The 68143-nt window shown below is 63.9% G+C and overlaps 1 protein-coding gene across 6 annotated transcripts; it reads right to left on the bottom strand.

The window, feature by feature from the left end:
• Positions 1 to 8478: 8478 nt before the first annotated feature.
• Ptprs (protein tyrosine phosphatase receptor type S) lies at positions 8479 to 63452 on the bottom strand. Of its 6 annotated transcripts, XM_058579193.1 has the most exons (36): positions 63314 to 63452; positions 57918 to 58095; positions 53847 to 53992; positions 53233 to 53374; positions 50555 to 50743; positions 46024 to 46134; positions 44582 to 44593; positions 36691 to 36960; positions 34266 to 34847; positions 33419 to 33552; positions 32862 to 33006; positions 26232 to 26537; positions 25020 to 25213; positions 24895 to 24921; positions 22915 to 23032; positions 21568 to 22173; positions 21125 to 21222; positions 20106 to 20359; positions 19592 to 19685; positions 19294 to 19509; positions 18969 to 19126; positions 18564 to 18575; positions 18286 to 18398; positions 16543 to 16590; positions 15674 to 15771; positions 15476 to 15599; positions 14738 to 14913; positions 14545 to 14664; positions 13175 to 13329; positions 12582 to 12867; positions 12288 to 12466; positions 11891 to 12017; positions 11689 to 11814; positions 10351 to 10505; positions 10011 to 10146; positions 8479 to 9455 (listed from the first exon to the last, which is right to left on the bottom strand). In XM_058579193.1, the coding sequence occupies exons 2-36, from the start codon at positions 58003 to 58005 to the stop codon at positions 9387 to 9389; spliced, it is 5814 nt and encodes a 1937-aa protein (XP_058435176.1). In that variant the 5' UTR covers positions 58006 to 58095; positions 63314 to 63452; the 3' UTR covers positions 8479 to 9386. The 6 variants fall into 6 exon arrangements, with proteins under 6 accessions (XP_058435176.1, XP_058435177.1, XP_058435179.1 ...); XM_058579194.1 differs by lacking the exons at positions 24895 to 24921; positions 44582 to 44593 and having other exon boundaries at positions 63314 to 63450; XM_058579196.1 differs by lacking the exons at positions 16543 to 16590; positions 24895 to 24921; positions 44582 to 44593 and having other exon boundaries at positions 26232 to 26346; positions 26479 to 26537; positions 63314 to 63450.
• Between the last annotated feature and the right edge of the window lie 4691 nt (positions 63453 to 68143).

Raw genomic sequence — 68143 nt, 5'->3', positions numbered from 1 at the left:
TGCTCCCTGTCCACAGCTCTCCTGGCCATGGGGCTGCTGGTCCCTGTGGCCACCCACCGCTGTCCTCGGACCCCACAGCCTCCCCGTGCCGGGCGGACGTGCCACCTCTGAGCCGCACGGCAGCCCTTTTTATTCTGAGACGGGGTCTTGCCAGGTCACAGGCCGGTCCACCTGTGGTCCTCCTGCCTTAGCCTCCTGAGTGGCTATGACGATGGCCCTCCTGTGTGTCCTGCCGCCACCAGCTGCTGTGGGGGTGGGAGTGTCCAGGGAGCTGGGCTCCAGCCCGGGCAGCCCCCCGCCCCTGGGTCGCCTCCCCGGTGGAGGCTCCCACCCGGGATCGAGGGGTGACGTCCCCGACATCCCAGAGCTGGGCCCTTCTGCAGGCCCCACTCAGGGCTCCCACCCAGCCCTGTTTGAAAGGGCGCGGCCTCCCGGCGGGCGGGCCTCCAGGGCCTCCAGGAGGGGCCTCCCACTTCCCTTCCCCTTGTCCCACGGCTGCCACAACCCCTGTGCCGGCTGCTGCAGCCACACTGTCTGTCCCGATAGAAACGCAGAGAGAAAATCAGAATTCGCTGCTTCCTCCCGCTTTCTTCTGGACGTTAATGAGTTCAGTGGCTGAGCAGGTGGGGGCAGCTCTTGAGTTTTTTGGCTGTTTTCACTCCCAGGGTCTCTGTATCTGTGCTCTGCAGAGGCACGGCTCTGAGGTCGGCCAGGGTCTTCCTCCAGTAGAGTTTTATCTGTTTTACACAAAAGATAACTATGAAAACAAACATAAAGGAAATAATTACATTGATGCCAACAGCCTGGGGACTTGGACTCCAGCTGGCTGTCCTTCAGGGAGGGGAAATAGAGGGGGGCTGGGGGGGTCATTGCCTGCCTTTTTTGTTGCTGTATACTATTTCATGGATACTCCTAAGTCTCTGATGAGGTCAGTTGAAATGTGAAGTTGAGGGTGAGTGGATCACACCTCACCCACTGGATGCCCTCGCCCAGGTGGCCTTGGAGGTGCCAGGACATGTGCCTTAGCCCACAGGGTCTCCTCTGTGGTAGTGTAAGCTGATCCTGTAACTTCTGCCAGTTAGTGGAAGGCGGGTGACTGGATATGCTCTTGACCCAGTAGAAAAGTCAAAGTGGCGTTAACAGAACTATAGCAAGTCTGGGACGGTGGTCTCTACCGGGTGCTGTTCCCTGCCCTGTAGACAGCGCCCACAGGGTGGTGACTTCACCTCTCCTTGCAGCAAAGACAGGAGGCTGACACAGGAGGATCACAAGTTTGAGGCTGGCCTGGCCAACTGAGCGAGACCCTGATTACATAAAGGGGCTGGGCGTGTGGGGCCGCGGTCAGTGTCTCGCGCTCAGGGTTGAACGCCAGGTCCTCTGGCCTCAGCCTCCCGAGGCATTGGGATCATGGGCGTGTGCCCCATTTTTGAAATCAGCCTAGTTCTGAGATCACCGCTGGTGAGGTCCATGCGCTGGTGAGGTCCATGCGCTGTTCCGACTGCTTCACGTCCGTTGCTAAATGACATTCCACCGGGTGACTGCGTAATATTGTGTACATGCCCTGCTGGGAGGTCCTCAAGGTGGCTCCAAGTGTTGAATCGGAGCAGCACCCCGGTGGAGACCTGCAGCGTCCCCTCGGACAGTCCGGCAGGTGTGAGCCGGGCGTGCAGCGTGACCCTAGGGTCCCAGTTTGTTCTCAGTCTGAGTCGGTTTCCTGGCGTTTCGCGTCCTCGTGTCCCCCACTCCGTCCCTTCGCGTCACACGTCCTCTTTCCCAGTGAGATGCTGGATTGACTGTGCTAGGATTCTCCTGGGCCCTGTGCGTCTGGGGACGGAGGGCTGGGCCGCCAGCCTGGCGCTCCCTGCCCTCCCAGGCCTGCAGAGGGCTTTCGTGTTTTCTTAGCTGTAGGTGGTCGAGCTGGGGAGGGGCCGCGCCTCACAGTGTCCCTGGCCCGGCCCAGCCCTTACACGGAAATTCTCTTCCTTGGAGATGACGATGGCCCTCCTGTGTGTCCTGTGCCACCCGCGGGCGGCTGTGGGCTGGGGGGAGTGGTGACCCCCCAAACAAAGCCCCTGGGAAGGGACGTGGCTGGGGGGATCCCTGCCGTGTCCCACTGTCTTCTGAGGTCATTCACGTGGTGTGACTCGAGTGACCTGTGCTGTGGGGTTTCAGCACTTCCTCCTTCGTCCACTGAGTACACACAGGTGTCCCTGACGTCCCCGGCCCTTGGAGGTCCCGCTCTGCGTCTCTTTTCCGTGGCTCGTGCAGAGGCGGCGGGTCTTGTGTCGCTGTCGGGGTTTCTGCGCGGTGGCTTCCCATTCCGCCGATGTCTGGTGTTTGGACGACGCTGTCCCTTGACCTTCCTGGGCTCTTCTTGTTCTCCGTCAGCGCTGGGGGAGACCGGCACCAGTCACGTCCAGTCACCTCCCTGGGGAGCTCCTGCGTCTCCCTGGGGACGGCCTTGTCAGATCCGGCTTCATTCCCTCCCCCACCATGAATCCACTTGGGATTTTAGATTCATCTCTAGTCCTTGGGGACATCGTATGGTCTGATTGGCAGGCTCCTCGCCCAGCTGTGGGAACTCGGGGTTCCTGGTCGTTCTCACAGTGACGCGGTCACCTCCCTTCCCATGACTTTAACCATGGGGTGCATAGTGACGGGGTCCGTGTCGCACCCCCCCACGCACACCCAGCCCACGTGCTCGCCCGACAGCACCCCCACCTCCTCCCCTGTCCCTTCCTGGTCCCCTCCCTCTGCTGACCCCCGTCTCTTCAGGAGGTCCCGTCCCCCACGTCCTTTTCCCGTCTCCTCTCCAGCTTCCACAGGGAGGGCACACTGACCCGGGCCTTCGGAGTCTGGTCACTGGGCTTAACGCGACGTTCCCGAGTTCCACCCATTTCCTACCAATGCCAGGACTTGACTTTTCTTTCTGGCTGCATAAAACTCCACTGTGTCCCCGCCACGTTCTCTTCACCCGTTCATCCGTCGACGGACACCTTGGCTGTTCCGTGGTTTGGCTGTTGTGAACGGTGCTGCTGTAAACATGGGTGTGCGTGTCACTGTCGTGTGAGGACTTGGGTTCTTCGGGGTCAATGCCACGGAGAGGCACAGCTGGGTCCCAGGGCGGTTCTGCCCTCGTCGCTTGAGGACCTCCATACTGATTTCCACAGAGGTGGCACTAAGTGACAGTCCCACCGAGAGCGTCCAAGTTCCTTTGTGGCCGCATCCTCCCCAGCATTTCTTAATCTCTGTGTTCTTGATGGCTGCCATCTGACGGGAGACGGAATCTCAGGGCACTTTGGGTTTGCATTTCCCTGATGGGTCAGGGAACATCTCTTTCCTGTATTTGTTGGCCATTTGTATTTCTTGTCTTGAGAAGTGGCTCTTTAGTCAATTTGCCCCTTTACTAGTTGGCTATCTGAGTTTTGGTTGGAGTTTCTGAGTTCTTCGTATGTTCTAGACACTGATCCTCCGTCAGAAGCGCAGCAGAGACGCTTCTCCCACCCGCAGGTTCTCTCTGACGCTCCTCACGGTCTCCTTGCTGACTGCTGGCAGACCTTTCGGATGGGATCCCTTCATCAACTCTTGGCATTACTTCCCGAGCGTGAGCAGCTCTGTGCTGTGCTGTGCGCTGGGGTGTGGACGTGAGTTTCCCCCTAGGAGTTGCAGTTTCTGGTCTGATTTCCAGGTCTGATCCATCTGGAGTTGACTTTTGTGCAGGGTGAAGGATCTGGGCCGGGTCCTTCTCTACCTATGGAGAGCCGCTTTTCATAGCACCATCTGTTAGAAAGGCTGTCTTTTCCTAATGCATGTTCTGGCCCCTTTGATGAGGATCTGATGACTATGAATGTGCAGATTCTACTGTGACATTGCTCTCTGGGTCTCTTTTTTTTTTGCGGGGGGGGGGGGCACTGGGGATTGGACTCAGGGGCACTTGACCACCGAGCCCACCCCCAGCCCTGGTTTGTATTCTGTTTAGGGTCAGGATCTCTCTGAGTTGCTCAGGGCCTCCCAGGTGCTGAGGCTGGCTCTGAACTCACAGTCCTCCTGCTGCAGCCTCCAAACCCCTGGGATGACAGGTGTGGCCACTGCCCTGGCCTCTGGCTCTCTGAATCTGTGTCCACTCTCCTTGGGTTAGTTTGGTCAGGGCTTATCCATCTTGTTTATCTTTTCAAAGAACCAACTTTGCATTTCATGGGTTCTTTGTGTTTTTTAAATTCTCAATTTCATTGATTTTCACTCTGATCCTGATTTTCTTCCTTCTGCTGCCGGTTTTGGGATTGCGTGTGCGTGTGCGTGTGTTTTGGTCCTGGGGACTGAACTTCCGAGCTCGGGGGGCCCGCGGTCACTGAGCGCGCCCAGCCCTGTTTTGTATTTGACGGGGTCTCACAGCGTGGCTCAGGGCCTCGCCTTTGCTGAGGCTGATCCTCGGCCTCCACCCCTGCTAGCTGCTTTCTTCATGTCGAGAGGGTCTGACACGTTGGTTTGCTCTTCTTGTCTAAGAACTTTTAAAAGGCTCTCACCTGAGGTCTCGACCACCCTCGTCACTCACAAGCTCCCTGTTGGGTCCCCGTGGGTCCCTGTGGCTTCTGTGAGCTTGGTCATGTTGATTCCTGATTTCATTCCAGTGTGATCCGATGAGACGCAAGAAATCCTGTCATCTGTTTTGGTTGTTTGTAAGGTACTTTGTGGTCTGGAATCGGGTCTATCTTGAAGAAGGTTCCATGATCCACCGAGAAGAGACTGTGTCCGGCTTCTGTTGAATGACAGATTCTCCAGCTGCCTGTCGAGTGCGTCTGATTCCTGACGTTTTCTCCTGCCTGCGTTCATGTCTGGTGACGTCTCGGGTTGGCGGAGGTGTGGAATCACCTGTGCCACTGTCCTGGGGTCTGTCTGAGGCCTCAATTTGAGGATTGTCTCCTCTGTGGCATTCGGTGGGCCACCATTTGGGGCATGAACACCGTGGTACCTCTTCCTGCTGCAGTTCCTTCCCCCCACGGTGGGACGCGGCTCCGGTGTCTCTGCTGGGGGGAGAGTTGTGTCCCCCTCGTCCCCAGGCTCCGTTCCCATGGTGATCCCATTTCCACCCTCCACTTTGAGCCGGTGGCTCTCTGCCCCTCAGGCTCCTCCTTGTGAACAAGGTATAATTGGGTCTCGTTGGTCTATCGCCTTCTTCAGCCTCGCGGGGCCAAGACCACGAGGTCCACTGTTATCCCCGAGTCGTCCTGGGCCCCGACGCCCGGGTTCATGCTCCTGTTTCTGATCTGCTCAGCTGCTCTCTGGGTGGCTCACTGAGGCCCTGGTCGGCCGCTCATTTCTTCGGTGTGGAGTCTCTCCTCAGATCCGGAACTCTGCTCAGGAGCCACGAATCCCGTGGTTCCATTATGGTGGAAGGTTTCTGTTTTCTCTGATTTTGAAGGTGCCTGGGCTGACAGTCGTTGTCTTTCAGGATCGGAACACATCATTCCCGGTCCTGCTGAATCTGGTTTGTGCTGAGAAATCTCCCTGAACATTCCCACATGGAGAGCTGGTCGCAGGGCCCTAAGAGCCCGTCCTACCTGGCTGTGGGTGAAGTCCAAGGTCGAGCCCACCTGTGGCCCACTGTGTGGTCAGCTTTTGTGACAGGTGCACGTGTGCTTTGGTCCGGATCCTGTGTGTATCTATTGGGTCATCTTTAGGATTTTGTCTGCTTGGCCTCTTACTTTCTGAAAGGGTCCCCAGTCCCCCTGTGGGGGTTTTGCTTAAGTGCTCACAGTCATACTGTGTGTGTGTGGGGGGGCAGAACGTGTCTGTGTGTGTAGCTGGGCCCTTGCCTGACCTGTGTGAGGCCCTGGGTTTCATCCTCAGCACCACCCATGGCCTTGGGCACATTGTTGGCATGTGGCTGGTTCTTGTTCCCGACTTCAGGTCTCCCAGTCGGGCTTCCAAGTGGGGCCAGTGCTGGCTGTGGGTGGACAGAGCTCACAGGTGCCCTGAACTCCCTCACTAAGGTTGAAGAAGGAAGAAAGGACTGGTCCTAAGTGCAGGGTCCCCGACTTACCATCTGGATGTTCTTGGACAAGAGCCGGTCTCTCTGAGCCTGCTCTGTCCAACGGTGGACTGCTTTAAGGACTAAATGAGACTCTGTGAGCCCAGCATATAATAAATGCTCAATAAACAAGGGTGGGTTTCATATACCTGAGAGGTGGCCAAGGCAACTGGAGAGGTCACGTCTGTGGGTTGACACAGTTCTTCAGGGGACCCTTCTCCCAAGATCCCATTAACCATCACCTGCCCCCACCAGAGCCCTGAGCATCTCAAAATCACACTTGCACCCACCCACGGTCATGGTGACTCTCCCTGTAGTTTCTCTGTCTAGTTCCAGAGAGGGCAAAGCAGACCTATTTACTACTTCAGCCGCAGTGGCTTGGAGTTTGCTAGAAAGATGGACCCAAGAATCAGGTACCAGAGAAGGGGCTCCAGTGTGGCCTCCGGGTGGAGCCGGAGTTCCCCAGGCAGAGCACCCATGGTAGGAGGTCTGGACAGTCCAGGCAGGACAGGCGTGGCCGCAGGAGTCTCCTCCCCTCTCCTTTTTGAACTCAGATCCCTGAGGTTGCAGTCATCCCTCGTGGTCCCTCCCCCTCGTTTTCCCCTGGGTCCCAGCAGGAGACAGAGGGACTTCTCCCTCAATACACATCTTACACAAGAAGAAAAGCCACCTCCAGTTAACGTGCCTCTTCCCACACTTTTTGGTGATGTTTATTTGCATCATTCTTGATTGTAAGATTCATCTCTTTGGTGTTTTCAAAGAAAGTTATTTCGTTAGTGTTCAAAAACCACCTCAAAAATGCCCAGCTAGTTCCACTTTCATCTGTCCTAATTGGAATTTATTTTCTTCTTTTGTAGCTCTTTAAAAACTGAACCAGGGCTGGGGCTGGGGCTCAGCGGTCACGCACTTCCCTGGCCTGTGTGAGGCACTGGGTTGACCCTCAGCACCACATACAAATAAATAAAATAAAGGTCTACCAACAACTAAGAAAATATGTGTACATTAAAAAAAAAAAAGTGAACCAAACTTCAGTTGAATTTTTACTTTTTATGGTGCCAGGGATCGGGGCCAGAGTCGTGTGCATGCTACACAAGGCTGTACCAACAATTCCAGTCCCATTTCTCTCTTAAGTTCATGTCTTTTCAAACGTTTTCTCATTGTGTATTCAAGACTATGATTTGTCCTCTATATACCATTTTGGCTGCACCTCAGGTTTCAACACATAATGTACATTTTAAAAGTTTTTTTGTAGTTATAGATGGACAGGATGCCTTTATTTTGTTTATTTTTATGTGATGCTGAGGGTCGAACCCAGGGCCTCACCAGCATTCTGCCACTGAGCCCCAGCCCCACCCCCACATAATGTACATTTTGAACGATTGCTCAGTTTTTAAGACTTTGAAACTTTTCCATTGATTCCTTCTCAACTCATGTCTTTTTTAGAAATGTTTTAAGTTTCCCAATGCAGTCCTTTTCAGGAGAAGCTGAATTTATGGCAGAATTTGTCCCTCTGAGCTAAAATCAAGGTATCTGATACAGATGCTCGCCAATTTATGAGGGGATTGTGCCCTGAAAAATCCATTGTGAACTGAAAATATAGTAAGTCAAAAATATACCTGGTACATTGGCGCTACTGACCACATAGCTCAGCCCCACAGAATGCTGTGAGTACCCTCCTTTCCTCTTCCCGTGGCCCCAGGGCTGCCCAGGAGCGTGGGCACTGAGCAGGCCGCTGGGTCTCGCTAGCCCCAGGGGAAGATCAAAATGCAGCGTGTGGTCTCCGTGGGACGCGTGTTGCTTTTACACCACGCAAAGTTGAAGACCTTTACAAGCTGAAGGGTTTGTTTCTGTGTTTCTGGGGGATCTGGGAAGGTGTTCACTAGTGACACCACCGCTTCCTCTGTTAGGGCACACCAGCCCCTAAGCGGCAAACCCCACTTCCCAGGCACAGCCCTGCCCCTGCCTGGAGATGCAGGTCAGAGGGGAGGGTCCAGGCACAGAGTAGCTCATGCTCCAGGCCCCTCCTTGGGTGGCCTCGGACATGGGGGAAGCAGCCCCCACCATCCCTTCCAGTGGCAGCTCCTCCATGAGCTCCCAGAGGGGGCTGAGGCTGTGGGCGGGGCTGGCCAAGGCGTGGGCGGGGCTGGCCAGGGCGTGGATTCCAGCACTGGCTTTGGCTTGGTGCCTAATCCTGCCATCATCTGTGACAACACCCTTGCGCCCAGAGAGGCGGAGGCAGATTATCAGTCATGGTCGCTCAGAGGGGATCTTGTGGCAGCCCTGCAGGGCAGGGACCCGGGTTCAACTCCTGACCCACCTGGGCAGGAGGACCAGCCAGACCATTCCCGCCAGCAGCTGGGACCACGGGCTCTCCCGCCTGCTCCCACCCCAGGGGCGCGCTGCAGGGAGACGGTGGATGCAGAAGAGACCACGCGGCGGGCCGGCCGGGCTGGGTCGGACGATCTTCCTTTAATACAAAGTCGGTTTATCTACATACACAGGTGGGAAGGCCACCAGCTGCTTCCGTTTGACAAACAGTGTTGAAAGCAACGGCAGCCGCTCTCGTACAAAGAGAAAAAACTCACTTGCTCGGGGTGGGGCGTCCGGTCCTTTCTGTTTGTCCCCAACCTGCCCCATAGTCCCAGGCAAAGGGTCCCTGATGGCGGGGCACACGTGGCACCTCCGAGGCTGGAAAGCGCTTGGGCTGTGGCTCCCCGACCCCGCGGGTGTGACCCGCCACTGGGGGCCGAGTCCCGCTGCCCACCCCAGGGCCACTTGATATGTCTGAAAATTTAAAAAAACAAAGTCGGAGACAAATACGCAAAACAGGAAGGAGAGAAACGAGGGGGCGAGGGCGGCCCCCGCGGGAGCGAGGCACAGGGCTGCCGGTCAGCGGGGACACTCTGGACGCTCGGCACCCTGGAGAACCAGGCTGGGGACAGAGGAACAAGCTGAGCGGCTCGTTTGAAAGTCGCTGACCGGCAAGTCTTTTGTTTCTTATGAAAAAAAGAAAAAAAGGAAAAAAAATACACTAAAAAGAAGAAAAAAGAAAGCGTCACGGACACAGCCACAGTCTGAAGGACAGCTGGCCTCGCCCGGCCGGCGCCCCGCTGGTTCAGGGCCACCCCGAGTGTCACCGCCCCCCACCCACCCCGGAGTCTCAATTTGGAATCGGAAGGAAACGAGGAATGTGCGAGTATCTTATCGAGGTGGCGCCAGGCGGGAGGTCGCGGGCGGCCTGGTTCGGAGCTCGAGGGCCGCGCAGAAGCACCGCCACCGCGTTCTGCCCTCCCCGGGGCGCCCGGCCCGGGTCCGAGTGCAGGCAGAGGGTCGGCCGTGGCGTCGGGGTCCCATGGCTTTAGGTTGCATAGTGGTCGAAGCTCCCCAGGTACTCCAGCGCCGCCTGGTAGCAGAACTGGTACTCGTCCTGCAGGGAGAGGCCGCCCGTCAGTGCCCGCCCCGCCCCGGGTCGTGTCCTCAGCCTGGCGCCCGCCCGCAGAGGTCCCCAAGCCCAAAGCCCTCGCCAGGGGCCCCCCGCAAGGCAGGTGCTGGGCTTTCCCGCAGGCTGGGCCCCGCAACGCCTCCCCGGCTGCCGGGGGCCTGTCCAGGCAGCTGGTCCGCAGGGAGGCAGGAGGCCGGCTCGTCTGTGCCCCTGGACATTCAGTGTGCCCAGTGTGAATGTGATCTCAGGAAGTCCTCTCCTGCTTGAAGTCCCCTCCTGCTCTGGGCCTCAGTTTCCCCACCTGTGTGTCTGAATCTTATGATTTGTGACCTAGGGCAGGGTCTCTGGATGAACACGACCTCGCTGGGACTTTTGGGGCGTCTCTGTCCACTCCAAGAGACACTGTTTGGATTTAATGTACTGAGCCTTGATGTCCTCTTCCCACTCGAGGCAGTGGCTGTCTGAGATCCCTCCACCCAGAGATCAGGGTGGCTGAGCCCATCTCGCCAAGCGTGTGTGAGGCCCTCCCGCCGTCAGTACCTCCGTCTGCACCATGGCCGGCCGCTGCGTCCGCAGCATCTTCACCGTCTGGAAGATGTCCACCACGCCTTCGTACCGCATTCGCTCCAGCACAATGCTGAGCGTGATGAACACGCCGGTCCTGCCCACGCCGGCACTGCAGGACAGGAACCGCGGTCACGGCTGGTGGCTACACTCCCCAACCCCAAGCTGCACCGCCAGGCTCCGCCTCCCCAGCCACGAGGCTCCGCCTCCGCAGCCACGAAGCTCCGCCTCCGCAGCCACGAGGCTCCGCCTCCACAGCCACGAGGCTCCGCCTCCCCAGCCGGGCTGGGGCCTCGGGCGGGGCTGGGAGCCTCACCTGCAGTGGACGGAAATGGGGCCGTCCTGGCCGAACTGCTCCTTGGTCTTATGCACTTGGCCGATGAAGTCGATGAAACCCTCCCCCGATTTTGGCACACCCTGTTCTGGCCAGTCTGTGAACTGGAACTGCCGCACCGTCCGCGACTGGCCGTCCTGGAATGGAGAGAGGACACCCGCTGCTGGTACCTGGCGCTCATGGCGGCTTCCTGGGCACCAACCTCAATCCCAGCTCCAGCCTCAGACCCGATCGGCACATCACCCGCCACTCCTTGCCCTGGCGCCCTCCTCTGCCACTCCTCACCGCCCAAGGTGCCAGCACCAGCCTCTGCCTTCACCCAGTGACACCACCTCAGACGTCATTGTGTCAACCAGGATGGCAGAGCAGGGCTCCCTCCCAACCCCCCCTCGTCCACTGCAGGAACGCCTCATCACACCCGAGCAAGGTCGCCCTCACCACTGACCCCACTCCCCTCTCCAGGGCCACCTCCCCTGCGGCCTCACCACCCAAGGCCCCCTGCTGCCACCTCGCCTCCCACCGTGGTCTCCTCCTCCTGCCACCTGCTTTCTCCAACCCCACGCGGGCCAGAACGGCGACACACGGCGCACCCACCTCCTCTGCCGGTCTGTCCCCCACCCAGTGGCTCTGTCCATTGGTCTCCTACCACAGACTGTCCACTCATCTTTCTGGTCCCCTGTGGCCAATGTCCGCCCTTCTCTGGTGCCACAGCTGATGGGCATCATGCTTGCTGACCCACTGCAAGTGCCCCATGGCTTGCCCACGTGTCGTCCGTCCACGTCCTTCTCTGCCAGCCTCCCCCGCACACATCACCAGCCTGTCCCCCTCCCTCCAGCGGTCCCTGGTGCCATCTCACCCCACTGTCTGCATCGTCTGGACCAGTGTCCCCCATTGTCCCACCTGGCCTTCCCCTGGTCCCTGGGGGCCACCTTCCATTGTCACTCTTCACAGTGGCCCTTCTCCCAACACAGGCCACCACTGTTGTCCTATTGACGGGTCCCCATCATCCCTGGCCACCCGCAGGGCCCGGTCACCAGCTCTCACCTGCCCTTGCAGCCCTCTAACCCTCCCCCACAGGGAAAAGCCCCCTCCTTCTTTCCTGTGATCTTCTTGGGCCCCTTCCCCAGGGAGTCACGTGGGGGCACAGCAGGCTCAGCACAGGACCATGACCCTCTTTCCCACCCACCTGGTGGGGGAAGGCGGGCCCACCCATCACCTCTATTGACAACCTGGTCTCTGCCCCAGGGCCTTTGCTCTGCCCCACTCCACCCCCTCCCTAAGGGAAGGTGGCACTGGCCCCAGCCCCTGCTGGCAGCTCACCCTGGCGTCTGTGACCTTGAATTCTCGAAGAATGTACTGAGGCATGTTGTACTCTGCCATGGGGTCCACCACAAAGTACTGGTAGCGGGCAGAGCGCTCAGCTGGCCAGTACTGGTGACACTTCTCCTGTTGGAGACAGAGTTGGGTCAGCCCCTGGTCCAGGCCCACCCGCCGCCCGCCGCCCTCCGTGGCTCCCGCTCACCCGGCCCATCTCTCGCAGCTTGGTGAGCATCACCACGATGGTGGAGTTGTTCTCCCAGAGCATGCGCCAGAAGTCCTCTGTGGTCTCTGCCAGTGGCCCCTGTGTCGCGATGTAGGCCTTCTGCTGCCTGCAGGACAAGGGGTGTGAGTGACCCCTCCCTCCAAGACACTTAAAAATATCCCCAGATGTTGCCAAATATCCCCCGAAAAACCAGATTGGTTCCACTGGAACCTGCTGTGGAAGGGTCGGAAGAGCCCCGCTGTGGCAGCGGCCATCACTAACGGTGGAGCTGAAGACTCCTGCCCAGCCCCGACCGCCTCTGTCTCCCACCAGACTGAAAAGGCAGGGCCAAGGTTCTTCCAGGCCCGGACCCACCCGGTGGCGCCCGGGGAGGTACCTGTAGCCGTCGATGAAGCTGGCGTTGATGTAGTCGGACCCCTCCACGCCCCGGATGGGCTGCAGACAGACGCGCGTGCTCTCGTAGGGCATGATGTTCACCAGGCGGTTCTTGAACTTGTTACAGGGCAGATTGGCACTGATGAAGCGGGACGTGTGGGCCTTGGAGTTGGCCAGCCGCTGCCGGGAGGAGCCGCCAGGGCGGCTGTCAGGGTGTGGAAGGCACCTTGGATCCAAAGGACCCGCGGCTCCTCCGGCCTCCAGCCCGCCCTCCCACGGCGCCTCCCACCGTCACCTTGAACTCCAGTTCCATGCCGGTGACGTGCTCGCCAGGCTCCACCTGGGCCAGCTTCTGGATGTAGGAGTAGAGGCTCCGCGCGGGCACCTCCGTGTTGCCGCAGCCCACGGCCTCCAGCAGCGCCTCGTGGATGAAGCTGTACTGGTCCTCGGTCTGCACCATGTAGTTGCGCTGGGAGCGCATGAGCGTCACGTGCCCGTACACGTCCACCGTCTTCTCGGGCTTGATGCGCTCCAGCATGGCGTCGATGACGATGAAGCAGCCCGTGCGGCCCACGCCGGCGCTGCGGGACAGGGCGGGCATGCAGGCGGCTGCGGGCAGCGCGGGGAGGGGCAGTGGGCAGGGCGGGGCAGCGGGCGGGGCAGGACAGTGGGCAGGGCAGGGCAGCGGGCGGGGGGGGGGGGGGGGGGCAGTGGGCGTGGCAGCGGGCGGGGCAGGACAGTGGGCAGGGAGGGGCAGCGGGCGGGGCAGGACAGTGGGCGGGGCAGTGGGCGGGGCAGGACAGTGGGCAGGGCAGCGCGGGGCGGGGCAGTGGGCGGGGCAGGGCAGTGGGCAGGGCAGCGCGGGGCGGGGCAGTGGGCGGGGCGCACCTGCAGTGCACCACGATGGGGCCTGCGTCAGGCGGGTTGCAGGTCTTGACCCGGCGCAGGAAGGCCAGGAAGGGCGTCGGGTACTCGGGCACGCCGTGGTCGGGCCACGCTGTGAACTGGAACTGGCGGACCTCGCGTTTCTCACTGGAGCCGTTCTGGGGACCACAGGGGCGTGGCCTGTGACTGCACCTCCCCCAGGTGCTCGGACAGCACTGGCTCCAGTACCTGGTCCTGGAGTGCCCTGCTCGGTGTCCTGGCCTCCCCAGCACCTGGCTCGGAGCCTCCCACTTCCCCTCCTCACGGTGGCCACCTAGGTCCAGACCTGTCACTGCCCCCTGGACCACCACACCTGCCTCCGTCAGGGGGTTCCTTCCACCCTGGAGCCTGTCCTCCCCCGCGGCAGCCAGAGGGCCCCTGTGAGCACAGAGTCAGGCCCCCTCTCTGCCCACAGCCCTCCATGGCTCCACCTCCCTCAGGGTTAAAGTCCACCCTCCTTGAGGCCCACAAGACCCTTCCTCTCCCCAGCACTCGCTCTGTTCCACCCATGTGCCAGGCCTGTCCTGCCTCAGGGCCTTTGCATGGACAGTACCCTCTGGAGGTCTCCACGTGGCTCCCTCCCCGCCTCCTCCAGGTTTCTCCGCCCACACCCTATTCTACAGTGAGAGCGGTCACCTCCCGCGTGCTATCTGTATCTTGTCAATTACAGGAGGACACTTATCTCTGTCCCTGGGGTGTTCTGGTGCCCAGGTGGGGATGTGGCGCACAGTCCAGGCTTTACATGTAGGAATGAGCTGAGAATTCTTAACTCCCTTTGTTCACCTGCTCAGTGTTGTGGCACTCGGGCCAGGCAGGGGCTTGATGTCAAGGGCCTAGCCAGGTGTCTGGGACACAAGTGGTGCCAGTAGCACTTCTATTGTGATAATACCCTGGGTGGCAGAACCGTACCAGTTCAGAACCATCAATGCAGAAGAACAGGTACCATACTAGTATGGACAGCAGCCATCAGTTAAATATGTATCTAAAGGTTCTCTGCACCCAGCCCTGACGCCATGGGGCTGGCAGTATTACCCAGCTCCATCTGGTAGCCCCTCGAAGGCAGGACCAGAACTCTGCTAGGGCCCCATCACACGCCCGAATTAAGGGGGGGCCAGAGGTTAAGTAGACCAGGAGGCCTGGGCTGCGTGCTCAGCTAGGCCCAAGGCTGGCTGTGTCCGGCTGGGGCAGGCCCTCTCAGCCTGCGTCTCCCCACCTGTGGGGCCGCCTCGTGGGAGTGTGGTCAGCCCAGGGCCATGCCCGGGTTGCTGTGTCCTAGAGGGGCGCTCTGAGCAGGAGCCACGGCCTCGGTCTTCCCCCGCCAGCCTGGGCTCTACCTTGTGCAAGGAGAAGGTCCGCACGCAGAACGTGGCCAGCTCGATGGTGTCCAGCAGTGTCACCTGGATGAAGCCGTAGGTCTCGGTGCCTCGGTTGGGCCAGTACTGGTCACACTTGATCTGTGCCAGGCAAGAGCGGGGTAAGCCCGGGGCAGCCGGCCCAGGGCTCGAGGGCCGAGGGGCCGGGCCTCACCCGCGACTTTTCCTCCAGCCGTGTCATCATGACGATGGTGGCTGACCGCTGCTCCCACACCATGCGCCAAAAGTCTCCGAAGGTCTCTGGCAGGGGCCCCTGCGTGGCGATGTAGGCGTTCTGCCGCCGGTAGCCGTCCACGTAGTTGGCGTTGATGTAATCGCTGCCCACGATGCCTACAGCAACGGCAGCGGGCACCGGGCCTCAGTGGGCTCACTCGGGCCCACCACCTCCTGGTGCTGCCCCATGCCCCGAGGCCACGGGGCAGCATGTACTTCCTGTCACCCACGTCACATCTGGCTGCTAGGCCCTGTTATGGGGTATAAATGCCACACATTCTGTATGGTGCTACTGGGATACCACAGCCACGGGGGTCAGGTGGCCCTCGATGATGGCGCCGCCCTGTGCACTCTAGGGTACTGAGCGTGTTCTTGGGCTCCCCGCAGTTGATGCTGTAGCACTCCCATCACCCAAACTGTGACAACCAAACACGTCCCCAGACATTGCCAAATGCTCCTAGGCAGCAGAACTCCCTGATTGCACCGACGTAGGAGGACAGATGGAGCTACATATCAAGAGCAGCCATCAGTTAAATACTTTTCTAAAGATGCTCAACAAACTCCAGTGGACCAGGTCAGGTATAAACCAGAACTGGGCCTCGGTGGCAGGACAGGACAGTGTGGGGTCTGAGCTTTGTGGGCCAGAACACCGCAGCAGAGCCTGGGACCCGGGCTGTACCTTCGATGGGCTGGAGGATGACCCGGGAGTGGTCGTAGGCGATGACGTTGGCGTAGCGGTTCTTGGGTTTGTTCACCTCCAGGTTGGAGTGTTCCCACGTGAACTGCTGTCCGGGGTCAATGGACTGTGGAGAGGGCAGGAGGTGGGCATTCAGGCGGGCATCTGGGCCCCGGGAGGGTTGGGTGGGGCGCGGCTCACCTCATACTCCTGGGAGAGCTTCAGGCTGTCGTTGGCTTTGAGGCGCTCGGTGTGCTCCGCCATGTCCCCGATGGGGACGGGCGGGTGGCTGAGCATGCCTAGGGGAGAGCAGACCGGCCGGCGTCGGTCAGGGGGGCCGGCCCTGGGGCAGGCCGGGTGCTGGACAGTGTGAGTCGGCCATGGACAAGCTGAGGTTAGGGGGTGGCAGGGTGGCTCACGAGGGGACTGCTGTTCCAGTGCTGGCCGGTCCTGGTCCCCCCACCCAGCTGGGCGCGGGGCTGGAGGAAGGTCCCCAGCACCTCAAGCTCAGTGCTTCATGGCAAGGCGCAGGCGGATGGCTGGAGTGAGGGGCAGGTGCAGCCAGGCCTCGGGCAGTGCCGTGCCCAGGCAGGGGCTCAGGCCCAGCAAGGCCGCCGCCGCCGCGGGGCCGAGGCTCAGTGAGTGTGCTGTGGGCTCCTGTCCCTGCCCTGGCTTGGGCCCACAGGGGCAGCAAGGCCCTGTCAGACCCCTGCCCGCTCCCAGCCCGTGAAACGGGTCGCACACTGAGACCCGCAGGCGGCCTGGACACCCGCTGCGCAGACCCCCAGCCACTTCCCAAGATGCCGCGTCCCAGGGGCCTCGGGAGCCTGCCTGCCCCTGGGCGCCTCCCGTGCGGCCCCGGGTCTCACCCACGCCCCACGGCTCATACCCAGCCATCGCCCCCGGCCACCCAGGGCCCAACGGAGCAGACCCCGCCCTCCCCAAGGTGCCAGGGTGGGACAGGTGGGCAGAGGCCGGCCAGGAGTGGACGCGCGGACAGACAGGAGGCAGGATGGACAACCCAGGATGAAAACAAACAGGGAGGAAGCGAGAACAGACACGGGACTAACTTTCCACGTGAGACCCCGGCTCCCTGAGGGGGCTGCTGAGGCCTGAATCTGCAGAAACAGCAAACAAGCAATCAATGAGGACTCGGGGCCGCCCGCCCCCGCTGGCCACTGGGCACAAGGGGCACAGCCGCCCGGGCCCAGCCTGCAGCCACAGAACTGCAAGCTTGGATTCCTCTGGCCGGCCAGGGGCCAGTGTTGACCCAAGGCCCCAAAGACTTAGGATCCTCTTTCTACATGTCCCCAACCCCAGCCCATCCTGGCCTTGGGTCCTGTTGAGGCCAGCAGAGGGCATATGGGGGAAGTGGATGCAGGATGGTGAGGGAGAAATTAGGAGGCAGGAGAAGGACATTGGGCTCATGCCATGAGCTTTAGGGAGGACAGCAGCCACCAGTTAAACACACATTTACAACCCCCATTAGATGGAAGGAAACAGGACGATGTGAGACAGCCCAGAGCCAGGGAAGTATGGGAGCAACGAGGGGTGACATGTGAGGTGCTACAGGACCCCTTGAAAAGAATGCAGCCATCAATTAAAGACACACACGAAACCTAGATGAGAAGAGCACACACTAGGGGTGATAGAAGACACTGCACGCTCTCTTCAGGAGACCTGTAGCCATCAATTAAAGACACACACGAAACCTAGGTGACAACTGAAGTGACATGGGCCAGTCCAGAGATGACAAAGAGAAGAAGAGCACACACTAGGGGTGATAGAAGACACTGCACGCTCTCTTCAGGAGACCTGCAGCCATCAATTAAACACACACACGAAACCTAGATGACAACTGAAGTGACATGGGCCAGTCCAGAGACAGAAAGAGAAAATCGTACACTACGGTGACAAATGAGACCCTGAGATTCATTCAGGATAACCGTAGCCATCAGTTACATAAAATCAGAATCATCTGGATGAAACATGAGCCAGTCCAAACACAGAAAGAACACATTAGGGAGAGCATGTGAGGCCAGGCCTGATCCCTTCAGGCCTGCAGTCATCAGTTAAATACAAATGTTTAAAATCCCCGTTTGATTGGAAGCAGAGTTGCCATAAACCAGTGGAGGGACAGATGCAACCATGCTGTGAACCCATAAGGAGGAGAGCAGTCGTCAGTTAAATTAAAGATTCCTTATTTAGTTAGAAGCAGCTGGCATGAGCCCATTAAAGGGGGAGAAAGGGGGACGTTTGTGATTCACTGTCCGTGATCAAGGATGAGAGTCTGATCAAGTTCTTCTCCAGGTGAGAGCGCTGTCGCTCTGCAGTGACCGAGGGGCCCGGAGAGCCCGGGCCTTGCCACCAGAGGGCCGGGGTGCAGGGCGGGCGATGGTGCTGTTTCTGTGCCTTGCTAGGGGCACATCCCCAGGCCAGTGCAGAATGGCCAAGGACCACCCACGCTCCCACTCCACGGGTGCTGCGGCTGGAGAGGTGGGGAAGCACTGTTCCTCCTGACCAAGCAGTGCCCTTTCTATTTTGAAATGTTCTTTAGGTTCCGAGAAGACAGCAACCATCAGTTAAATATATCTTAAACCCAGCCTTGCTTGCTTGTGTGCAGAGCCACCCGGGAGTTCCAGGCCCAGATCCACTTAGGGAGGGTGGTGTTTGGGAATCAGGGTTTTGGCTGCACCCACTGGGGTTGACACAGGCTGGTCTGGGCTGTCCAGCCGGATGTCCCTCACGGTGGCAATGTCCTCTCCCCAGCTCCTTCCCTGTGGTGGGGTCCCTCACCAGGGGCCGGCACGTACCCGGGGTCTGGAAGTTGATGCGTCGCATTTCCACGGGGTCCTTGGGGTGGTGGGGGGCGAGGTCTGCGTTGTTCAGCAGGCATTTGGTGCGGGGCTCCGAGTCCTTGCGCTTACTGTACGGGGCAAGCGGGGCCATGGGTGAGCGCCAGGCGCCTGAGACGCACATGTGCCCAAGCCGCCCCGTCAGGAAGGGCACGTCCGGCCTGGCAGCACCCTGACCGCCCTGGGCAGGCCTCCCTGGGCACCCGCCCCGGCCCAGGGGAAGGGCTGGTCCTCACCCGTCAGGCTTACTGCTCCAGCACCAGGCGCAGGCGGCGGGGGGCGGGGAAGAGGAGAGGTGAGGGCGGACGAAGGACTGGCTTGGAACCCTCTCAGCTTTGGTCTCCTCCCTAGGAAAGGGGCTCGTCCCTCCTGAGAGGACCCCACTCCACACAGACCTGTCTCAGCCCCCCTCGGTAAGGAGATCACGCCCCGGGGGGCCGAGCGGAGGTTCTCGGCAGGAGCCAAACCACTGGACTGTTCTGAGTCTTGCCCCTGCCATCTCCCCAGGCTGTGTGACCTTGACCAAGTGGCTTAACCTCTCTGAGCGTCAGTTCCCCATCCGACCCACAGAAGCCTCTGGCTGCCAGCCTGAGCTGACCCTCCCCCAGGAGGTCACCCTGCTCGGGGAGCACAGGGCTCACTTCTTGTACAGCAGAATGGCAATGACGATGCAGATGATGAAGACCACGGCCAGCACAGGCCCGATCACCCAGATGAGGCCCTCCTCGCCGTCCACGATGGGCTGGGGGTCCGGGTTGTCCAGTTGGAAGGGGTCTGAGAAGGGGCTGGCTGCGAACGTCTGCGGGGGCGGGGGCACCGTCAGGTCCCCCCTCGGGGGAGCCCAGCAGAGCCCTCCCCCGCCCAGGGCTGTGGCCCTCTCTGCTCCCGGGCCCCTCCCCACGCCTCCCTCGCAGGCCAGCCCTGGTGGCCCCAGGTCCCCGCCGCCTGGCTGGACGTGGCACTCACGGGCTCGCTCTTCTGCAGGACGGCCAGCACAAACAGGACGTAGCGGTGGCCGGGCTCCAGGCCCCGGTTGTCGAAGCCGCCGTACTGCTTCTGGTCGCCGGGGTGGAAGACGGGCGGCAGGACGGAGAAGCGGGCGGCGATGTAGGGCCGGGGCGCCTCCAGCTGGCGGGAGTGCCGCAGGCTGCGCCGCTGCAGCCGGGCCACGTCCTGGACCAGCTGTGGGCGCGGGCGGGTGTCAGAGCCGCGGGATACGGAGCCCCGGGGAAGCCCGGGCCCCCGCGCGGCCACCAGGCCTTACCTCCTCCAGGTCCATGTCCTCCGGGCTGCCCAGTGGGGTCAGGAACTGGCCTCCGCGGGACTTGCGCAGGGGCACCATCACGATGAAGTAGCTCCTGGGGGGGGGAGCAGAGGGTCCTGGCTCCCGCGCCCGCCCCGGGGCCAGCGCTCGCCTCACCTCCGGGCACCTCTGTCCCCCAGGCCAGCGCCACCGGCTCTAAGCCCAGAACTCCTGCCCCCCTCGAGGCCCGGCCTCCATGCTCCCGAGTTCTTGGGGCCTTTACTTCTCCTCTCCTCTGGGCCTCCCGCCATCTCCACCCGCCTAGAACCTGGGCCCAGACCTTCCCAGCGCCCTAAGGTTGCCCAGTGAAGGTCACACAGAGGGCCAGGTCTCAGCATGACCGGGACCACAGCCGCGGAGCACTGAACTTTTAGCACAGCCTGTGAGGTGGGACCTGTCCCTGTCTTACAGATGGGCACAGAGTTCAGGGGCCTGCCCTGGCACACAGCGGGCTGGGGGTGGACGGGTGGCGTACTGCACAGGCACGGGGCTCTGGCCGTCAGGCAGGTACACCACGATGAAGCCCTCGGGGTCAGGCTTGGGGGCGACGCTGGGCTTGCTGCTCAGAAGGTTGAAGGCTGTCCAGGCGGTGACCGTCTGCTGGAGGCCACCAAGGCTGCTGCCACGGTTGGTCAGCACAAAGTTGTAGAAGGTGTGGGGCCTGAGGTGCGTGATGAGCTTCTTGGTGGTCCTGCCGTCCACGTCCAGCGTGAGCCCGTTGTACTGGATCTGTGGGCCGGAACCAGCTCAGAGCCCCTGCCGCATCCCCTTCTGCTGGACCCTGTGTCTGAGTATCAAGTGAGCCCCGAGTCCTGAGTGTCCTGAGCCCCAACGCTGAGTGTCCATCATGGCCCTCCTTCCTGCTGATCTGCAGCCCCAGCCTGGGCTCCAAGCCCTGCCTGAACCTCCGTCCAGCTGAGCCCAACCCTGACCCAGTCCTCATCCCTGGCTGCACATCCATCCAGAGCTGACGGGGATCCCAGGCCTTGCCCCCCTCAGGGTCCCAGTCCCGACTGAGCCCAGATCCCAGGCTGAGCCCCCCTCTGGGTCCCAGTCCCAACTGAGCACGGATCCCAGGCTGAGCCCCCCTCTGGGTCCCAGTCCCAACTGAGTCCGGATCCCAGGCCTTGCCCCCCTCGGGGTCCTAGTCCCGACTGAGCCCAGATCCCAGGCTGAGCCCCCCTCTGGGTCCCAGTCCCAACTGAGCCCGGATCCCAGGCCTTGCCCCCCTTGGGGTCCCAGTCCCGACTGAGCCCGGATCCCAGGCTGAGCCCCTCTCTAGGTCCCAGTCCCGACTGAGCCCGGATCCCAGGCTGAGCCCCCCTCTAGGTCCCAGTCCCGACTGAGCCCGGATCCCAGGCTGAGCCCCCCTCTAGGTCCCAGTCCCGACTGAGCCCGGATCCCAGGCCTTGCCCCCCTCGGGGTCCCAGCAGAGCCTGATCAGAGACCCAGCAGCAGTGCAGACTGAGCCCCGCCCGGCAGCCAGCGGCGCACCTTGTAGGGTGTGGGTGAGTTGTAGTTGTCCGGGAACTCCCAGCTCAGCAGCACCGAGGTCTTCGTGATCATCTTCACCTTGAAGTTCTTGGGGGAGACTGCGCCGGGCAGCAGGGAGAGAGCAGAGGAGAGGCAGGTGAGGGCCTGCGCGGGGCAGCGGGGCGGCCCAGGCTCCCTGTCGTGGCTGTGCCTGTGCCCACGGCCTTCCTGCCTGGCCCTGGCCTGGCCCTGCCTGCCCTGTCCCAGGCCCTGCTGCGGAGACGCGGCTGCAGAGAGAAGGTGGGGCGGCGGTGCCAGAGGCGATCCCACCTTTGCCTTCGCCAGCCTCGGTCCGACTCGCCTCGACGTCCAGGAGGAAGCAGAAAAGTGGCCACTTACCTGGGGGGGAGGGGGTGGGGGGGGCGCGAGGCCCAGTCCGGCTCTGTGCGGTGCCGAGCGCCTACCTTGGTCCCGCAGGAACGTGCGGTAGCGGACTGGGGGGCTGTAGGGGCCGGGGCCCCTGCGTGTGTGGGCTCGCACTTGGAGATCGTAGGCCGTGTCGGGCTTGAGGCCCCGCAGCGTGAGCACGTTCTCCGCCCCCGGCTCGGCCGCCGCCGGCAGCTCGGTCTCTCGGGCGGGGCCCAGGGCGCCGGCCTCTCGCACGGCCACCGTGTACTTGACGATAGCGCCATTGCGCTCGGCGGGCACAGGCGGCAGCCAGCGCAGCAGGACGGTGCCCGCAGAGGCATTGCCGGCCGCCTCCAGGATCTGCGGGTGGCCGTGGGGTGCGTCCTCGGGGATGCTCAGGACCTCAGCCGCCTCCTCGCCCAGGCCGCCGCGACTCCGGGCAGCCAGTCGGAACACGTACGTGGCCCCCTTGTGCACGCCCGCTGCCGTGTAGCGGTCCTCGGAGGGCGCGAACTCCAGCGTGGCCAGGGGCGGCGCATCCTGGCGGCCGAACTGCAGGCGGTAGCCCAGCACCTGGTCCTCCGCGGCGGCAGGGGGCTCCCAGCGGGCCAGCAGGCTGCCCTCGGGGGTCTGCTGCACCGACAGGGTGGGGCGGCCCAGCACTGTGGGGACATCAGGGCCACGCGTCACCCTGGCCTGGAGCACAGGGTGGGCTGCGCTGACTTCCAGAGATGGGGCCTCCGCCTGGGGTCTCCTCAGAGCTGCTCAGGGTGACCTGGGCGCCGGCCTGGCTCACGACCCACCTCACGACCCACCTCGGCCTCCCGAGCAGGGGACACGGGCGCGTGCTCACAACCTGGTCGTCATAGCGACCCGGGGACGCCAGGCTTAGGTGGGGAGGGGGCACCAACCCCGCCAGGAGTCTCGAGGGCCTGGGGGGATGCGGTGGATCCGGGCAGGTGGCAGTGGGGACACTGCTCAGCCCTGGCACCCCTGGGAAGGGGCGAGGGGAGGCCCAGGGGAGGCGCAGGGTGCTGCAGGAACAGCGTGGCAGGAGGGCGGGACGGGGGCTAAGGGTCAGAGTGGCAGCGCAGTCCCTGAGGACGTGGAGCAGCCAGGGCACAGGGTCTCCTGCCGCCCATGCACACAGCCACCCCCTTGCACGTCCAGGTGGCCTTTTTCCTGACTCAGCTCAGTACTGGACAAGAGCCAACCCTGGGCTGACGGGAGGGCCCTAGAGGTGGCAGGGAGCCGGGCGAGGCCTCCAGGCGGGAGGGGCCGGGCACCCCACAGGGTGTGGGGCGAGAGAGGGGCTGAGGGGCCGGCGGGGTGTGGGGCAGCGGGATCCCCGGGCACTGCAGGAAAGGCCGCCCTGCCCGGGTCCTGGCCTGCGGGCTGCGCACCTGCTCCCTTGGTCACCACCACTTTGGGTTTGCTGCGAGCACCGTCGCCCTTCATGGTGTAGGCGGCTACCGTGATGGAGTAAGCGGTCTCAGGCTGCAGGTCTGTGATGACCATTTCCTGTGGGCAGGGCAGGGGTCAGGGACACACCCGCTGGGGACAGCCTGCCCACACCTTCCCGCAACAAGTCAAGCCGAGGAGGCAGCACGCGGGCCACAGCAGAGACGTGCACACAAGCCATGCAGGGACCTGTTCACGGCCTGTCCCCCTCAAGGCACATGCGGCCTGCAGCGCCCACTTGCCTGTGCACTGGTGCTGGCCACCCTTGCCCCAGCCTGTCCTCCCCGCAGCTGCCAGAGGGTGCCTGTGAGCCCAAGTCAGGCCCCTCCTCTGCCCACAGCTCTCCACGGCTCCCTCCAGGGGGTCAAAGCCCAAGCCCTGCCTGAAGCCCAGGGGCTCTGCACAACCCGCCCTGTCCTCTCCCTGATTCCTGCCTCCTCCCTCCCAGTCACAGGTCCTCACTGTGCCCCCAGCTCACCAGGCGGGGTCCTGCCCCAGGGCCTTTGCATGTGCTATTCTATGCCTCTGCACCCTGAGTCTGTCTGCCCCACAGAGCTGGTGGTTTTCAGGAACTCTGTCACCAGTCTGAAATGGCTCTCAGGGCCAGAGACCGCAAGGGAGCTCACCCCTCCCCTTCTCATCTGCCATGCCCCGCCCCAGGGTCCCCTGTCTGTGTGGGAGCAGACTGAGACCATGGGCTGCTGTGCGGCCCTGGGGAGTGTGACGTGGGCACAGCGGCAGCATCTGCACCTTGGCCATCGGCACTGATGCCCGGCACACTGCCCAGAGAGCCAACGTCATGTCCCAGTCCCCACTGCAGCTGTGACCGACATGCATCTGGGTCTTGCTGATTCGCACCCAGCTCCCCGACTGGACTGCGGCCCCTGGGGTGGGCGGGCCTGGCCCCCGCACGCTGCAAGTGCAGCTGGTGCTCAGGAGGCTGCCGTCCATCTGAGGAGCCCTCACCCCCTGGGTCCCCCACCTGCCACATGCACACACACAAGCATGGCCGGGCACACCTGGGAGCCACGGGCACCCAGGTCAGGAGCAAGGGCAGAGGGTCTCCTGCCCCAAGCCCCACTGTCCTTTCCAGGGGCCTGGTGGGAGGGGCTGAGCAGGGGCCCAGCTGGGACTCCCCTAGACTCAGGAGGGGGGTGAGACAGGCTGTGGGGTGTCTGGGGTCAGTGCCAATTTAACGTTAGACAGAGGAGCCAGATATGGTGGTGCACACCTGTCATCAATCCCAGCGGCTCAGGAGGCTGAGGCAGGAGGATCGAAAGTTCAAAGCCAGCCTCAGCAACTTAGTGAGGCCCTAAGCAACTCAACGAGACCCTGTCTCTAAATAAAAAATAAAAAGGGCTGGGATGTGGCTCAGTGGTTAAGTGTCCCTGGGTTCAACCCCCAGCACCAAAAAATTAAAAAAAAAAAAAAAAAAAAAAATCAAGAACCCAGAGTTTTGGGGCTCTTGGAAGAGCCACTGTTTGGGCAGAAAGACAGCCCAGAGAGGGGCAGTGACTTGCCCCAAGCCACACAGTGATCCTGCTCTGCTTTCCGAGCCTCCCAAGGAAGTGCTGGCGGGCACAGTGGCTCTGCAGGCTGTCCCCCAGCACTGGCTCTTCTCCCGGCGGTGGGCCACATTAAAGGACAGCTTGGCCCCAGGGAAATTCCCAGGCCAAGGGCTGAGCTGGGCCCTGAGTCAGGCTGGTGCAGACCCCAGAGGACGGAGCCCGTGGTGTGGGGACACCAGGAGCGGGAGCCCCAGGTGAGTGTGCTGTGACCACTGTTCCTGTGGCTGCCGCCGGCCCGGGCGCTGGAGCACACGGGGTCAGAGCTGGGCATCCGCCAGGCGCATAAGCCCAGGTGGCAACGGGCGGGGGAGGAGACCCTCGGGGCCCTGCGCGCAGGAGGCAGCGGCTACTCACGTATTCCGCGGTGTCGTCCATCTCCCACTGAGCGGGAGGGCGGCAGGGGAGAGAGCAGGGAGGTGAGCGAGGCCAGAGGCAGAGAAGCAGAGGACAGTGCCCCCCCCAGCCCCGGCCCCGCCCACCTGGGCATCGGCCAGCATGACGTCTTTGATGCGCGGTGGCCCGCGGGCCTCGGCGCCCTCCATGCGCACGTAGTGGACCTGGTAGCCGCGGATCTGGCCATGCTGCCGGCCGGGCGCGGGCGAGCGCCACAGCACGCGGATGGCCGTGGCGTTGAGCGCCTCCGCCTCCACCTTCCGCGGCGGCGCGCTGGGCACTGGCGGGCGGAAGGGGAGGGGAGGGGCGAGCGGGGCCGTTACCGGGGGCCGGCCCTGCCCCGGGCGGCGACACTGCCCGATGCCAGGATGCTGAGGGTCACCAGGCGCTGAGCGCTCGCCACTGGCCAGGAGGGCAAGGCCCCCTACAGCCCTCCCACGCCCTGAGGGGCCCTGATGGCCCGCCCCATTCACAGATGGCCACCCAAGGCCCCTAGGGCTAACTCTCCAGTGGGGACACTGGACCCTAAGGGCTTTCCCCCGGCTGGAGGGGGCTCCCTGTCAGGGCTTCCATCCCTGCTGGACGGGGACTCATTCTCTCCACAGACGGGACAGAGGCTGGGAGAGTTGACTGTGACCAGCAATGGTCATTGCCAGGGCTTGACCTGGGCGGTCCAGCTGTACACTCCTGAACACTCCAGCAGGTAGCCGGTCCACTTGGCACTGGGGATCATTTCGGTGTCCAGCACCTCAGAGCCTCACCCACCCACTGTCCTCCTTTCGGCCTGTGAGCTCAGCCTCATGGTCTCTGCACCAGCCCATCACCTGACTTTGCTTCTTAGAACCTCCCAGCCTGTCACTGGCCACCGTGGACTTTACACCACAGAAATCGGCCACGGCTACAGCTCAGCGTCCAGCCAGGCTCCCGGCACCCCGGGCGCTGCATCCTAGGCAGCCGACTCCCAGGGAGCAGCGAGCCGGGCTGATGCCAAGGTCTAGGGCTCGGGCTCCGCAGGCAACCGATTTGCTGGGGGCTCTGCGCAGACCATGGGTCTTCTACCACTGAGTGCCCGTGTCCACCACTCCCACTGTCGGCCCAGGGGGAGGGGCTGCCAGCTGGGCCAGGGGCCAGCACCCCTCAATAAGGCCGCCCAGGCCTGGGGCCCCCAAATCCACGCTCGGGGAGCCGGCTGCTTCGCGGCTCCCACCTTCTGACCACCAGCCCAGCTTTCTGAGATGGTGGCTCCAAGGCAGGGTGGGCTGGGCCTGGGGGGTCGGTCCGGGCCGGCCGGTGCTTACCGTCCTCGTCGGTGCGGATGACCACGGGCGAGCTCTCGGGCCCTGGTCCCACCTCTGTGTGAGCGACAGTTGTGATACGGTACTCGGTCCACTTCTCCAACGCCTCCAGCAGGATCTGGGTGGTGGTCGGGGGGATGCCGTTCACCTCCTTGGGTTCCGGGTCCTCCGAGCCCAGCGGTCGGTAGCGGACGCTGTAGCCCACCAGGGCCCCGTTGTGTGTGTCCGGCGGCGGCGGGCGCCAACTTACCAGAATGGCCGTGGAGCGCATGCTGGTGCACTTAACGTCTTGAGGGGGGGCTGACGGTTCTATTGGGGGAGAGCGTGGGGGGGGGTGGGATGGGCGGGGAGGGGCGGGGAAACAAAAGATGGGAAGAGAAAATAAAAAAGAAGATGATAACAACAAAACAGAACCAAACAGAAGTCGAACCCAGAAGAAGCGGGTGTCAACCAAGGGTGAGATGGGCGGGTGGACAGGCGGCGGGAGGGCGGGGGGCTGGCCAAGAACACTGCGCTCACGCTCGGGGCTGGGCCTGCCTGGCGCACAGTAGGTCTCAGCACAGGCAGCGGAGGTACCCATGCACCGTGACAAGGGGACAGCCGGTAGGAGCCCCGTCCAAGGGCACCCACCCACAAGCTCCAGGCACTGGTCAGGGCTTCAGAGAGCAGCCATGGGGACAAGGCCAGCCCTGCGCCCCTGACCACGCCCACGTCCTCTGCCACCATTCAGTTATGAGATACCGTCTTGGTAACCTTCGAGGCTGCCCTTGACCTTGTGCTCCTGCCTCAGCCTTCAGAGTCACTGGGACGACCAATGCGTGTCCACATCTGGCTAAAAACATCTATATATTGAACACCTACTATGTGCAGGGCACCAAGCCAGGGGAATCACAATAAGGCCCCATCTACTGGCACCTACTATGTGCCGGGCACCTACTGTGTGTCAGAAACCAAGCCAGGGGACTCTCAATAAGGCCCCATCTACTGGCACCTACTATGTGCTGGGCACCAAGCCAGGGGAATCTCAATCAGGACCCATCTACGGGGTGCCTACTATGTGCCAGGCACCTACTGTGTGCCAGAAACCAAGCCAGGGGACTCTCAATAAGGCCCCATTTACTGGGTGCCTACTATGTGCTGGGCACCAAGCCAGGGGAATCGCAAGAAGGCCCCATCTACGGGGTGCCTACTATGTGCCAGGCACCTACTGGGTGCCAGAAACCAAGCCAGGGGACTCTCAATAAGGCCCCATCTACTGGGCGCCTACTATGTGCTGGGCACCAAGCCAGGGGAATTGCAAGAAGGCCCCATCTACCGGGTGCCTACTATTTGCCAGGCACCTACTGGGTGCCAGACACCAAGCCAGGGGACTCCCAATAAGGACCCATCTACTGAGCACCTAGTATGTGCTGGGCACCAAGCCAGGGGAATCGCAATAAGGCCCCATCTACTGGCACTTACTATGTGCTGTGTACCTACTGTGAGCCAGACACCAAGCCAGGGGACTCTCAATAAGGACCTATCTACTGGGCATCTACTATGGGCTAGGGCACCAAGCCAGGGGAATTACAATAAGGCCCATCTACTGGGCACCTACTATGTGCCAGGCACTAAGTTAGGAGGATCTCAATAGGGCTCCATCTATTGGGTGCCTACTATGTGCCAGACACCCAGCCAGGGGACTCTCAATAAGAATCCAACTACCGAGCACCTACTATGTGCCAGGCACCAAGCAGGGGGAACTGCAATAAGGCCCTATCTACTGGGCACCACTATGTGCCAGGCACCAAGCCAGGGGAATCACAATAAGGCCCATCTATTGGACACCTACTATGTGCCAGACACTAAGGGGAATCTCAATAAGGCTCCATCTACTGGGTGCCTACTATGTGCCAGCCACCTACTGTGTGCCAGACACCAAACCAGGGGACTCTCAATAAGGATCCATCTACTGGGCACCTACTATGTGCCAGGAACCAAGCAGGGGGAATTGCAATAAGGCCCCATCTACTGGGCACCTACTATGTGCCAGGCACCAAGCCAGGGGACTCTCAATAAGGCCCCATTTACTGGGCACCTACTGTGTGCCAGGCACCAAGCCAGGGAAACTCAATAAGGCCCCATCTACTGGGTGCCTACTATGTGCTGGGCACTAAGTTAGGAGAATCTCAATAAGGCTCCATCTACTGGGTGCCTACTATGTGCCATCCACCTACTGTGTGCCAGACACCAAGTCAGAGGACTCTCAATAAGGATCCATCTATTGAGCACCTACTATGTGCAGGGCACAAAGCCAGGGGAATTGCAATAAGATCCATTTCCTGGGCACCTACTATGTGCCAGGCACTAAGCTAGGGGAATCTCAATAAGGCCCCATCTACTGGCACCTACTATGTGCCAGCCACCTACTGTGTGTCAGACACCAAGCCAGGGGAATTGCAATAAGGCACCATCTACTGGGCACCTACTATGTGCTGGGCACCAAGCCAGGGGAATCTCAATAAGGCCCCATTTACTGGGCACCTACTATGCGCCAGACACCAAACCAGGGGAATCTCAATCAGGACCCATCTACTGAGTGCCTACTATGTGCCAGGCACCTACTGTGTGCCAGACAACAAGCCAGGGGACTCTCAATAAGGACCCATTTACTGGGTACCTACTATGTGCCAGGCACCAAGCCAGGGAAACTCAATAAGGACCCATCTATTGGGCACCTACTATGTGCCAGGCCCCTGACAAGGGCTTCACAGATAGTATCTACTATTATTTACTGAACCTCCTGTGTGCAAGGCATGGTGCCAAGGGCTTCACATATTTTATGGTAAAAATACGGTGGAGGGGTTTCTTATGGCCAAGCAAGTGCTCACTGAACACGTGGCCACACGGGACCGAGCCCTCACTCCTCTCAGGGCCCCCCTTGGCCTTATGCGGAGAAAAATCAATGGCCATGTCTTGAGTACCTACTGTGTGCCAGTTAGCATGCCGAGCACTTTGGAGAGTGATGTTGAAAGTGCCACTTCACTGGACACTGACTGTCAGGGAGCGGAGCTGGCTCCATGGGCCAGGTCCACATCACACTGTCCTGTTCTGAGGCCCTGCTGTGCGCCAGCCCTGGGCAGAGCCACTGTGGACCAACAGCAGCTCTCGCTTACTGAGCACCTGCCATGGACTGGGTGTGGCCACGGTCCTCTGAAGACCACGATAGCAGTTAACATTTGTGCAGCACCCACTGGGCCAGGCACGGTGCTGAGGACTTTATCACCAACAGCAATAGTCCCAACACATTAAGCACCTACTGTGTGCCAGGTGCCATGCTAGGAGAGTGAGTGGAAAACAAGCAGCTCCCACACACTAAAGCACCTGCTGTGCGCTAGGCACTAAGAAGAGCACCGCTGGTCAACACCAACAGCTCATACCTGTTAAGCACCTACTGTGTGCCAGGTTTTGTGCTAAGGACCTTACATAAAAACACTAATAGTTGTAACTTATCGAGCCCCTGCTATCAGGGGAATTGCAATAAGGCCCCATCTACTGGGCACCTACTTTGGGCTGGGCACCTACTGTGTGCCAGACACCAAGCCAGGGGACTCTCAATAAGGCCCCATTTACTGGGTGCCTACTATGTGCCAAGGACTTGGCAGATAATAACTGCAGGTTTTGAGCACTCACCATGTCAGTGTTTCAGACTGACACAAGTACTAATTTGAGGGGTGGGGAGGTGGCTCAGTGGTACCGCGCTCGACTGGCATACGTGGGGCGCTGGGTTCAATCCTCAGCACCACATAAAATAAAGATGTGTGTTCACTGAAAACTGAAAGATAATTATTAAAAAATTCTCTCTCTCTCCTCTCTCTCTAAAAAAAAGTACTAATTTGAGCACCTACTGTGTACCTCACCAGCCTAACTTATTTATAGCAAGTGCCACATATTAAGCACTCACTGTATACCAAGCATACTACAAGAAATTTGAACAGCAATAGCCGCAGCCCATGATTTGGGTGCCTGGCACCAGGTTTAGCTTGTCACACACCACTGACAGCATCCACTGATGAGTGCCAACTATCTGTCCCAATCCATGCTGTTCCATATTTACATTCCAAACAGCATTTATGGAGCACCTACTGTGTGCCAGGCAATGTTAAGGGTTTTGTTGAACAACAGTGATTGTTCCCATGACCTAAGCACCTACTGTGTGTACGGAGCGTAATATCTCCATACACCAAGTCGCTGTGGGGGTGACGGGCACCACCTCCCACGCTCTCACCTCCACAGACTCCACAGGCCCTGTAGCTGACCCTGCCAGGTGCTGTCCCTGGCCTGCCCTGCTCAGCTCTCAAAGACATGCAGAAGTCACAGCTGTCCCTGCACCCACCCCACGCTCCAGGGGGCAGAAGCGGGTTTCAGAGCCCACGAGGGGCTCACCACCATCATTGGTTGCGCACCTACTGGCTGCAGGCTGCGCGCTTCCCCTCGCCTCGCCGAGCCTTCTGCCCAGGTGAGGGAGCGGCAGAGCAGGACCAAGGCCAGGCTTCACGGTCCCCAGTGGCCACCCGGGCTTACGGTGGAGGAGGCCCAGGGAGGCCACTGCCCTGCCACCCTTCACGCCCACCTCGTCTGTGCTCGGATCTCATACGTATTATCTGCCACGTGAACATCCTTGTGCTGCGCCGACCCAGAGAGGAGCAGAGCTCCCATCTGCAAAGGCCTCGCAGACCCCTGAGCCACCACGGCTCAACTAGAGTGACCTGCCTCCCAGTGAGACACTGGAACCCTCCTCTGAAACTAGACCTGAGGGGCCTCTCCCCACTTCTTGACCAGCCACCCCAACCCAAAGTGCCCAGGGAAGGCAGGCAGGAGCAGAAAACCAACTGGGGAATGTGCCAGAAGGAATGGATTTGCTGAGAAAGGGGGAGGAAAATAAAACCAAAACCATAATAAAATAAGAAACAACGGTGATGGTGGTGATGATGAGAAAAACCATAATAAAAGAAAGAAAGACGCCTTCCAGAAAACTCCCAGTCTGGTTACCTACCTTCCACTCTTCACCTGCTAACTTATAGGACTTTCTTACGAGGGAGGGACGCGGAGTGCTGAGCTACAAGGCCAGACCCGGCTCGCGGTGGGTCTCCGGACGCAGTGGGCCCCCGGACGCAGTGGGCCCGACGCCGACGAGGCGGGAAGGTAGGACAGTGTCTTGGGAGACCCACGGCCGAGTGGTCTGGCCTCCACCTACCCTTGTGTTCAGACTAAGGAGCCCGCAGCCCTGGGGATACGCCTGGCCCTGAGTCTCTGCTGCTGCTCCTCTCGGGCCCCACCCGTCTTGGGGCAAGAAGTGGGGAGTCCCTTCCCCCCACTCCCTGTCCTGGGCCGCCCCGGAGCTTCGCGTGCCTGGGCCGAAGCCGCTTCCTAGGCGACCTTGGGGTCGCGTCCATCACAATCCAGCCCAACCTGCGTGATGTCTTGGAAAGGGCCGGGCAGGCGTGTGCAGAAGCCAGACACGCTGTGGGCGGCGCGGGCACGGGCGTCAGGAGTGGGTCCTGGGGGACACAGGGCTCTGGGCCATCTGTGCAGCCCAGACCTGCTGGGCGCGTGGGGGCACGCAGGGTGGGCTGTATTTGTGAACTTGCTCGAGACCAGCTGGTACTCACCTTACGACACTCTGCCGGCCTCTCAGGTGGCCGCCCAAGCCACAGGCCACCCTCACTGACCTCCACCTGCCAGATGCGCCCTGGTGGCTGGGCGCTGCTCAGTGGGCAGCAGGAAGGAGGGAAGGGGCCTGGGTGGCGGGCTGTGTCCACGGCCCCTGATCTCTCGCACCCAGCCCGAGCTGATGGCACCCTCGACTGACCCAAGATGCCCCCCCCCCCGAGAGCACGCAGCAGGGGGTTTGCAGGTCTGAAGGCCGCAGCTGCTTCCAGAACAAAGGCAGGATGGCTACACGTGACCAAGGGGCTGCAGGTGGGCCACGGGGGGACAGGCTGACACGAGGGCCCAGCACAGGGCAGGCAGGGAGGGCCACGGTGAAGGTGGTGGCAGGGACCACAGGGTGGCCCACACCCAGCTGCTGGGTGGAGGGGACTTGTGACAGGAGGCCAGGCGGACAAGCACAGAACTGCAGAGGTTCAAGAGCCGGGCAGCGGCCGCATGCTCCCTAGAGCCTGGTCAGATCTGAGGGCACCGACCCTCGGGGGGAGCACGTCTGGGGCCTGAGAGCCACTGCTCCCTGCCAGAAGGAAGGCCACCAGGGAGGGTTCAGCTGTGTCCTCTGCTCTGGCAACCACAGGTGCCAGCTGTGCAGAGGCCAGGAAGTGGCCCCAAGGATAGGACAGGAAGGAGGGAGGTGCGCCTGGTGACCTCTCTCAGCAGGGCAAAGCCTGCGGCTCTCCTGGTCCCTATTCTCCAAGTAGGTCAAGAGGCGGCGGGCACGAGGACCCCGTGGCAAGACCCTCACTGCACTGGTGGGAAGCCGGGGCCCGGCTCGGGCAGATGTGTCCGAGGTCCAGGGGCAAAAGGAATCCGGCGAGGTGCCCCCCACCCCCTGCGGCGGGCTCTGCCCCTCAGGCCCCGCGAGGCCGGCTGCGCCAGGCCGCGGTCCCCCCCGCAGAGAAGGGCGGTGGCCGAGACACGTACTGGACTGCAGCGTGCGCTGCCGCACCACCGAGGTGAAGGCGCCCAGGCCCTGCGGCGAGCGGGCCGCCAGGCGGAAGGCGTACTCGGTGTTGGGCTTGAGGTCATCCACCACGAAGGCCGTCGTGGGGTCGAAGGTCCTCCCCACCTGGGGTCCGGGAGAGACAGGGGAGAGACAGAGACGGGGAGATGGACACAGAGAACCAGAGACAGGTTTAGAAATCGAGAGAGAGAGACGGGGCCAGAGAGAGATGGAGACAGAGGAGAGAGGACAGAGAAAGCGGTGAGAGAGAGACAGAGGCGCACAGAGACAGACATGCGGGAAAAGAGAGGGGATCGGAGGGGACAGCGAGAGAGGGACAGAGACACAGAGGGGTGAGAAACAGCAGAGCCAGAAAGCGAAAAACCAGCAATAAAGAGGCGGAACAGGTGACACGGAGGCGGAGCAGGGCCAGGGAGTCCGGTGAGCCCCGCCCTCCCCGCCCTGGCCCCTCCCACCCTCCCTTCCCAGTCCCGCCCCCCTGCCGGCCCCGCCCCTTCCCTGAGAGCCCAAAGGGTACCTCGCGGCCACGGTCGCCCTCCCGGAAGAGCAGCTCATACTTGATGATGCTCTCCTGCCGCGGGGGGCTCCAGGAGAGCCCGATGCTGGTCTCTGACTTGGCCTCGGCCCGCAAGTTCATGGGCTGGCCAGGGACTGGGGGAAAAGGAGCAATGAACAGAAATGGGCGCGGCGACGTGGGGGCGCTGCACCCCGGCTTCCCCGCTGCGCAGCGGATGCTCCTTCTCCCAGGTCGCCCTGGAGGAAGCGCTGAGCTAAACCCCACCGCCCCCTCGGCTGTCCACTTCCACCCGGTCCCTCTCTTGGCCTCTTCCTGACCCCTGCAAATCAAGTGAGAGAAGTTGGAAGGCGGCAAGTGTACACTGGAGACCTGCGTTCCCGCCATTCCGCTGGTGCCAGAGTCTTCCTGGATTCTTGGTTTCAAAAGCCTGAACCCCAAGAAAAGGGTCAGCGTCCCACGAGAGCTGGGCCCAAGACTAAGCAGCCCCAAGTCCTCCCACTGGAGCGGGGAGGGAGGCCCATCTGCAGCCTGGGGTCGAGGCCATTTTCATTTATTAATTGGAAACAAACAGCATCAGTCCCTACAATGAGAGCCCCCGGGAGTTAATGACAGCAGAAGGCATCACCGCCTGGATCGCGGCCCCTGGGAGCCGCCTGGGAGACCAGCTGGAGCCCTGTGGGCTGACCGGTCGGAGTTTCCAAGGAAAGCCAGAATTTTTTGATTTTCTGGGTGGCCCCAAATATCTCAAAGCACCGTGCAGGACCCACAGGCTGGCTGTGGCAATCAGCCATGGGGCCGCCGCGCCTGGCCCCCCTCCAGGCCCCAGCCGGGAAGCCCTGCGGCTCACCTCCCTGCTGCGTCTTGACCTGGATGGGGTCCGAGAGGGGCCCATCCCCCACGGAGGTGAAGGCCAGCACGCGCACGGTGTAGGTCTCGTCCTCCAGCAGGCTGCCCACGGTGGTCAGCAGGCTGTCGTCCACGTTATGCTTCTGCCAGTTGCCCACCGGGTGCTCCGGCTCCATGGTGTAGTAGACGCGGTAGCCGCGGATCAGCCCGTTGGGCTCCACCGGCTCCTCCCACTGCACGATCATGGTGGTGGCGCTCAGCATGCGGGCCTGCACGTTGCGCGGCGCGCTGGCCGGGGCCTGCTCGCCCGTGCGGGTGACCACAGACTCGCTGGGTGGGCCCTGGCCAATGGAATTGACGGCAGACACCCAGATCTCATACTCCGAGTTCGGGCTCAGGCCGCCGATGCTGTAGCGCGTGGTGGTGATGTCCTCCTTGATCTGATATGGCCCGTCCTGGCTCTTGGACTTGTACTCGATGACATAATATGACACAGGGTCTGGGTTGCCCGAGTCCCAGGTGATGGTGATGCTGGTGGCCGTGTTCTCCGTCACCACTGGAGTCCCAGGGGCTTTGGGGAGAGCTGTGAGAGGGAGGCAGGTGACAGATTGGGCACACTGTTGAAGGGCCCCAGAGCTGTGTAGCCTCTGACCACACAACTGCCTTCCTCCCATTTTGGTTTCCTGGGAAGAAACCTCTGTCTCATCCCCTCTACAGCAAGAGCCAGCCAGCGTGGCCATGGGTGGCACCAGGCTTCTAAATAAAGTCCTATCGGGACACAGTCCTGCTGACATTGCTCTACGATGGCCCAGCTGAGGGGTGCAGCACTGTCCAGCCACCCAGAGCTGAGACTCTCCTTTCTTAACAGTTGCAGCTGGCCCAGGGGCACACACTCAGGAGGCCGAGGCAAGAGGAGGGCGAGTTCAAGGCCAGCCTGGGCAACCTAGCAAGGCCCTGTCTCAAAATAGAGGGCTGGGGTGCGGCTCAGGGGTGGAGGCCTGCCCACCCTGGGGCCCTGGGCTCCATCCCAGCTCTGCCAAGGAACAGAACTGGACCGGCTGGGTAGGACACATGTCCACCCTGCCTGCGGCGCCTGTGGCCGCTGCTCACTTCAGCCGGGTCACTCGGCTTTGCCCCACGGGGCTTGTCTGCTCCCGCCTCACCCCTCCTGTGCCTGGCCACTTTCTTGAATGCCCATCCCGCGCCCCTCCTCCGCCTGGCAGGAGGCACGGTGCCCGCTTCACATCGCGGTTCTCCCACTTTTCACCTCTGTCCCAGTAGCAGGGCCTGGGTGTCCCCTGCAGCTGACTCTCTCCCACTTGTCCCTAGACATCAGCCCACAGGCCCAGCGGCAGCCGACCCTCAGGTGACACCAAAGCCTTCCTGCAGCCTGGGTCAGGGCCTGGGGCCTTCCCGACTCTGCTCTGCAGCTGTCACCCAAAGGCTGCCAGTCCCCAGGCTGCAGCCGGCTGGTCCCTGACGGACAGGTTGAACACTCCATAACCTACAACCCGTTTCCTCTCCAGACCTCCTGTGTCTGCACGGGCTGCACCACCGTCCCCAAACCCTGTCCCTTGTCCTGCCTGGCTCACGCCTCCTCAATTTTCAGTCTTTCCACTGAGACATGCTCTTCCCTCACGTTCCGGGAGATGAGTCCATCACGAGGAGGTCTGAAGGGCACTGTGGACCCTGTGACCGTCCTAATGACCTTAGGTCACTGCTGCCTGGCTCTGTGGGCTCGGGATGAGCCACAGTCATGGACACGAGTGGAGACCCCGTAGCCACGGCCACCTGTCCCCCGCCTGCCTCTGCTTCTACAAGCAAACCCCTGCTCCGCGCCTGAGCGTGTGGCAGGGTGCGGTGGCAGCCTGCGGCACCAGAGCTGTGGATGAGCAGCCGCCGTGGCTCCCTGCCTGCCACGCGGCACTTCCTGCCCCCGCAGCACCTCGCAGGAGGACCTGTGCAGTCTCCCGCCTCCAGAGGCAGCCTCTAGCGTCACATGTCTACGGTGGCCGTTTTTTCCTTTTGTGGCACTTGGGATGGGACCCAGGGCCCGTGCACGTCTGGTGAGCGCTCTGCCCCTGAGCCATGCCCGGCCCTGTCCATCTCACCTGGAGACAGTGTGGCCAAGTGGCCCGAGCTGGCCTGGAACCTGCCATCCTCCCACCTCAGCCTCCTCGTGGCCAGGACGACGCAGCACTGGGTCTACCAGGCCTCCTGTTGGCCTTGGAGGCCGTGTCCAGTGATGAGTGTACGCTGTCTATGTCAGTCCCCACATGAAGGACAGTGGCCAACGCTGCATGGTCCCCGTCATTAAGTGACGCGTGACGGTTTGGTCGATACACATCAGCTCGGAGAGCTGTCCTTCCAGGACCCCAGCAAGGAGGCCGAGGCACGGCCCAGAGGCCCCACCCGCGCCCGCTTACACTTGACTGTGATCTGGGCCACGGCCTCGATGACGCCCAGGCTGGACATGGCCACACACGTGTAGTTGGCCGAGTCCTTGACGTCCGTGAGCTCCAGCACGTTCCGGCCCACAGGCATGTCGTCCTCGGGCGTCAGGTCCTCGGCCCCCTGCATCCACTTGACGTAGGGCATGGGCGAGCCCACGGCCACACAGGTGATGTTCACGTTGCCGCCCGGCATGATCTCGTGGCTGGTGGGCAAGATGGAGAAGCGGGGGGCCACGCGGCGGACTGGGGGGTGGCGGCGGCCGAGATGCCGGGGAGGGGAGGCGGCAGAGGAGAGAGAGAAGCAGGAAGGAGGAAGAAAGAGAGAAAGGGAGGAGAGATGGGAAAGAGCGGAAGCCATTAAATACAGACAGGCTCTTGTCCCCCAGGAACCCCCCAAACGAAAAGGAAACAAAGGCCAAAATCAAAAACCAAATCCAACACAAAAAACCAAAACGTCAAAGGAGGGAACTTCACAAACGAGATCGGAACGGAGTGGAGACGCGAAGCTGGACTTCAGAGCACAGGGTTCCAGACCAGAGTGGCTGTCACAGCACAGAGATGGACACAAAAATTTATCAGCCGTTTCTCATCTTTGCTGACAGCGTGGCTCCGGAGACCGGCCCTGCGTCCTGAGTGGGCGGTCACTCTGCAGAGCCTGCAGGGCTCCGGCGGGACACCCTGGGCAGGGGCGCTCGGGCCAACCTGACTCGCCACCCCCTGGTTCCCAGGTGACGGGGAAGGTCCTGCAGGAGAGGAGCCCGGAGGCAGAGGGGGCCTGGCAGCTCAGCCCCCACGCTCGACCCCTTCTGGTGACACAGGGACCCCACCCCCTTCCCCAGAGGAAAGATGAGAAACTCTAATGAAATTTTTGTGGTTTTGGGTTAGAAACCCTCTAAAAGCTTCTGTCGGTCTGACAAGTTTCCATCGATAGATGCGGCTCTCAAAGTCACAAACATCATGCAAAGTAGGTTGAGAGAGTGGGGTGGGAGAGGAGGAGGGCGAGGAAGGACAGAGGGGAGCAGAGGGGTCAGGAGAGGCTCAGGAGGCCGGAGCGTGGGCAGATGAGTGGAGAGAGACGGGGACGGGGGGGGGGGGGGGGGGGCAGAGAGAGCGGGGAGGGGCCCACTTGAGTGCTGCATATTTATCTAGCAGATGTGACCCAATGTGACAGGTCACATTGTCACATCACAGCCCTGGCAGAGTCACAAATAGGGAAATATAATGATCATCATCATCGACAACCAGGGGCGAGCTGGGCTGGGCCGTGGGCGTGTTGGGTGCGCGTCCCAGCAGAGGGGTGCCGCCTTCCCTACGGACCTCGCGGAGGGCGAAGGCGGCAGGATGCATTTCGGGGGCTCCATTTTCGGAAGTTGGGGGATTCTGGGGCAGGAAAGGGGCAGCCTCCGGGCCCCTGAACTTGAAAGGCTTGGCTACAGAAGGACACGTGCTGGACCGTGGGAGGGGACGTGGCCCGCTGGGAGAGGCTTTGGGCGGAAAGGTGTCACCCGGGGGATCCCCAGGGCCCAGGGAAGCCTGCTGGGTGAGTCCCCAGTCCGGGCGGGAAGGGACTCTGTAGTGGTGCCAAACGGGGGGCCACCAGGAGGACCCGGGATCCTCACTGTGGCCCCGCCCTGGCTGCAGGCTCCTGGGGCTGTGCCCTGGGCCGGGTTCCAGGTCTCGCCTGTTCTACTGAGGAGGGTCTCGCAGGACGAAGGGAAGCAGCCCTAGCTGTCCCCCAGCCCCGGCCTCCCGGAACCCCAACCTGCTCCTGAATCCAGGCGGGAGGCACGAGAAGGGCCCTGTGGGGCGTGGCGGGGTCTGTGGAAGCTGGCAGCCCTTCGGAAAACGAAGCCCCACGAAAAGTCCAGAGTCACACTGGAGACAGGATGGGGTGCCGCTGGGGAGGGGCGGGCGGGGACAGAGGGCATGCAGACAGACGAGGTGAGTGAGGGCCGGGGGAGGGAAGGGCCGCCTGCACCCACAGCGAGGCTGGGGTGGGTGGGAGATGCCGAGGCTGTGTTGTCATGGAAACGGAACACGATGGGGGATGAGCGTGGGGAGCTAATAATCCAGGACAGGAAACGGCATCACGTCCAGAACAGAATCGGGGGCAAAATGATAAGAGCAAAAGCGAAAAGAAAAGGAAAGAGAAAAAAAGAGAAAATCCAACAAATGAAAACAGCCCTCGGAGACAGACAGCACCAAAAGCAAGAAGGGCAGAGATGGAAGTGGGGCTGAAAATCGGGGTCTGAAAGGAGGAGGGCTGTGGCTTCCCAGGGAGGGCCCCCCACCCCCGGCAGAACACAGGATCTGGCCTCCGCCCGGGGTTCAAGGCGGCCACTGGTGGGATCCTCGTGCAGAAAGGAGCAAACCAACCCGGCCCCGAGGGCCTCTCCCTGCAGCGCCCAGGCCCTGTCACGCCCTGCCTCAGGCTGCAGTCAAGTCCAAGGCCCATCCTCAAGGCTCAGAGTCCCACTCCCTGGCTAAGGAGCCCCAGGCCTTGGCAAGGCACCCGTCCCCAGCCTCAATTTCCTCATCTGTAAAAGGGGGGCCATCAGGAGGCCCCCAGGACGATCCAGAGCCCAGCACACAGTAGGCGCTCGGCCAGGCCTGCGGCAGAAGGTAGATACAGGTGCTCTTCATCAGCAAGTTGGGGGCTAGTTTTAAAGTGGAAACCTTGAGGGTGCCCTTGTCCTTGCTCTGTCCTTCCTGATGACGTCAAGAGGTAAGTGTCCTTATGCCCTATTTGCAGATGAGGAAACGGCTCCGGGGGTGACAGGCCCAGCAAGGGAACCCTGTGCCAGCACTGAGTCAGGCTGCCTGGTCCCTTTCCCTCACAGAGTGAGCCTGACTCACCACAGTGAGCAGCAAGAGTCACAGCCAGGTGTCCCTCCTGGCACCTCAGCGTCTTTGAACGTATGTCCTTACCCACTGGGAACACCAAAGAGGGCAGAGGACCCGTCACCTAGACACAACACCTCGGTATCCTGCAGCCTTCATGCTAAAGGTGCAGGGGCCATCAGTGAAAGGCTCCCCCACGGGGACTGTGAGGACGAGGACAGGAGATCTAGCTTTAGCATCTAAAGGCTGCCACCTCGTCCAAAAGACCCTGGTCACACTATTGTCTCTTAACTCCCCGGCAGGGCTGTCACGCTGACTTGGAGTGGACAAGCCGTCACACCTCGAGCCTGTGGAAGACCTGCCCCAGAGGGTCCGTGACCACAGGCCGTCCGAGGCGGTCTGTCAGCAGCAGGGCTCGGTGCCCACACTCCCCGACATGGCCAGCGGCCACCCGCTGAGCGGTCTGCCAGGAGGCTGTGGAGGCCTCTCGGGCGCCCAGGAGCTGCCCGCCTGCTTGCTCACCCACCTCATCTGTTTCTGATGGTGGGCTCTAGGAAGAGGCTGGTTTGCCACGACTTTGCGGAGGATCTCGTGCCCACTGGCACCAGGTGACCCGGATCTCCCCTGGGGCTTTGAAAAGCCGGTGGGCACCCTCCGGGCCAGCAGAGGGCGGCTGACGCTGTGTTCTGCGCGGTTGGTGCTGACCCACCCACACCGTCTCTCCACCCCTGGCTGCAAGCTTGAGGTGCAGGTTAGAGAATAGTGGGCACGGGGCCCACGGGACAGAGAGGCCCGCGGGACCCCCGCCCCAATTACCGACCTGAATGGAGGGTCCAGGCGGGTTATAAAGGACACACCAGCCTTGGTCCTCAGCATGCTCCAGCTGGCTCTGGTCCCAGCTCTTCTCGTCACCGAGTAGCCAGGGGGTCCCAGCAGGGGGACCCGCGTGGGCGAGGGGTCAGGAGGGTGGGCAGCGGGGGTGGGGTGGGGTGGTGGCAGGTTGGGGGGTGGTCGCTTCAAACCCCGATTCACATGGAAAAACAACTCAAAAACCGTCAAAGCAACCAGGAGACGACCCTCCCCCAGGCAGGAAGAGGCAGAAACTCAAAAGCAAAAGTGGGGTTCAGGGGTGGGCAGAGGAGGAGAGGAAAGAAACTCAAAAGTGAGGTGATGGGTTGAAGCATTAGGAGGGACCCCACAGTGTCAGCCACGTCAGGGTTCAGCGAGCCGCAGCGCCGGGGCCTGCTGGGCGTTTTGGGGTGAGAGAAACTTCTGCTGTTTCTCCAGACTCCAAAACGGGTAGCGGGTGGGAGGGTGGGGACGCCCAGAGGTGCCCAGGGACGGCAGCCTCCAGGGTCGCTGGGGCCTAGATTACACCTGTCGGGGGTCGGAGACCTGTGGCCGGCCTGGGCCCCTCCCCGCCACTCTGCAGTGCTCGCGCTGCCGCCCGCCTGCCCGCCCTCCCGCCCCCCAGCGCCCTCTGCCACGAAGACAGCAGCTGGCAGGCCCCGAGGGTCCTGGACCCCAGCACGGCTGACAGTGGCCTTGGCAAGTCGTGGGCGTTTGAGGAGGACGTCGTGTTGTTCCATGGACACGTATCTTTTTAATTGTCAGGGTTTTTGGGGGGTGTCACCCTCTCTTTCTCTCCTTTGTGCCCCCCCTTGCCAATCCACCGACTACCTTGCCCCCTCGCTGTGGCCGCAGACTCGGGCTTCCCAATGACAAGGTGTAATCTAACGTCCCCCCCACAGAGGAGACAGCGATGCACAGGGCGGGGTGCAGGCAGCAGGCGGGGTTCAGAGCACAGTGTTCCTGCAGGGCCCTCCTGAGCCCCAGACCAGTGGGTGACCCCCTCTCCCCGGGGAGGGTGAAGGAGGGGCCGGATCCTGCTCTAACAGCCCTGCCCGGGAGGAAGTCAGCCAGGGTGGGCCATGGCCAGCTGCGGGCAGCCGGGGGCCTGGGGAGCGGCCAGCAGACACCCGAGGTCCTCTTGGTGTTGCAGGAAGGACAGGTGTCCTGGGCCCTGCGTCTGTGTCCACCACTGTTTTGGGCACAGGAAGAAAGGGACACCTACAGGTCATGTCCACCAATTCTAGGGCTTGGTGCTAGAACTTTAGTTCAAAAAGTCACCTGACCCCTGAGGACAGGGGGACCACGGCCGGCCACCCGGCTCGGAACTCGAGACTCTGCGGGGGATTATTCCGGTCCCTTTGGCCTCCTCCAAAACACTGGAGGTGTCCTAAGTCCACTGTGGAGGAATGTCCTCCTGACGTCCACAGCTGGCACCGAGACCCATTAAACAGGGTCCTGCTCCCCAAGATGCAGTGCGGCTGGGCCCCTGCACAAGACTGACCTTAGGGCACTGCTCCCAAGAGGCACAGGGCACCCGCCCAGGGCCGCCAGGTGCACTGGGAAGTGGCCAGGGGTGTGGCCTTGGCCCTTTGGGTCCCAGAGGTCAACTTCAGAAAGAGAAGGGCGAGTCTGAACCTCCGGCCAGCGGGAGCCAGAGGCCATCAGTCAGAAGCTCCGCTGGGGCCGGGACTCCTGGGACAGGGGTGGCAACAGGGCAGGACACGTCCGGCGGCCTGAGTCGGGCGGGTGCCTCTGTGGGCACCTGGCTGCACCTTCCAGCCGCGCCTGGGGCTGGACTGGACTTCTGGAAAGTAGCTGGGGCCCTGGAGGAGCCACTGACCTCTGGGGGACAGGGCTAGAGCCACAGGAAATGAGACCAAGGGTGGACTCGGAAAGGCACCAGTGAGAAATGAGATCAGAGACCCCCGTTAGCTCCTGGCCCACGCGTTCCGAGCAGTTTCTACAGAGTGGACACTGAGGGGCCTCGCAGGGAAGGGAGCGGCTGGACAGCTCTTCCCTTGAGCTCTCCACTATATCATGACAGTCCTCTGGTGTCCTTCTAGGCTGACCACATGGGACACCTGACAGGGTCAGCTCCATGGAGTCCCCCTACCCCCGCGAGCTGGGCACATTTAGGGTCTTTATCATTCAGACGAAGACACATGGACTCCAAGGGTCAAAAGGCCAGCCGAGGTCTTGCAGCCGGGGAGGGGCAGAGAAAGGCTGATCTGAGGCAGCCAGAGTCCAGGCCAGAGCCTGTGCGGCACTGTCACCACTAGGCTGCACTGTCCCCAAATCCAAGTGGCTTCTGAGACCCTCGGCCCCCTCAGCTGAAGTCCACCGGGACCTAGCTTTGGTGCAGGGGGCAGACCACTTCCCACCGCGGGGCTTCCCCAAGGGCCCGTCTGCCGGGGTCACAGCTGATTAGCGAGGGGAAAGAAGTCCCTGCGGGGACCTGGTACCTCCGCCGGCTCGGCTTGGGTCCAGGAAGGGGGAGGCTGGAAAAAGCAGGTGAGGGGCGGGAGGGCAAGGAACGCAGGACCAGCAGGGCGGCCTCTGCCCTGGACTGCCGTCTACGTGGGCAGCCGGCTGGGCTGGGCGGAAACCCAAGAGTCTATGAGGTGGCCGCTGTGTGGAGCTGCTGTGAGACTCAGGGCTTGCCTTCCCTTGGGGAGGGAGCAGAGTCTGCGCCTCTGAAGGTTTGGAAATGGGGCAGAGAATGAGAGGGAGGGGAGGGGAGGGGGAGGGAGGGAGAGGTGGGGGAGGGGGAAAGGGGGAGGGAGAGGGAGGGGGAGAACGGGGGGGGGGGGGGGGGGTGGCGAGGAGAGGCCGTGTCCTCGGCCCCTGGTTTCTCCAGGACCCCACAGCTCCGATGCCGACTCAGAAAGTGACCGTGCCGTGCGGTCAGACAAAGGCGCCCGTGACTGGGCGCAGAGCCTGGGGAGGAGGAGAGGGCCATCGTCGCCGGGAGGCGGAGGCCTGGTACTTCTCCCGTCTGCCCTGCCTCGCGTCTGGGCCTGTGCCAGCCAGGACGATGAAGTCGTCACACCGGCTGCCATCCTGCCGTCCGAGCACCGCGTGCCAGGCATGCACTGCTCGCGCAGGCTGTGCCATGATCACTCGCCCCCGTTAAGGTGACCGTTCTCTTTATTTGGAAGTTTCGCTGTTTGGAGGAGGACTCCGATTCCCGCTGCCCTTCAGCGGAGACCTCCCACTTCTTTTTGTCTTTGGTGACGGGGGGGGGGGGGGGGGGGGGGGGGGGGGCAGTGGGGACAGCCCCGTGTGAGGCAGAAGAACAAGGAGACACCTGCCTGAGCTCCCTCCACCTGCTGCCCTGGTCGGGCTCTGGGCAGAGAGGGCTGCCGTCCCCCACGCCCGCCCAGGCTCTGGCCGCCCGCTGTCCCTCTGCACCCCCTCCCCTGCACCCCCTCCCGGGGCGGCCACTTTCTGCTCTGACATCTCAGCTGCGGGACCCCTGCCACCCTCCTGGGAGAGAGTCGGGACAGGAACACTGGCTTTTAAGTCACAATGCGTTCGGAGAGCAACCACGGAACAGCTCAGCCAGGGACAGACACCAGACAGCACAGAGCAAGACAGGACAGACAGTCGCTCTGGGGGAGGGGAGCAGGTGGAGGGGCGGCAGGGAAAAACCAATCGATCGACTTTTCCCCCAAAATGAAACAAAACTTAAAAAAAATTAGGAAAAAAAAAAAGAAAAGAAAAGAAAAAAAAAAAGAAAAAAACAAAAAGAGAGAGAAACGGACCGGGAGACAGGAGCCCGCCAACAGAGGGCGCGGGACGCACCAGGCAGACCACGGGGCATGCAGTCTCACATTCTCCCAGCATGCATCAGGCCCGTCACCATGACGACGAGGTGCAAGAACTCAGCAACGACATGACCAACGGATGCAGAGCGACCACAATGCAAGCATCGCATGTGTGCGCCGCCTCGGCCGGGCTGGGCGCGGAGGCTGTGTCTTTCTGGGTTTGCTGTCGCTGGGCGGCTTTCTGTCTGTGGTGGTGCCCACTGTCTGCTCCGTTTCTGCGTCTCGGCTGTGCGTGTGCGTGTGCGTGTCTGTGTGTGTCTACTGTGCTCAGTGTGTGTCGTGTCGTTTTTTCGGAATGTAAAAATGTGGGTAAAGAAAGTAAAAAAGAAAAAAAACACACCAACCTTCTCGAAGCTCTGAGGGATGTAAAGGGGGTTGATGCGGAACACAATGACATGGGGAGAAGAGAAAAAATAGGGGAAATACAGAGAGTAAAAGAGGACTTCCCAAGGCGAAAAGCTGCATCGTTTGTTTTCTCTTTAAACCAAAAAAAAAAACTAAAATTAAAAAAGAAAAAGAACAGCGACGGCTTCCTTCTCCCCGCTGGGGCCCGACACAGGCGCCTGCTCCCTCGCGCTGCCTAGGCTGGTCGGAGAGTCTGAGACCGAGCAAGACCGGGGCGGCTGGCCCTGCCCGGGATGCGGCCCTGCGCCCCTCCGCCCACTGCGTCTACACTGCCCTCCATCCCCACCGGCTGCGGACCCCAGGTGCTGGCAGGGAAGCCACAGGAGGATGAGGACCAGTCCATCGGGGTCACGGACGCGCTAGACTCACCGGGTGCCGCGGTGGCAGATCAGACGCCCGCCCGCCCGCACCCCCCCTCCCCGCAAGGCCTGCTCCTCGCACAGGACGCGCCACCCGCGGTGCAGGACCCAGGAGTCGCCTCAGGGCCAGCGGGAGCTGTGGCCACTAGACAAGGGGACGAGGGTCTTGGGTGGAGGCACCGCTCAGCCCGCGTGGAAGATGACGAGGGCAGGCCCCGCGTGGGTCACAGAGCTTGGGGAGGGCGTGGTCAGGTCGGTTGGCACAGAGCGGCCAGGCGGGCCGTGGAGGCCGTTTCTACCACGGGTCGGGTCAGAACCAGCCCCGAGTGGGATGGAGGTGGGGGGGACAAAGCTTCTGAGAGGTAGAGACGAGGGGTCAGCACAGTCATCCGGCCCCATGGGAGCCCCCAGGCACCTGAGGCGCTCGAGGTGGAGGTGGGGGAGCCCCTGGGACAGGGACCCCGGGTATCCGGGACCCATAGCTTCGCTGGGTCCCGTGCCTGCCTGGCCCGAGGGGCCCACCAAGCCCGCGAGTGTGCCTGCCAGGCCCGGTCCTCCCGCTGGCCCGAGCGTGAGCGCCCTGCGGGTCTCGGCTGTGGGCGCGAGCGCGCTGGGCCAGCAGGGCGGCCTGGACCCCAGCTCCGAGGAGGGCGCGGGGCGGGGCGGGCAGTGAAGCGGGACCACGAGGCCACAGTCGGAGAAGCACAGCCAGCACACGACACGGGGCACCACACACCACAGAAGCCACCGGGGGCGGCGGGGACAGGGCCGAGGCCCGGGGCTCCCCCACCCTGCGGCCCAAGACTACCCCTCCCCCGCCCGCTCGTGCCTGTCCGCTGCCCAGGGCGGGCGTTCTCACGGCCAGGGGCAGGACGAAAGCCGCCCGCTGCCCAGGCCAGGAGCCGAGGTCCAGAGAGGGAGGCCGCCAGTCCCGTCCCCCGGCAGGGGAGGGCGCCTGCGGGTCTGCGGGTGGGGGAGCCGGAGGCGGGGCCCTGCGGGGACCTGGGTGCCGCGCTCCCTACCTCGCACGTAGAGGTTGGCGGGCGAGGAGTAGCGCACGCCCGCGCTGTTGGTGGCCACGCACTCGTACTTGCCCTGGTCGGTCTCCTCGCTGCTCTCGATCTGCAAGGCCCCTGCGGGGAGAGGGACAACTGGCCACTGAGGGGGGCCGGCCGCGCTGGGAGGCCATCCTGAGTCCCGGCCGGCCTGTCTCTGGCGCTGGCCCAGCTGGACAGGGTGACGACACAAGGCAGGCCTGAAGGCCCGCCGGACCCCACCCGGCCGGACCCCACTGGGCCTCGCCCTTGCTGGGCTGGCTGGACACCCCAGGGTGCCCGGCAAATCCTCCGCTCTCGCTGAAAAGGAGCTGCCCACGGGGCCCCGCTGCCAGGCCCAGCCCCCAGACGGGCAGCAGGCGGCCATGTTGCTGGGGTGGACGTGAGAAAGCACCGCGCGATGCTCTCAGGGAAACGGGTGGGGCTGGCCCTCAGCCCCTCGCCACCCAGTCCCAGGTCTCAGGGCCAACAGAGGCCAACGGCGAACCCGGGAGGCCGGAGCCGCTCGACAGTGCCCACGAGGCCAACCCGCGGATCCGCGTCCCCCAGTGCGTGTGGAATCTGGGTCTCCACACCCGGGTGCCTGTGAGCACGCGGAGGCAGTGTCGCCTCACGATGGCTGAGGTAAAGCCACCAGGACAGGGCGCACCAAGCATGCTTGGCCTCAGAGTCTGGACCAGAGCCACTGTCTGGACACTGCACAGGGGCCAGGCCTCCCGGCACCCAAGTCCTCCAAATGAGCGACTGGACACGCGGACCCATGGACACCAGGCGCTCGGACCCAAGGTCCTGGTGCCCCTTCGGTGTGTCTGACACTGTGGGCCCAGCCCCGAGGCCAGGTCACGCGGGGCTGCAGAGGTCGACCGACAGAGGCTGCTACCCTCACAGCTGACCTGGGGTTGGGTGGCCCAGTGAGGCCAGAACCACAGGGCCAGACCTGGGCATGGGCTGGTCATGAGCGGACAGAGACGCCTGAGATGGCAGGCACTGAGGCCAGGTCTCGGTACCCAGTGGTACGTGCCGTCCCCTCGCTGTGTTGGAGGTCACAGGCCCTGACGAGACTCCACTTCTACCCACGTTTTAAGGAGTCGCTGAAGTCACAGACTAAGTCGGTGATCGGAGTTAGTGAACAGGAGGCAGAGACCCCCCAGGGCTGGGGGAGCCTGAGACAGGAACGTGTCCCCATGTCACAGCGAGGCCGTGTGTCCGGAGCCCAGGCCTTCACAGGACACACGCTCACCAACACCCCACGAGACACGGGGGTCCACGGGCCTCCGTTTGGTAAGAACTAAACTCCGTGAAGGTACATTAGGGCGTATGGGTCACAGCCTGGACCCAAGGGCCCGCTGGCTGCGAGTTAAGGAAGGCGAGAGAGGGTCCTGCGGTGTTAGAGCTGTGAGCTTCATCAGAACCCGTGGCACCAGGAGTCCCAAACCAGAGCTGTTTATGGTTGTCCTAAGAAGTGGCATGGACCCCAGACAGGGAGGTCCTCTTTGGGGGCAGCAGATAGAGGCTCTGCCCCTACAGAACAAATACCTATGTTCTTCCCCGACCTCAGACTCTGGGGTAATGGGCAGTGGAGATCACTGTGAGGCCCAGAGAGGGCAGGGAACCTGCCCTAGGTCACACGGCATTCTTCCTAGGCTTCCACCCAGGCCTACGGAGTCGCCTCTGAGGCAGCGCTGAGGGAGGGCCCAGAGTCCATCTTGGCCTTTGACAGTGCCTGCCTCGGCTCCCTCAGGCTGGACACCCCAGATGGTCACATCCAGAGGCTGCTCTGCAGCTGACCTCAGAGGCAGAACGGAGGCTGCAGAGGGGCTTTGCCAGGGCCCTGGGTGGCGAGGAGGTGCCGCCCCTCCCCCCAGCAGGTGGCCACCCACTTGCACACTCGCTCGGCCACAGACAGACACAGAGACAGGAGGACACGGCAGGGTGGTGGGAGTGGGGACCTGGGGGGCCCCGGAACCTGGGCAGGGTGGCGGGAGCGGGCCTCTTACCTCGGATCGGAGTGCTCTCTGCAAGGGAAGAGAGACCAGGCAAATGTCAGGAGGGGCCAGGGGCCGGGGGAGGCCGGCCAGCCGGGGCCTGGAGACCCAGGAGGCCTGGCTGCAGGACAGGTGGGCAGGGGAGTGGCCTGCCCTGGAGGAGGGAGGAGGCCCCGACCCCCTTCTCTCCTTCTGGGGTCCAGCAAGGGGCTGCTTCAAGTCGTGAGTCTGGACGGGGAGGGACGGGGAGGGGAGCAAGGGGTCTCGGGTCTTGTTAGAGACGGGGACAGCAGGGGTTAGTGCCCCGGGGCTGGGCGTGGAAGCAGCTCAGGGAGGTCACAGACGGGTAGGAGGGCGGGAGGAGCCGGGACGGGGGACAGGGCCTGTCCAGCTCCCAGAGGAAAAGAGGAAAGGGCGGGCCGCAGAGGGGACACCTGGGGACCCAGATTGGACCTCACAGTTCTGCCCTTCTTCCCTGGGTAACCCAGCCCCCTGTGACAACAGCAGGCCACAGGAGACAACCGGGCCCAGAAGGCCTCAGACCAAGGCAGAGCGGCCGTCCTGAGCAGCTGGACGGGCACCCGAGAGCAGCTCTCCCCTGGCCTGGGTCATGGTACAGCGGCGAGGGCCGGGCCAGCGGGGAGCCGGGGAACCTCAGGCCCCCTGAGGCAGAGGAGGTGACCGGCTGGGGGCCCACCTTCTCTTCTGGGAGCGCCAGCCCTCTAGGGCCGCTCTCCGCATTCCCGAGGAGGCCAAGGGGGACTCCCGGAGGCCAGGCCACGGGAGCTGGAGGGGACCCACGGGCTCCTGCTTCACGGTCTCACTGCGCTCGGGTGACCACGGTAGGAACCGGGCTAGAGAACCCGGCCCCCGCGATGGCCAAGCTGTCATGGCCAGCACCTGAGTAGAAAGGGCAGGTCTCTCAGCAATCCCCGGGGGCCTGCTTCCCTCGCGGGGAAGACGGAGGCGGACCTCCGTTGTCCAGGGTCGGCCACTCTCACCTCAGTGACAATGAGCCCAGAGTGCTCAGCTGGGGCTGGGAGCGGAGGGTGACGAGGACCTGAGCCGGCCCGGCTGGGAAAGGTCAGCCCAGCCCCAGACCTGCCATCGAGGGCTTTCCATTGGGACCCGTAGGGCAGCGGGGCCGGAGACCCCAGGGCCCGCTGCCCGCTCTGAGGCCGCGGCCCGGCCCTCCTTTTCCTCTTTTCCTCCGGGGCCGGTCTCTGCGGCCCTGGCACCGGCTGGGAGGGGTGGCCGTGGGAGTCGGGTTAGTGAACATGCCACACACGTGGGTCAGTTACTGTCACGGTGGCTGTTAGTCTGGGAGGGTGGGGACCAGAGGCGTTAGTTGCTGGCGGGGTCAGACTTACCAAAGGTCTCTGAACGTTAGGGGACAAGAGAAGAGAAGAGACCGTTAAGGGTGCTGCCGGCCCAGGAGGCCGGGGGGTCAGGGCGACAGCCCTGGTCACAGCTGACGCGCAGCCTGCGTCCGTGGGGCGGAGAACGTGCTGGGCACCCCTGGACGGGTGGGCACCTCTCACGGGGAAACTGAGGCTGGGGAGGGCGACGTGGAGCCGCCCCCGAGCTGGCCCCTGCCTGCCGGTGCTGGGCTGAGCTGCAGGGCGGGCGCGGGCACAGGGACCCGCAGGAGCCCCGGGCTCTCCGCCCCTGGAACGCCAGCCTCGGCCCAGACGCGCGTGCACTGTGGTCGTCACACGCGTGTCCCCAAGCGAGGGCAGCAGGGGGTACGGTGGAGGTGGTGCCCAGGCCACCGTCGGGCGCCACGGGAGAGTCTGGTGAGAAAGACCCGCTGGGGAAGGCGGAGGGACCTCGTGTGCCACGCGGGGAGGAGGTCGGGCCAGCACCAGGGGCTGGACACAGACAGGACACAGAGCAGGGACAACGGACAGGACACACACAGCCAAACCGGCCGACGGGTGCGGGCGTGGGGGGTGGAGGGGGGAGGCTCGGGTGGCGCCTCCGCCCAGCTGGCCGGCCAGTGCTCAGCCCAGGGTACGCCCTGCTCGGCTGTGCCCACAGGCCCTGCCACCTCGGTGCTGGGGGCATCCCGGGTCCTCGTGGCTCCTGATGCCCTCTGGGTCTGGCCCCGACCCCCTGGAGACACCCACTGCCTCGGCCCCCGAAACACCATCCCCTGTCCCCAACTGCCGGGGCCCTGGGCAGCCGTCCAGGGTCCTTGGCCTCTGCAGACTCCCGGCGCCACCTGCCACCTGCCCTCCCATCACGCACCCAGGCAGACGGCCTCCCGGGCCCGCTGCCACCTCTGCCTGTCTGTGCCCAGGGCTGCCCCGGTTTCCACTCCTCTGGGTCCACTGCCCACGTGCTCTGCGCCTCCTCACAGTCAGCACCGAGTCTGGAGACACTCCCTGCCCTCTAGAGCCACCCCCTCACCCACGGGGGCCACCCTCCTGCTGGCCACCCCTGCACAGACAGCCCTAGAAATGCCCCTCCCGCGGCCCCGCGGCCCCACGCCCCGTGGGCACCGTGCTCACCAGATCGCAGCTGCTTGATGCGCCCGTTGCTGGCGCTGGGGTCCACAGGCAGGAAGTCCTTGAACCACGTGATCTCGGGGTCAGGGTTGCCGCTGGCGGCACAGAGCATGGTGGCCGTGCGGGTCCGCTCCACGACCTTCAGCTGGGGGCCCATGTCGATGTTGGGGAAGCCGGGGGGCAGCTGGTCCTCTGAGGAGGGAGGCGGAGGGTGAGAGGAGGCGCCGGCAGCCGGCAGAGCCGCCGCCTCCTCCGAACCGGGCACCCGCCGCAGTGGGAGGACCGCGGGCTTGGCCAACTGTCCCCCACAGGGTGACACAGCTCTGGGACACCTGTCGTGTCCAGCAGGAAGGGTGCCCCGGCCCCAGGCAGGTGAGGTCCAGGGAGGCTTGCGACGCTGACCAGCGCACGGCCGCCGGCGGCAAACCCGGGGTCAGACGGCCGCCCTTCCCTGCCATCTGTGGCAGGGCTCCCGCTGGGACCATAGGGCGAGGGGTCTGGCTGCGACTTCCTCTCTGTGAAGCCCCCTCCTGCAGGGCCCAGCCGCCCAGGGCCCAGAATGGACACCCACATATTTGCTTAAAAATGTCCAGAAGGGGCACAGGGCACAGTGAAGGGGGTGGCTGGGGACAGAGAAGGAGAGAAGCTCCTGTCCCGGGTCCAGCTGCTGTGGGCGGAGGACACCGTGCCCTCCTCGGGCCCACGCCTGTGTCGTGGGGGTGGGGAAGCCAGGGCCACAGCAGGATGGGGGAGGGAGGGGAGCCGGGGCTGCACCCACGGGGCCTGAGCGGTTGGGGTCTGGTGGGGGTCTGTCCCCGGGGGTCTGGGCCCCACCCATCCGTCCTGGTCCCGCGGGGGGCGGGGCGGCCTCACGGGCAGCTCTGATTGGTTGCTGATGACATCACCGACGCTCAGGCTAAGCAGCAGCCTCTCCGGGAACCCGCTGCCTGCCCGCAGGCTCCCGGGGTGTCCCGCTGGGCGCCAGCCACGGGCGCTGCTCTGGGTGAGCACCCCCATCCCTGTGCACCCAGCCCTGCTGGGTCCCGGGAGCTGTGGGCAGCAGCCCACGGTGCAGACGAGGCCCCAGCTCCTGATTAAACAGACCCGTTGGCCCGCACCAGGCGGCTCCTGGGAGTTTAATCAACACAACGGCGAAGGCGCGGGAGGGAGGAAGGGGCACAGGAATGGCCCTGCCGACCCGGAGGGGCTGTGGCTCAGCTGGGGGCGGGCCTGGACGGAGGCCACAGGGCAGCCCAGGGCTGAGCTGTCCAGAGCCCCAGGCCGGGGCTAGGGGAGCCCCCAGCGGCGGGCGGGTCGGGCAGGGGCTGTCTCTGGCTGGGAAAGGTCACCCGAAAACACCCTGGGAGGGCCCCCTCGCGGCCAGGCCCAGTGACGGGGCAGACCAAGCCCGGGCCCCCTTAGGAGAGGGGCAGGAGCCTCCAGAGGGGGTCGGCTGGGCACAGAGCGGGCCTCTGTGCAGTCCTCCCTGACAGCAGCCTGTCTGCCCGCCTCAGGGGCTCCAGGGGCCCAGGGATGCCACCTCGCCCGCCGCCCTGGCAGACCACAGAAGAGTCCCTCCAGGGAGCCACCCTCAGCTGAGAGCTGCCTGTGGCTCACGCCCGTGGCTGGGACGTGCCATGGCTCCAACCCACGGCTGAACCCATCGCCTGAGGGCTGCAGACGGGCGGGTGGCAATCGTCCTGTTAAAGCTGGCGATGAAAACGCTAACTGTCCGTGGTGGCACTGTGGCCTCCTGTAACACCCTCTCATCTGGGTCATGGAACAACCGCTGGTGCTAGACACACATTACCCTACTGGACAGAGACCGAAACTGCAGCTCAGAGAGGCTCATTAACTCGCCCAAGGTCACACAGCTGCAGAGTGATTGTCTCTAGAGACCTAGACGCAGGAGGCTGGCTCACGGCCGAAACCCAGTGTGGTACAGAGGGTGGCAGCTGCCTGGGGTGTGGGACAGCTGCCTGGGTGATGAGAAAATTTCTTGGTGGACGCCAACCCATTTGAGCTAAACCAGGAGATGGCTCATGGGCCGTGTGCATGCCAAGTGGCAGGGGCTGGCCCCGCATCTACTCAGCCTTCATTCTTTGGGGGAACTCCATGACTAAACCATCTCTGGGAACTGATCACCTGTGGCTCTGGGGCGCTGTCAAGCCAATCAGATAGTTTGTTGCTCCTAAGCTGCAGCGATTAGCTGGGAGGGCGTGTGGTGACCCAGGTTAACCGGGGTGAGGAGTCTCGCCAAGGATAAAGTCAGTTCAGAAGAAAACAGAGCCAGGAGGCAGAGAGGCTGAGCCCTGAGAACCCTGAATGAACCCCTGGATCCAGCTGAACCTGAAGCCAGACAGAATCCGCCACAGACTTTTTTTCCCACAAACGTATTAATTCTCATTTGTGCTTGAACTGGTTTGAGTTGGAGCTGCCTCTTGTCATCAGAAGAGCACAATGAAGTGACATCAGTCCCTCAGTGCCCCTCTCCCAAAAAGGCTGAACAGACCCCAACCATAGGCCCTGGGCCCCACAGTATTATGGGATGGGGAAGGAAAATCAAAGTCCTCCACAGAGAATCCAAAGCAGGCAGGTTGGCGTCACTTCCAGGGACTCCTAGGTGTCCCTCCCCAAGCCCAGAGCCCAGCTGCTGGCCACCTGCCCCGGGAGCCCAGTACCTCGGAGGACGGTGAGCTTGGCGTGCACGGTGACCTCCCCCACCGGGTTCTGGGCCACACACTCGTACACGTTCTCATCGCGGGGCGTCCGCAGCGGCTGGATTCTCAGCACGGCCCCCGAACTTTCGTCAAACTCGATGGTCTGTGTGGGCAGCGGAGAGGACAGGGTGAGCCGAGGCCAGGGTGGGCAGGGCCCGTCCAGCTGGGCGGGGGGGAATGGGGGTCACCCCATGGTCCCAGGCTGTGTGCACCTGTGCGGGCATCCAGGTGGGCACGCGGTGGGCAGACCCAGGCCTGGACACCCGGGAGAAGGGACCGGCCTGCACTGCGTGTGGCAGGCGTGTGCCTGGGAAGGCATGCTGGTCTAACTGCAGGCTGTGCTCAGCCTGCCTGGCACGAGCGAGGGCTCAGAGAGGGCAGGACCTTGCTCAGGGCACACAGCACGGGTGGCAGACCACCGGAGCCTGGCAGGGCCCCCAGGTGGGGCCACGAGGCCGGGAGGGGCCACCTCGGAGAGGCCGCCCAGCCAGGTCACCCCACCTGGGATCCCGCCTGTGACATTCTCCGTGGCCAAGCCGTGGGGCCCTGTTGAGAGAGGGTGTGCCCCGACTCACCTCAAAGCGCTGAGAGTTGACTTTCTTGCCCTTCTTGTTCCAGGTCACCCGTGGCCTGGGGTCGCCGGTGGCCTGACACACGAAGGAGGCCACACCCCCCGACACGCCAATTTGGTCCTTGGGTTCTTTGATGAACCTGGGTGGCTCTAGGTTCGGCAAGGAGAGGGCGGGCTGCAGTGGGTCTGGCACTAGGCGGGCGCCCCGGCCCGGCCGCGCCCGGAGCCCAGGAGCACACGCCCCCAGCACCTTCCCACCCACCACAGCTCCCGAGGGCACCAGGAGGCCCCGGTGGGCAGCTGAACCCCCAGGGACCTTGACAAGACCCAGAAGGGGGTCCCGTGCTGATTCGGAGCGGGGCCACGGGAGACGGAGGCAGCAGGCAGGGACCCGGGCCGCGGCCAGCACTCGAGCCTGGAGCCCAGGGAGGCTCAGAGCGGGAGGAAGGCAGCGAGGCCCAGGCCTCCCCAACCCCAGCCTGCACGGAGGCCAGGCAGAGCCCTGGTCGGCCACGCGGCCTCGGCTGCAGGCCCCCCCGCACCCCAGGACCCCCAGGCTGCTCCCCAGCAACCCCAGCTGGAGGGCCCGAGCCATCCAAGCCCCCGCCTGGACCACGGCCCCGTTTGGACTGTGCCCGGCCAGATCTGCGGAGCCCCCGGGCCAGGTGCCACGTTGTTTCTCTGAAGTGACTGGTTTTATCCTGACCTCTCAGTCACCCCATGCCCAGCTACAGCGACCCCGGGCCTCCCCCTGCTCTGGGGAAGTCCCTCAGGAGCCACGCTGCCGTCCAACCAAAGGGGACTGAGGAGGGTCGGGCTTCCAGGGCCCAGCAGGGCAGGGCGAGATCCGCTAGCAAACAGGAGACAGAGAAGGACAGCCAGCGGGTGTGTGTGTGCGCACGCGTGCACACAGGTCAGCTGCTGGACCGGGTGTGGGACGTAGCTGGGTGCCTTTCCAGGATTAAGCACTGCGTAAAGATAACCCGAAAGGACTTCGTGCAGCACACTGTCTTTAAGATGAGCTGATTTAAGAAAAGCGGAAAGGTCTTCAGTAAGTCAAATGCGGGTGGAGTGAGTCCAGGGGCCACACGAGTCCTTCCAGAAAGTTCTGCGAAGTTTCGGAAATACAGAGAAGCTCAAGGAGGTTGCAGGTTCCAACTCTGGGTCTCCACAGGCCCGACTCCTGCCATCCATGGCTTCAGCAGGGCCAGTCTCACCTCCCTCACCCAACACCGTGCTCCTGTTGGTATGACCTCTGTGTCTACACAAGCCATCTCTCTTGAAAGCAGTAGACTCCAGTGTACAGGCACCTGTAGCCTCACTCATTTCCTGCGTGTCCTTTGGGCCCAGTGATTGTGGATCCCACTGGACAGACCTGCGGGTGCCAGGGACTTGCAGAGGTCAGAGCTCAGATGGGAAGCACTGGGATTTGACCCTGGGTCTCCGTCCCTGGGCCCACATCGCGGGTTCCTGCCGGGTCCCGGCCTCGAGCCTGATTAGGGTAGATGTTTTGCTCCATGTCCCTCCCTGGATGCCTGCCTGGGCCCCTTCCTTCTTCCCTCAAGAATGGTGACCCGGAGCCACGTGTCCTTAGCCAAGGGCACAGGGAAAGTCACCACAGTGGGTGAGGCTGGAAGAGAGGGGGTTAGTGTGCCCAGCTGCCTGTGTGGCCAGAGCCAGGACACGCCCTGCACCCTCCAACAGCAGCCTGGGGGGACACGGCCCTTGTCTGGGCTGCCCCTCCCTGGCCCTGGCCCTGGCCCTGGCCCTGGCCCTCCCGCGGCCTGTAGCGGCCAGCACTGCCCTGGGGCACTGCCGAGTGGCTGTGGGCTGGGCGGGGATCTCTCTGCCTGGTGACCCTGGCCCCGCTACGCTCACTCTAGGCCAGTGGGGCCGCGCGGCCTCAGGCCCCTTGCTGAGCAGATGCCCTTCCCAGTCCACCTCTGGGCTCTGGGCACCAGGCCAGCCCTGGAGAGCTGGCCCCGCCCACCGCGGCCCGCTGGATTCTTGGAATCTCTCCTGGGCCCACCCCCCCACACTCCTGTGGGCACAGGGGCCAGGCCTGGGGCCACCTGGGGGAGAGGGCCCGCCCTGGGTCACAGCTCGCTACCCGCTCCTGAGCCGCAGGAAGGGGCTTGCTGGGTAAAAGGGGCTTCGCCGACCCTGAGCACGACCCTGAGCAGGGGGCGTCCCTGTCTCTTGGACAAAGAGGCCAAAGTCCACAGGAGGGTTCCAGTAAATGCAGGGCCTGGGGAGGAAACCAGGCCTCTCTGGAGGCTGGGCAGGGGCCCCTCGGTGGCCTGGCTTGGCCTGATTTCTGTTTTTCCATTTCGGATTCTGCAGAAAATACTCTGGCGTGAGGGCGGGCGACCCACCCTGCCTCCGCACCAGGACTGGCCCGCGGCATCCTGGGAAGGCCAGGGCCAGGGCCCGTTCCCACTGCAGAGACCCCTCCCTTGGCCCCTGGGAACGCAGCAGCTACGGCAGCCCTGCCCCACAGGTCCCCAGGGACCCCCCAGCACTTCCTGATGCTGCCAGGCGGGTCCGGCCCACGGTCCCTGCTGGGCCCCTACTGAGCAGACCCACTCCTGGTCCAGGGCTCTGGGCCTGGGCTGGAGTTCAGGGCAGCAGCAGCCCCGGGGCCGTCCAAGATGCGACAGGTGCTGGTGACCTGGGGCGCACCTCCCTCCCCTCACCTGGACAGGGGCCGCCCCAGCCCGTCCTCCCTGCAGCGACCAGAGGACACCTGAGAGCACTAGAGCCAGGCCCCTCGCCCCCACGGCCCTCACGGCCCCGCCCCCAGGGGTCAAGGCCAAGTCCTTCCCTGGCCCACAGGGCCGGCCCCTCCTCCTCCGCCCTGCTCCACCCCAGAGGCCAGGCCTGCCCCTGCCCAGGGCCTCCTCAGGCTGTGCCCTCTGCCTGGGCTCCGCTCCTCCAGGTGCCCAGAGGCACACCCCTCGGCTCCTCGGCGCCACCTCCTCTCTGGGGTCTTCCCCAGCCACCCCTCGGCCTCACCCACAGCCTCGGCCTCAGACGTCCCCGTCACCAGGCTTCCGCCAAAAGGGCTGCCAAGTTCACCTGGCCCCTCGCCTCAAACAGCCCCGGGCACACGCTCAAGACAAGACCCGGCAGGGACACCAGCGCCAGCCTGCCTGCAGCACTTGCATGCCAGGGGTCCGGCACCGCAGCCCGACTCCCTGCCGACCCGGGGACCGGCCCAGCTCCTGTGTGACCAGGCCACTGTGGCCGACAGTCCTCACAGCTGGGACCACGTTCTGGCCGCCGCGGCCTGGCCATGACCAGACCTCGCGGGGCCTCGGTTTCCCCATCGGTGCGGGGATGGAGGCTGAGCGGGCCAGCACTGCGGGCCTACTGTGCGCTAGGAGGCAGGCAGCGGCTCACCACACGGCCTCGTCACAGAACCCAGGCACCGGGTGACGCAGGGAGCCCTCCCGATGGAGCCGAAGTGGGAGGTGAGGGGCTGAGTCACCGGCCAGAGGCCACCGGGCCGAGCGGCAGAGAGCTCGTTCAGACTCAGCCGAACCCAGAGCCTCGGCCCCTTCCCGAGGGTCCTGCCCTGGCCCCGCACATCAGAGATCCCGCCCCTGGGCCCCGTCGGCCCGCACGGGCCTAAAGCCCATCGCACCCCCGTTACAGCTGGACACCGGCCCTGCCGGTCCCCGAGCCACGCCAGCCCCCTCCGCGGCCTGTCCCTGCCCTGGCAGTCCCCGGTCCTGTCAGCAGGCGCGGCCCGCATGCCGAGCTCCTGCCCACGGCCTCTCCCGGGAGCCTCCCCGCTCCTCCGGCCGCTGGGCGCGGGCGGATGCCAGGGCTCCTCAGGGTGACCTCAGCTTAGTGCCACCGCCCCGGAGGCCGCTTTTCCTCTGGGATCACAAAGGGTCTCCTGAGGCTCCGAGGACGCAGGCGAGCACAGGGCTGGCACTGCAGGCACCAGGGAACCCAATGTCCCTGTCACCTGGTGGCCGGCAGACTGTGGTCACTGTCCCCGTGAGTCCAGGCAGCACAGCGCAGACCCCTCCCCGCGCCACGGCCCGCTCCACGGGCAGCCTCTTACCTTCGGCCGCACAGCCTCCGGCCAACAGCGCCAGCAGGAGCCCCGTGGCGGCCACCACAGACGGGCCGGGACCCCAGGCGGGCGCCATGCTGCGCAGCGACCTCGGCCCTCCGCCCAGGGCAGGGACGGCCTGGTCCCTCAGAGAGCGGCCTCCAGCCGAGCGTCAGCCGGGCAGCGTCTGTGGAGACAAAAGAGGGGCCGTGAGGGAGCAGCTCGGGGACCGTCACAGCACACCGGGTTCGAGACGCGGGGAGACAGCGCTCTGGGGACACCGAGTCCACGATGCCCTCACCTTGGACTCCCAACCTGCAGGGCCTCGGCTCGGCCCAGGACTCGGCCCATCCACCCCCACCTCACCCAGGGCCCTGCGTCCCGGGAAGCCCTCTGCGCCCCAAGGCCAAGGCCACCTGCGCCAGGCCACTGCTGCTCCTGCAGGGACCTGTCCTCGCGGGGCAGCGGGCCACTCTCCACCCGCCAGCCCTGGAGCGCGCTCTGCCACTCCCACCTGTGTCCACCCTGGCCAGGGTCAGGGCGAGGCCCTCGCGGCCATGCGCCCCGCACCCCCCCAGGCCAGGCCCCGGGCGGGTCCAGGCCGCGGCACAGGAACCAGGGCCATGTAATGACGGAGCAGCCCTGTGATTCGGCTCCCAAAATACCCTGCTGCGGTTACCTTGGCCGGCCCTGGGGCGGTCCCAGGGGAAGGCTGGCCCTCAGTGCCCGGGTCACGGCCAGGGTGTGGAATGGAGAAGCTAGGATGGGACAGGGACGGCTGGGGTGTTCAGCACACGCACATCCCGCCACAGATGTCACTGGCATGCACGCAGTCAGGCCACAGGCACACAAAGACAGCAGACAACGAGATGGCAGACAGACACGTGCATCCAGGTGACATAGGTGACAGGTGGGGACATGCACACCCAGCCTGATACACTTGCACACAGTCAGACCACAAATGCCAATGTGCACAAAGTCAGACCTCAGCCACGCCAAGTCAGACGAGGCTCCCATGCAAGGTCACCCTGAGGCAGGCCACCTGCCACACTGTGCGCACAGTGAGACCATTGACCCAATCACATCAGCTGCACAGAAACACATGGCCAGACACTTGGCCAAAGGACTCCACGGGCCACAGGTAGACAGGTGACATAGGTGACAGACGAGGATATGCACACCCCAGGCGGATGTGGACGCCCGGCAGCACACAGTCAGCCCACAGGCCCTCACGGCCGCAGACCACATCCTCCTTGCCCAGACCACGTGAGCAGAATTGCATCCCCCACGCACGCAGCCAGGCTGCAGAGACAGAGCACACAGTCAGACCGCAGTCACACGTGCTCCCAGCCGGCGGGGACCAGGCCGGTGGACAGAAAGAGCCTGAGCACAGTCCCCGGTCCTGGTCCCCACCTGGTTCTTTAAGAGCAAACCCAGGGTAGGGGGAGCAAGCAGCCGCCCAGCTGCAGCAGGAGGTGGGTCCCATCCCCCCCGGGGGACAGACTCCAGGGAGCAGAGCCCCCAAGGCTCCCAGCTGGGGTGTCCCACGTGTGGATGTAGGCGAGTCCTGGGCCACCGCTGGGGTCTCCTGTGCTGTGCGTGAGGAGTGATGGGCACCCGTCCCACCCAGGCGCCGGGTCACGCGATGGTGGAGCGGCTTTGTGCGCCCACGCGGTCCAGGGAGCATGAAAGGGCGATTATGAGGCAGAGCTGGTGCACAAGAGCCGCTGTGTCACCCGCAGCCGGTCGCCTCGGGCCTGAGGACACACTGGGTGTCCCTCCCAGCGCTGACTGTAGCCACAGGTCTCCCCGTCCTACAGAGCCCGGACTCAGTGGGGACCCCGGGGACTCCCCCCAGCTGGAAGCCAGAAGGGACCAGGGCAGGCAAGGCCGAGGGAGCCCAGGAGGGACCCCAGGCCAGCGCAGCACCCGCCCCTCAGCTGCCAGCTCCTGGACCTCGGAGCCTCCAGGGCCTTTAGCCTCCCTGGGTGTCCAGGCCACTCAAGGGGCAGCCGAACAGGGCCTGGTCACCGTGGCCAGCGAGGCACCCACCCCGGGAGCCCGGCAGCACTGGTGGACAGGGCTGCTGGCCTGGCCCCCCTCCTAGGCCAAAGTGCCCCCCAGACTCAGGGCAGGACCCACGCTCCTCGGTACCAAAGTGACCATCGGCCTGTACGCATGAGGACACAAAGGCTCAGGGTGCTGTCCCCAAGGGTGCCTATGGCCAGGAGTGGGCAGGAGGAGAGATACGCCAGTGCCCTGAGGGGCCGCCTGCTGGAAAGATGAGGACACCGAGGCAGAGGGCGGCTGGTCACCAGGGGACACCGTGGAGGGGAGGCCTGCAGAGTCCCACCTGCCCACCTCAGCCGGCCCACGCGGGCTCCAGGGAGAACTCGGACTCCCAGGTCTGGGTGCACGCACCAGCCCCCAGCCCTCCCCGGCCCGGGGCCTTTCAGGAAGGGGACCACAGCCTGGGAGCCACTTCTTCCCACAGGTTGCTGCGTGTCCAGCAGCAGCCGCAGGCCTCTGGGCCTCTCCGTGGGATCCCGTGTTGACCCCGCCCCTCTGGCACTGGCTCCTCACCCTTCCGGCTCAGCCCCAGGAGCCCAGGACTCCCTTCCCTACCTCGAAGCCCACTGTCCCCTGGCAGCCCCGGTGCTGCCCACCTGCCTCTGCCCAGCCACCACCTGTGCCTACCTGAGGTGCTGCCACTTGCGGGCCCTGTGCCCCAGAGGGTTCCTTGGGTGCACTGCTTGCCCCCACCAACCCTCAGCCTCCCACTGTCTGTCCTAGGTCCCACTGAGTGGCCACACCCCTCAGGCAGCCCTCCTGGTGCCAGGACCCTGGCACCCTGTGTGTCCCTCGGAGGTCTGCTCCATGCAGGGCTGTCCTCCCCCAGCGGGAGCCTTCTCTCCTCCCCAAGAACCTGACAAAGCCTCTGCACACACTAGACGCCTACTGCATGCCAGACCCAACCGCGGGTCACCCGTCACTCCTCCATTTACAAGGGCAAACTGAGGTCCCAAGGAGGCCCGGCAGGGGGAGGCCGAGGAGCTGCAGGGGGCGACTTCCTCACCCCGGTGCAGCCACAGAGCCCAAAGCGCAGGTGAGTGGCAGGCGCCGGGAGGCTGGGGGTGGGCAGAAGGTCCCCGACCTGGAGTCCAGGAGCCAGGTTTCTGGGAAGGGTTTCCTGAGGCGGTGAAGGGGCGCAGGGACAGGAGGGGGCAGAGGCAGGAGGGCGCAGGGACAGGAGAGGGCGGGGGCAGGAGGGGGCAGGGGCAGCAGCGGGAAGGCACGGGCAGAGGCCCAGGCACGTCGTGGAAAGGTGGGGGCGGCCCTAAGGGGCCAGCAAACAAGACCCGGCGCGGGCCCAGCCGGGGTGTTCGGGTGTTGGTTGCAATCCCGGCGGCACGGGGTCAGTCCCAGGGCGAGGGGACAAACACAGGGAGGAAAACTTTCTGTGGTTTGGGGGCGGCTAAGCGAGGCTCCGGGCACACGGCCCCAGCCCTGCGCTTCCTCCGGGGTCCGTCGCCTCCCTCCCAGTGGGGGATGCCCAAGTCCGCTGGCGCCTGGCTCTCCCGGGAGATGGGGGAGGCGGCCGGGCAGGGGGCCAGCGGGGGAGGGGCGCGGAGCCCGACGCTCTGGACTTTTCCAAAGTGCGAGCAACGGGCCGGCACGGGGGGCAGCAGCGGCCGAGCCGTCCCCGGAGGGCGGCCAAGCAGGCCCGCGCGCTGGGCGGAGGGACGCGGGGGTCGCCTCTGCTGCGCAGCCTGGGGAGGCGAGGAGGGGGACAAAGCCTGGCGCGGGCCGCGTCGCCGCAGGGGCCCCGGGCGCACTCACCCCGCTCCGGGATCCGGCCGAGCCCCGCGCCGCCTCCCCCGGCCCTGCACAGCGGGTCCGCGTCCTGTCGGCCCAGCGCGGCGGCCAGCACTCGGGAGAGGCCGCGGCCCGGGAGCTCGGCCTGGGGGCGGGGCCGGGGCGGGGAGGGGGCGCGGAGGGGCGGGGCGCCGGCCGGAAGTGGGGCGGGGGAGCGAGCCCGTCCGCGGGCGCAGGACAGGACGCTGGGGTCCGCGCAGGCCCGAGCCCCCGCCCCTGGGCCCAGCCGGCCCCTCCCCACGCGGCGTGGCCATGGCGACGGACGGACGGGGCGCTGGGTGCCCGACCCGGGAACGGGCAGCGGAGCCCTCCCGGCCTAGTGGTCGCCAGGGGCGGGGCGCGGGCCCGAGAGGCTCCTTTCCCTCCAAGTCGGGGACCCGGGAGCGAAGGAGCGACCGCGTGGCAGAGGCCCCCCAGCCGGGCCACCGTCCGAGGAGGGGGCGGAGAGCGGCCGATTGGAAACAGATGCGCTGCCGTGCCCGGCCGGCTCCGCGGGCAGAGGAGGGGCGCCCGGCGGCAGCCAATCCCGGCGCGCGCAGCCCGGGGCCCGGGTTTGAAAACTCCACTCTGGAGCGCGGCCGAGGGGCAGGCGAGGACCGAGAGGAGACCAGGGCGGCCGGGGCCAGCTGACCTCCTAGCCAATCCCTGCCCAGGCCACACCCGCACGCGCCCTGGGAGGCTTCCTCCCCACAGCCCCAGCTTGAGGGATGGAGGTGGGGACACGGGCACGACCTTTAGGGCTCTAAGGAGGACGGGGACGGAACCAAAGGGCGTCTTGGGGCGCAGCCCAGCCCCAGAGCGCAGGGCACCCAGATCGCAGGGCACGGCAGGGGAAGCCGAAACCTCTTCACAGATCTGGACACAGCCCCTCACGCTGCGAGCCCTGCCCGCTCAGTGGGGTGAAGGAGTGACCCCAGACAGCTCATCCACCACCGGGCCGCACCCCACCTCCCCCGGCTCCCAAGCCTCCCCTGCTGCGTCGCAGGCAGCCTCCCCGGCCCGGCTCCACCAGCCTCCTGTTCAACCACAGAACCCCGCAGGAGGTCCCCCTCCCGCCCCTGCCACAGGAGTGGAAGCGGCACCACTGCCCGGGCACCCTGAGGCTCTTCTCCCCCACGCAGTCCTACTCCAGCCAGGCACACAGTAGGTGCTTCATGGAGGCAGGCAATGGGAAGCCCAGCAGTGCCAGTCACTGTGTGATCACCCCGCCAGGGGCCTGGGAGGTACTGTCAGCAGGGGCATGGAACTGAGCAGCCCTGACCACCCCTGGCTTGGCAGGGCACACAGTAGGCCCCCAGGAAATCCCAGCAGGCACCCCACATGTGACCAACCCTCAGGCCCCGGGCACAACATCAGCCAGCACAACATCAGCCAGACATCAGGACCCCAGCAGCTGTGACCTGGGGCAGATGTGCCCACCCCTGGGCTGTTCAGGCCCCAGAGGGTGGTGGCCAAAGGCCACCTGCCAGCCAGCCTGCCTCTGTGGGCCTTGGGCCCGTGTCTCCATGGGGACGGCCGCCTGTCCTCACCTGACGACAGTGACCACAGCGGGCTGGAGACGCGGCCATTCCAGTGGACTGGGGAGAGCTGGGCAGGTGGCTGCCGCCTCTGCAGGGAGACCCCGTCCACAGAGCCCTGAGTGTCCCCACCACAGCTCTGAGTGCCCTCGTGGACCTGCTCCCCAGCCAGGCTGTGTCCTCAGAGGGCAGGCGGGACAGGGCAGGGCACCCAGGAGCCCCGTAGCTGGAGCAGGGGGAGGCGGGGCAGGTCATGTGAGGCCGTGGGCCGTGGGAGGACCTGGGCTCTGGCCCATGGAGTGGGAGCCATGGAGGGCTGTGGGCAGGGGACGAGAGGCCTGGCCCAGGCGCTCACAGGTGGCCTCTGCTGCGGCCAGAGGGCAGGCTGTGGGGCAGGGACGGGAGCCGGGCTCTAGGGTCTCTGATCTGAGGACCTCAAAGGTCAGCATTGCCAGCTGCAGGAACCCATCAGGTGTCCTTGAGAGTGACCCCAGGAGCCCTGGACCCTTCAGCTGCTCCGTCCCCCTGTGCACAGGAGGCAGCTGCCCTTGGAGGGACGTGGGGCCAGATCGCGTCAGCTCCTGCAGCTGGGACTTGGGGTAATTTTTTTCAAAATAACTTTTCTTCTAATTATAAAAGGCGCGTGCAGCAGCCCAGGGGACGCGCACTGAGGAAGTAAGATGAGCAGTCACCCTCCGCAGAGAGCCTGCGGGCCAGGGTCACGTTCCCACCAATGTACTGAACACCTACTGCGTGCCCGGTGCTGGGGACACAGCAGTGGTCGGACAGAAGCACCCCTGCCACCCTCGGGGGGCTCACATCAAGTGAGGAGGCACAACACCCCCAAAGAACCGGCCCTGAGCTCCACACAGTGCCAGGCAGTGCCGAGAAGCCAGTCAGGGGACAGGAGGTCGAGGGGGTCGGGGGGCCCTCCTGGAAGGGGCCCCATCTGCCTTTGGATCCAACTGAAGTCGGCAAATCAGCAACTCCTGTGGGAGCCGGGCTTGGGGTGCACACCTGTCATCCAGCTGCCCCGGAGGCTGAGGCAGGAGGATGGAAAGTCTGAGGCCAGCCTGGGCAACTGAGCCAGACCCTGTCTCAATATAAAAAGTGAAAAGGGCCAGGTGTGCAGCTCAAGGGTAGAGCGCCTCCTTTCAGGCCCTGGCTTCACCCCCAGGGCGGAAGAATGGATTTCCAGGTGGAGAAACAGTGAGGGCAAAGGTCCTGGGGCCACTGCTTCCGTGCCATCCTCTGCGTGAGAAAATGCGGAATCACCATCGTGGGCATGTGCCATCATCCAGCCCACGGGCTGAGGCTGACCCCACCGTCTTCCACATGCAGTGGCCCCAAGGGACATTCTCCAATGTGCCTATGTCCACTGTGTCCAGCAGGCAATGCCCCAAGCAGGGCGGACACACTGTGCTGTCCCCGTGCCCTGATGCAGGACCCACCGCCTCTCCCCTCCTCCTACTTGGGAGCCCAAACCACCTCTGCCAGCCACCGGTGCTCGCCGGCCTCCTTCCCCAGGAGAACTGGTTGGACAGCCTCCCCCAGCCTCCTGCCCCAGGCCCCGTGCCCGGCCCTCCCTGCCCAGCACGGCATTTGTGACCCGGGGCAGTGAGCCTGTGCCAACCAGCCAGGCGCCCGCCCACACACCAGAGCCCTGGCGCCGCCTCTGCCTGCCGGGCACTGCCCGCCGCAGACACACCCCAGCTCCACGGCCTTTGTCACCTGCTGGCCCCGCCCCTTCTGGGCAAATGCAGTGGGCTTCAGGAATGGCTGGAGCCAGCACACCCACTCCTCCCGTGCCCACCGCCTGACGCTGAGGGCAGCTGTGACCCGCCAGGGCTCAGGCCAGAACCTGGGCACTGACCCTGACTCCCGGCCTCCCCTCAGCTGCCTGTGAGAGACTGACTGACTCAGAGACCTTTCCTCCTCCGAGTCCCGTCCCAATGTCCCCCCCAGTACTGCCTCCGAGGCTCGGTGCCGACCTCGCAGTGCTGGCCGGACTCCTGCCTGAGCCCCTGCAACAGCCAGAGGGCACCTGTGAGCAGCTGAGGGGCCCGTCCCCTGCCCCAGGGGCTCCCGCTTCCCTCACAACCCGCCCTGTCCCCTCCCTGCCTCCCCCTCCCTCCTTCTCTGCTGCAGCCACGTGGGCTCCTCACTCTGCCCCAGCAGCCAGGCTTGCCTGCCCCAGGGCCTTTGCACGGCTGTGCCTCTGCCTGGACTGCTCCTCCATGTTTCCATGAGTTTCCTTCGCACTATTCGGCGCTCCTGAGCTCACCTCAGAGAGGACAGCAGAGCGCGTGGGCTCAGAGGCGCCCCCCATCACGCACCCCTGGATTCCGTTCACCCTCAAGGTCCCAGAGTGGCTTACTGTCTAGGTCCGAGCCGCCCAGCGCAGGCACCGAGGGCGCCGCTGGTCACTCCACGCTCCTGGGGGCCCTGCCTGCCTTCGGGGTGCCCCGGCTGCAGTTCTGGACAGAGACAGACTTCTGCCCCCGCCGACGGGTCTGCGGACGGCTCTGTGGGGCTCTCGCAGCCAGCGGGGTCGGCTCAGCCCTGGTCCCTGCTGGGTCCCAGGGCCCGGCAGACAGTGAGTGCTCAATAAGTGCTCTGTAAACGAATAAGTGGACCAATGGGTGGCGAAGGAGCCTTACAGAGCCGGCAGAGCTGGCCTGCAGGACAGGGCCCCGGGGACCGTCAGCAGCCCTCCCCACCCTGCCCGCCTCACCCGGTCACCAAGTGTCCACTTCCAAGGCAAAGTGGAGGGCAGGGAGAGAAGCCCCGCGGTGACACCAGGCCAACCAAGCACCCAGGGCAGAAATGTACAGGAAGCTGCCCGCGCCAGGGCCCAAGTGCTGACCGCCACGGGCAGAGGACAGAGGGGCCGGCCACCTCCTTTCCAACAGAAGCCCACAGAGTCCCCTTCCTCGGCCCCTGCGCCTGCCAGGGGCCCAGTGAGGTCACGGCCCGAGTCCCTCCTGCGCAGCCCCACCCCCGCCGGCCCCCACGGCGCAGATTCACTGTGACTCACTCGCGCAGGGCACCGGGCTCCACGGGGACACAGGGGACACCAGCCAGGCCCCGCTCACGGGCTGCTCTGCCACGGCCAGCAGCCCCGGGCTTTGTCACAGACGCAGCAGGGTCTGCAGCTGGGGACGAGCCCGGGGCCTCCACCTCTGAGGCCACCCCAGTCCTGTTGTTTGTTTTTTGAGACAGGGCTCCCTAGGTTTCTGAGGCTGGCCTCCAACTTGCCATCCTCCTGCCTCAGCCTCCAGAGTCACTGGGATGACTGGGGGATCCCCGCGCCCAGCAGAGCCTTCCCCGGGATGGGCCGTGGCTCCTGGTCTCAGAGGTCAGCCCCCGCCGAGGCGGGAGGCCCAGACTCCTCCGGCCTGTCCTGTGGAGCCATGTGGCCCTGACAAGGTCCCCGCCCCTCTGTGCACCCAGGGGGCCTGGCTGCTGGTGCCCGAGGCTGATGTTCATCCCAGGTCCTTGAAGACCAGGAAAACAGACGGAGAGGCCCTCAGAGGGGAGCCTGGCGCAGCCCCTGATCCCCACTGGACCTGCGGGTCTGGCTGAGAGAGGGTGGGCCAGGTTCTGGCCGTAGCTGAAATGCTGGCTCTGGGGACACAGTGTGACAAGGTCACGACCTTCAGCGGGAGAGAGTGGCAGACGGAGGCAGCCAGGCAAAGACACAGGCAGGGAGGGCGGGAGTCTGGGTGGTGGGCACAGCGTGTGCCAAGGTCCTGAGGTGGACAACCCTGAGTTCTGGAGGAAGGGGGGCTGGTGTGGCCGCAGCGCAGTCCTCCCGATGGTTCCTTTCTCCCTACCCCAGCACTTGTTGATCGCCAACTGTGTACTAGACCCCAGGCTGGGCCCCTGGGACCCGGGTGACCCAGGCAGCCTCCCCCAGGCCTGTCAGGGAGGCAGACCCAGGAGTTCCAGGTCAGCAGGGGGCGGGGGGACGGCCTGGCTGGTGGGGGATGGGGGAACTCCGCATCCAAGGCAGGGAGTCCGGGGACAGGGACAGGTGGCCCGGGCCACAGGAACCCGTGCACCAAGGTGGGGGGTGAGGGGGGCCCAGGAGGGAGGCGGATCAGCTCAAGACAGGCGGAGGGGGGCCGCGCACAGGACGGTGACGCCAGCGGGGTGGCCCTGCGTCTCCTGGACACACAGCCCCACGGCGGCGTCTCACACGGGTGGACGCTCGGGTCGGCCCAACTGTGGGAGTCTCTGGTCCCTCTGTCCCGCCAATGCCGAGCCGGGCAGCTGGGGCGGAGGGACAAGACGACCCCCCACTCGATCGGGGACACGTACGTGGACGCCGTCCCCAGAGGACAGTCAGCTGTTATGAAGTCCCCGCGTCCCCCTGGATTAGGTACACCCACCCCGGAGCTTACGTCCCCGTGGAAGGGCCCCTCCTGGTTCTCAGGGCGAGGGTGGGGACAAGCGAGGTGCCCAGCAGCAGGGGACTGGCTGCGATGACAGCGCCCGGGGCAAAAGGCGGCGTCCGAAGTCCGCGGCAGCGAGGCCAGCCCCGGTCTGCAGGGGACGGCGCAGCGGCGGTGACAGTGACCTGCGGACCTGCGCCGCTGGGCTCAGCACAGGACGCGAACCCCAATCCACGAACCCCAACCCGGGGCGGGGGACCCGCCCGTCCCCGAGGGGCCCAGAGCCGCACGGCGGCCGGAACTTAAGTGGCACGAATGGAAAAAATGGGAGATTCTGTTCGCGGCGACAGCGGCCACATGTCAAATGCCACCTGTGGCTCGAGGCCATGGTGGAGGGTCTCACTGCGGGGCCTGGTCTCTGTGAGCCGCGAGGCCCAGAGGCCAC

Source organism: Marmota monax, unplaced genomic scaffold (assembly GCF_021218885.2).
Source record: "Marmota monax isolate L192 unplaced genomic scaffold, Marmota_monax_Labrador192_F-V1.1 WCK01_AAM20220418_F8-fsc00102, whole genome shotgun sequence".
NCBI classification, from domain to species: domain Eukaryota; kingdom Metazoa; phylum Chordata; class Mammalia; order Rodentia; family Sciuridae; genus Marmota; species Marmota monax.
Note: the sequence above shows the minus strand (reverse complement) of the source record. Positions and strands in the feature narration are given on the sequence as shown.

What these genes read in the sequence shown, in the direction of transcription:
- Ptprs (XM_058579193.1), bottom strand. Translation starts at nt 58,005, where the DNA reads ATGGCGCCCGCCTGGGGTCCCGGCCCGTCTGTGGTGGCCGCCACGGGG. An exon ending in GCAGCGCACGCTGCAGTCCA is followed by an intron (nt 26,538 to 32,861) that starts GTACGTGTCTCG and finishes CTCCCCCAATAG; the next exon opens with AACCGTCAGCCCCCCCTCAA. An exon ending in CGGCCATGGTGCAGACGGAG is followed by an intron (nt 9,456 to 10,010) that starts GTACTGACGGCG and finishes CTCTCCCTGCAG; the next exon opens with GACGAGTACCAGTTCTGCTA.